Source organism: Gallinula chloropus, assembly GCF_964237585.1.
Source record: "Gallinula chloropus genome assembly, chromosome: 12".
NCBI lineage: Eukaryota > Metazoa > Chordata > Aves > Gruiformes > Rallidae > Gallinula > Gallinula chloropus.
In genome coordinates, this window is record NC_140097.1 from 13,856,372 (window position 1) to 13,928,460 (window position 72,089).

The window sequence follows — 72,089 nt, forward strand, 5'->3', positions numbered from 1 at the left end:
GTATGGCACGCCTCACTGCGCCTTGTGTGATGTCCCCACCTCAGCTCACAGCCCCAGCACCACCTGCAAGGGGGGAACCCCCAAGCCCAGAGCCAGCAAGGTGCAGCACAGGTCACCCACAAGTAGGACACAGATGGCATCCATTATGTGTTCCCATCCATGTCCTCTGTCAACAGCGACAACCAGAACAAGCCGAGCTCTGCCCAGAAATCCTCTGATGAAGGGATACACCAGTGCCAGGACTTTGCTGCAATCACATGGAAAGATGAGCAGCTGCCTGTTGGGCACAGGGAAGGGTGACCGGGGTCCCTTGTAGTCTGCACCAGCCACAGGTTTCAGTGTGGGGCTTTTGGGGAATCAGAAGGAGGAGGGAAAATTTGTACTATTAAAAGGAAGAGTTTCACATGTCGGGGACTCTGCAGAGGTCTGAGGTGTCCTCAGTAGCTTGGTCTTAGGACCAGCCTTGCCTTAGGCCCAAGCTTACCTGATTTTCGCCAGCAGCAAAAGCATCAAGATCCAGAGAAGATCTCTCCCAGGCAGCAGGGACAGCAAGGAGAAAATCCTGTGCCAGGACTGCTCAAGCCAGCACCAAAGTGGAGTTAATAAAGCTTCACAAAATAAAATGCTAAGCTCAAGTTATTAAAATATACATGTATTCAGTCCCCTCAAAAAGGGACCAGCAATCAGGCGCTCGCTTTGCTTTCCCTGCAGCCCCCTCAGCTGCTGCTGCTGCAATTATCACACGCGGGTGCTTGGGGCCCACGGCGGCTCAGCCGAGCAGAGCTGACAGCACATGGGCTGCGGCGAGAGATAAAGCAGCGAGGCCCAGGATGGGGGGAGCGTGTGCCTCAAAATGCTGAACTCTTCCCCCCCATGAAGCTGGCTCCAGCTCAGCCAGCATGGGGTAATTTATCCTTTAAAAGAAAAAAAAAAAGAGAATGTTTGGAGAGAGGGGAGGCAACAGCTTGGGGTTTTTTCAGGGAGTGCTTTTACCCATGTCTGGCAGCCCAGAGCTGAACGGATTTTGCTGTCAGGGACCTTCAGCCATGTCTTGATCCCATGCAGGGACCTCAACTCTGCAGCAGCTTTGGAAGACTGAACCAGCAGCAGGAGCAAAGAAACACACTTAAGGGCTGGCAGATTCTTCCATGAGGCATCTTTCTGCTAGCAGGCTGAAGGGGCCTGACCTTCCCCTTTCCCTCCTCCAACACATATAAAGGCAGATTATTATTAAAGTTAGGGTTTGGTGGCATTTTTCAAATATTTGATCCAGGTCCTCTATTTTTGACTCCTGGGCATTGTACTATCTGGAGAACCCTGCTGCTTCTTCAATTTCAGTGAGGACTGCTTGTTCTCAGCCCCACAAACCTCCCTGATGTGTTCCTGGCAGCACAACATAGCCACCCCGGAGCGAGGACCTAAGGAGTCATTTGCCAGCTCCTTACCCAGCCCAACACAGTCCTTACAGACACACACAGATTCTAGACTCATTGCAGAGCAATTGTCAATGAGAGGATGGCAACGGTAGACTGGGAATGGGCTTTAATTCTAACCTGATACATGTGGGCTGCAAAAGGCTGCTTGGGGTTAGGAAACACTGATTTTCCCAAAGTCCTATTAAAATTACATTGTCCAGCCCTGAATGGGTGAGACAGCAGTGAGCCAGTAGTACTGCCTGACTTTTGAACTACAAACAGGCAAAGCCATGGCAAGAAAAAACAACCCCCAAATCCACAGCATCGCTTTTTTTTACCACTTTATTTGTGTGTTTCTATAAACATTTTAACTACTGGACATTTCATAAACCGTAAAAATAAACCTTCCTACCCCCAAAACTCAATCATTCCAGGTTTGTTGGTCAGATAACAGTGACCCTGCCAGGGCAGGTAGGTGGTATCCCTAGATAACCTCCTGCTGGGCATGAGCCAGCGAGAAGCTCACTGCATCAGATCCTGAGTGTCTGAATGATGGACAGGAGACAAATTTAAAGACCTGGTTGTGGTTCTCCTCCAGGGATGCGACAGAAGAGAAAAGGGGGGGAACAAAGAATTTCCCTTGATGGGAAGTCAGACAGAGAGGTTGCACCATCTACTTGCAGGATCGGACGCAGTGACCTCAGCAGGTTTTTGGAGCAGTTCCACGGGCTGTATCAGTGCCAGGGACTGAAACCGACCAAAATGCTCATTCTTTGCAAATGGCCCAAATGCTCCACAGTGCCTCGTTTGCTGGGTGCAGGTGTGAGCAGCGGGTGCTGTCCAGAACCAGTTTGCTCACTTGCCAGGACACAAGTCTGTGGGTGCTGATTCCTCAGGATGGGTGAGCCCAGCTGTAAGGCACGATGGGGAGGAGATATGGGGTGTCAAGGGTGGCAGGGAAGGCCCAAATCCAGCCGGGTGACCCAGCGCTCATTGCCAAGTACCCTGTTGTCCCAGAAGTAAGCACCGTGTCACAAGAGTGATGTGGAGCAGTGCTGGTCTCTCAGTTTCCCAGGTTCATGTCTGTGCCATGGACGAGCCAAACCAGGCGGAAACAGACAGCCAGGAATCCAGTGCCCAGGAGATCCCCCAGGGCAGTGAGGTAGGGGATGGAGAAGTTATCTGGGTCCAGCGCCTTCCTCCACATCAGGCGCACAATTAGGTCAGCCACGTAGAGCAGGATTCCCACCTGAGGAGAGGCAAGACGGGCCCTGCTGTGAGGCAGCAAGAAGGTAACACACAAACCCCCTTCAGCTCACAGCCAAAACGCTGTGGCCATAGCCATGGTACCAGAGCTAGTGGGGAGTGCTGAGAGGTAACCCCTTACCCAGAGAACCCCTGTTTGCGCTGGGATGGGTGTCGCTTGCTCACACCCTTGGGCACCACATTGCCTGGCATTGCCCATGGTGCCACACGCCCTGCTGCCAGCTGCAAGCGTGGGGACCACGCTGTAACTCCGCACCAGCATCCCACAGCCTGAAAGAGGAGTCTGGCCAAACCAAAAGCATCTCTCAAAGATATGGTTCCCTCTTCCTGTGCTATGAATGGGAGCACTGCCATTCAACCAGCAGAAACAGGGCTTCCCCAAAGGATACATGTGTAGCCAGATTTTTTTCCCTTCGTGCTTCTTCTTGCCATTAGAAATTCAGGTTGTATCTACTTTGTTTTTCCTAAAAGCCTCAGTGGACAATTGGAGGTTGAGGCAGTTTTTACATCAAAGTTATCCCAAGCAGCACTGACATGTTAAAAAAAGGAAAACATGTCCTTTTTTTAAATCTCAATAGTTTTAAAATCTTTGTTGTGATTTCCTTTAATTCCTATTTCATTCCTGATTCTGATAAACAGATGGAGTAAAAAAATACTTCGGTTAAAGATTAAAGACTGTCTAGTTAATTGAATTAAGAAGGGAGAGAGGGTTTGCCCTCCACATCTGTGGTCCCTCCATGGGAGACGACAGCACAACAGGAACCAAAGACAGAGGCAGCATTTCTAAAGGTGAAACCAGCAAGCTGGGTGAAGGGAGAGGGAGGAGGAGAGATGGGGAAAGCAAAGTAAATGCCAGAATGACAGAAACTAAAGCTGGATGGAAACTCAAGAGTTCTATATAGCCCATTCCTCTGCCTTAATACAGGATCAAATATACTCATATCTTTCCTGACAGTCATTTGTTTAACCTTTGAGGGTAAAAAGCCCTCAATGATAGAGGTGCCATACTTGAAGCAATCAGTCCTGTGGCTTTTTATATTTCCCCTGTTCTTTTTTCTCCCAAGGTTCAAAATAAATCTGCCTTTTTCCATTTGAAACCCATGATTTCATGTTTCACCCCTAGTGACCACAGAGAAAATCTATTCTGTCCCTCCCCACAGAACCTTGGTAGTTTAAGGGCTGTTAACCAGATTTTTCTCAAGCCTCTCTTCTTTGGACTAACTCCAGGCCATTCAATCATTCCTCTGAGGTTGTGTTTTCAGGGCCTCTGATCTTTCTCTTTAGGCTTCCTCCAGCTGACCTAAACTTCCCCCCTCTCTCTTTCTTTCTGTCTTTCTTTACAAAGTGTAATGAAGGGGAAGAAAGAACCAGGCTGAGCATATTCTCCTCCATTGGCCTCCGTGGGAATCTTTCAGGGTCAGTGGCGTTGCTGGGATTCTGCTCTTTACGCTGTCATTTACTCTGCGTATTTTCCTGCTTGGCTCTGGTTGAGGAGTTACCTCAATGCATAAAGAGAAGAATAAATATTTTCCTTTACAGCTAAAGCTGAACTGCTGGGCTTAAGGTTGTGCAAAGGTCGAGAAAAACTGATTGTTTACACACGCAAGGAGTTCACCCACAGCCATGAGGCTGCTTGTAAGGCAAAGTGAGAAGCTGGCTACCTCAGCCTGCAAATTAACGAATCACTGATTTAAAAGGGCAAGTGAAGTCAGAGACTCTGTGAGCGTAAACAACAGCCACATGCATTTCTGAGTGAGATGGCAAAGTTTACCGGGCAAGAAAAGCAGCAACAGGGAACAGGAAGCACACGTTGGATGAACTGCCCATTGTCTACCCTGAACTTTTACTTCTGAAGATGAACTCAGGCATGGATTTTCCCCTTGCTTTTGGCCCTTAGGGCGCTGCCCAGAGGGATCTCTAGGTTTTTACCATGACATGTGAAACTGGTTTCCAAAATGAGTGGGGAATCGTGTTGGCTGGGGTTCACAGCCTCTCGGTTGTCCCTCACTGGGTTAACCCATAGCAGTCTAGAAATACTCAGGGCTTAGAGACCACCGGAGTGATGATGGTAAAACAAGGTACCAGTGCAGCAGGAGGCACCTCCCTGCTTAGTGTGTCTGCACATGTATGGAGCTCAGTGGGTGATGGTAACTTGTTCCTCGCCTGTCTAACTCCATGCTTGCCCTTAAGGGCAGTTGTGCTCATAGAATCATAGAATGGTCAGGGTTGGAAAGGACCCCAAGGATCATAGAGCTCCAACCCCCCTGCCACCGGCAGGGCCACCAACCTCCAGGCCTGGATCCACACAAGGTTGCCCAGGACCCCATCCAACCTGGCCTCATGTGGGAAACCAGACCATGGCAATTTGGATAAAGTATTACTGGATCCCCAGAATAATACTTGCTGGGAAACACACCTGAAACAATTGGAAATATGGGTCACTGCTGGAAGATTTACCCTGACTCCTGTGAGGCCTGGAGACTATCTTGTTTTCACAGTACCTGAGAGGTTCCTTAGGGATGAGAGGTCGGGGTTTACCTGCAGCAAAGCAGCAGTCAGATAGAACATCACAAAGGTGAAGGACAGAGACGTGTGGCCTCCCTGCAGCAGATGGATGGTGTAGAGGAACACAAGGTGTCCTGGGATAACCAGGAGGAATAGGACTCGTGCTGACTTGGAATTCACCTCTGCAAAGGACAGAGACAGAAACAGCAATGACAGCAGCTGCAGACTGTGGGGAGGACAGGACGCAGATGCATAATTTAATGCTGGTACATAGACTTGGGGCTGTCTCCTCCCACCAGCCACACTGCTAATGTCTCTTCTAGATCACGCAGCAATCTGGAGCATCTGCAGTATCAGCCCGGCAGCTTTGTCTGGCACTGAAACGACGTGCCAAAGACGTGCTCCATGCTGATCTACTCAGTTTCTTCTGAACATTCCTCTCAGCTGCTCTCTACCTCCCACTACTTCTGCTCTGCCTTGCTGCAACCCACCTTCCCAGCTTTTAGTCTGCTGTAGCAGTAACTCCCTACCTAGCAGGGAAAATCAAGAGGAACCTGCAATCTAATAAGACACCAGACCCAGATCCAGTTTTTCTGATGCTTAGGTTAATCCATTGCTGAAGATGGAGCAATTGCTGATTTTTCAGCGAGGTTATGCTCTGTTCACCCCTCTGTCCACAGGTGATGGCTCTAGGCTGACCATGATTAAGATAACTCTCTAGTAGATCAAAGCTGAGATTCTTTTTCTGTTACTTTCTTTAGTACTCCCCAAAGGACCGTTTCTTTACATGCCAATGAGCACGTATAGCACACGGGTTGTTTTCAAGCTACCCACTGCAAAAGTGCTTTCTCTCTGATCCAAATATCTTCCCTATAAGGGGAAATGCAACTTCTGCCTTTGAAACCCACCTAGTCCTTTGCCAACCAGGCTTGATAAAGGAGCTATCTGTGATGACAGGCCTTGAGACATGGACACCTAGGGTTCAAGGTCTACCTGATGAGAAGAATGTGGTACATGGGTTGGGCCAATTCTGCCTCATCTTGTATGGCAAAACTCCAGGCATGCTCCAGAAGTGCAGGAATGTGGAAATACGGCTGGCTTGGATGGCAACCAGATTCCCTCCAACACCTGGGAGGACAAAACACAATAAACCTGTAAACCACCTTCACTGCAGCAGGAAACATCAGTCTAAAACCTAGCCCAAGGTGAGCCAGTCTGCATTCACTGACAAGCTCACTGAGAGCAGCAGTGAAAGACAAAACCTGATCCCACACATCAAGGTGATGCCATGATACTGACTTATCAGGAACAGCTCTTAAAAATCAGGAAGGCTGCAATGATCGCCTCCTTCTGACTGCTTTACTGGAAACAATTTCCTTTGCTTTCCAGCACCAGCTGTAAATGCCACGTGGCCTCTGAAGATGATGTAATTGCACCTGTTTTAATGAAGTCTGAGAGCAACAGAAGCAACACCTGGGGAAAGCAGCACAGGCAATGGAAGATGCTGCTCACGACCACTTCCTGGATTTACTCACCCAGAGAGCCATCATTGTTTAAAAGACAACAAACATCACAGAGAGTGATTGTATGTCTGTCTGAAGGCATCTAACGCACTTGTTAAATGAGAAGGAATCATACGAGAATGAATCAGAGCCCAAATATGTTAGGTAATTAAAAGGCAATTAATTCCTTCCAGACTGATTAATTCCAGCAAACATGAAAAAGCAGCTACGTTCTCCAGCAGAAAATAGAGGGATGATGATCTATGGAGCAAGCCTCCACCACTCTGAGTTTCTGCAGGGTAGAAAAGCCACAGAAAAGGCAACGGTGAGCCAGATCCCATGGGCTTCTCATGCTTTCCCTCCCTTGAAAAAGGAAAATGCTCCATCATTAAATGGGAGATTTATCAGAGCAAATCAAAGTGAATCAAAGTGAAAATATTAAGACCAGCTTGTCATAGCTCAGTGTGGGAGCTTTCTGAATCGTGCACTGCTGCACTTTGCAGGACTCCACTGCACATGCAATGCAAGAGCTACATGTGCAAAGACACAGAGTGCTGCGTAACTCTGCTACCAGCTCTGCCAAGCAGGTTGTCCACCCCCACAGAGAGACGTCTGGGTCAGTCATTGTTCAACTAAATTGCTGCTGACGTACTTTCCCAATCAAGCTCTTTGGCTAACCGTGCTGGAAAGAGCTTGTCAGCAAGGTGGCTGTCTTCATGCAGCTCCAGTAAGGCGACAGCTCAGTGACACCCTCTGATTCTGCAAGAGGTCACCACGCTTTGAGAGGTGGCACAAGCCTGCCCTAGGAATATGGGCTTCTCCTGGAACAGGCCTGGCCTGCAAGGACATTATAATAGCAGAAAAATAACCCAGTGGATCCTCAGTGATGCCAGGATCCCCAGCGATTTGTGCTGGTATGTGTGTGTATAAAAGTACTGAGAGGCTTCAACCAAATGTACACAGACACACAAAAGATATTGAGAATTATATATTAAAACCCCTGTATATAATCAATATTTATAATCTATATGTGTATACACACTTACATAATTAATCTTTATCAGCAATCTGTATAAGGGGATGATTGCACAGCTCAAATTGCTGAGTGGAGAGAGACAGGGAAAATGGATTTATTGTGACATCCTTAATAGGTTTGATGTTATGAAAGTAAAGGTGTCAATCTAGCCCTCAGAGATAGCTCTCAGATGCCGTTAACTTTTCCTGTAGCTCTACTGGTATTTTTCAGCCCTGCCTGCTATTTTGGCCCAAAGATGCTTCAAGATATGAGTAAGTAGGGACGTAATGGGGACCAGTAGCCACGCATGATAGGAGCAGGGACTTCAACACAGATCTCTGTGTAGGGGCAACAGTGGATACCACAACCCTTGGGGAGGAGAGTGAGGTATAAATAAAAGCATGCACATAACCCTCCTTGCCCAACCTACCGTTAATCACAGGTGTGAAAACTGCCATGCCTTCAAAGTTTGGGTTGGTTACCGTTTTGTCCAAGATGAGCCCACCAATGCTGTTAAAAAAGGACAGGCAATGAGGGTGGATCAATCTCTCTTCCCAGGGCAATTCCTACACTGTGAAAATAGCACACTAAGATGAGTTATTGCTGCTTCCCTGCTGCCGGGGGGGAAATATTCCCCAATTATTCCTTTTACAGCTCAGTTTTCACCACTAGGTAGCCTTACAGTTCTTGTTAATGGCATAATGACATCAGGAAAATCTCCTCACCCACCCTTGAGTAAGACTGATAGTAGTCATTCTCCCCACAAATTTTGCTACACTTCTATACTGCTCTTAGCAGGCCTTTTTAATTCTGTCCAAACTCTCAGCTGGCTCTGAAAGATGTGGCAAAAGTGGAATGAACTACCTGGCTCTACAGTCACCAGTCTTCTGTCTTTACAGCTGGTTAAAAATGAGGTTGAAGTCTGACTTTGTGATGGTCATCATCTCCCTTTTCTGGCTTGCAACCACACTGTGCATGGATGTTCAAGTGAGACTTAAAACAATCACCTTTTACCAGTTATGTGGGGGCTCCTTATCTGCTTATTTCACCAGCCTGTTGGAAGGCCACCTATGGCTGAGAAGCACAGGAGAAATACCTCTCTACTGTCACTTCCAGTTTCACTGCTGATGGCTTTCTAAATGCGCATGGGGTCTGTCTACAACATCCATACACATGTGGGCTCAAGAGCTGTTCCTCAGTTTACCTGCTGATGCTCATTGCAACAATGACCGGCTGCCATCCAGATTTCAGGACTTCAGCAAGGGAAGGACTTTGCTTGGCGATCGCAACCCAGAGGGGGATCATGACAATGAAGATGGCACAGATCAGGGGAGAAAGGTATTTCATATCTGGAAAGGAAAAGAAATGTTGAATTTAATGCCCCTGGATTTACAAGTTGACAAAGACCTATTGCACAATGCCTGGAAGAAAGGCAGCAGGGCTCTTGGTCCGACTGAGTTAACATTAGCAGAAAAATCACATGAAACAAGATATTTCCCACACAATCACCTCACTCTGCCACAGAAATCCATAATTAACCCCTGAAATTCACTGCTAGAGGATGTTATTTGAAAATCAGCAGGCTTCAAAGCAAATTATATTTGAAGATGAGCAAGTCTCCAATTCCATCTCCAACTAAGCAAGGTAAGAAGTTACGAAATTTCTGGCTTCAGGGTACAAATGAAACAGGGGGGCAAGGGGGAAACTCCTGTGTGCAAACTGTATCACACTTACAACAGACACCTCACGCCTTCACCTAAAACAAGAGGTAATAGGTACTCTTGGTGACAAGCTAGCAGAATTGCTGAGCAGCTGGTCTGCTCTATAGGAACAAATGCTCTCTTGCATGTATCAGCCAGTTAAGATCCAGGGTTTCTTTTCGTGCAAGCTTACATGTGTTTCCATTAGGTGCTTTCTCCATTTGGGAGGGGGATAACCTTGAAGTGACCTTTAAAAGCAAAGGAATTAAAAAATAAGTTGATGCGCAGAACTAAAAGAAAATAAACATGACTCAGAAGCATGAGAAACACCTTCAAGCAATGGGGATGATGCCAACCCTTTTGATATAAAAATGCTTCTTCAACAAAGCTCTCCATCTGGTCTCTGTGTTGGGGCCAAAGCCAGCGGGTTGTAAGGCAGATTTTGCAGGTAATCTGGGAGATGAAGCAGGCACAAAGTGTGCATTTTTCAAGATGACGTTGCCAGGGCCTCAGGCTACCTGGATGAGAGAGCACTGATGTCGTGCTATCTTCCATGAATCAAGGGCTCTTACACAAAGAGGTGCCTCTTTATGTGTGGCTTTAGTCGACACCAAAACGCAGCCACTTCTGGGGTGTAAATAACTGCTGTTCTCTCAGTCCACTTTACCACCTGGAGCTGTTTAGGACAGATGGGCTGTATGACAGACCTTGCTGCTGTACTGGTTCTCCTACCTTTAACTCCGTGTTGTTTCAGGCAATTAATTCTTTCTTAAATAATGCAGACACAGAGCACTGGAGCCTATCAAACCTTATCAAAGCCTGTAGAAAGACTCCTGGTAGGATAAATGGACTTCAGTCTCCACATTCCAGTTCAAACACGTTCCCTCACATACAGCCCATAAGTAACCTGCAGCCCCTTGGCACAGTTTGTATCCCCATTATGCAGGGCTGGGAAAGACAAGGGTCATTTTTTTTTTTTAAAGTTGAAAATCTTCATTGGCAAAAGGGTATTCTGCAGAGGAGATGGTACTGCATCATATGGCCCACGGTACTCCACATTTTACAGACTTGCTGGGAGTTTTGAAGCATACATTTTGGTAGGACCCAGACGTTGCCATAGCACGACCTGTCACTATACACTGAGGAGGGAAATGGACCATCATCAACAGTGTCTTCCTCCTACCTACGTCATGCTTCCATTACTAGATGTCCGTGTGCTGAATACTTTCCACCTCAAGAGGCTATTTAACTACTCTGCAAACATCACAAATGCTCTCTGGTCACAACCATAGTCGTTATCGTGTTGCTCTGCCATGTGCTCCCTGGGAGATACTATCTGAGGCGTAGTGATTGAAAGACAAACTAACTTCACAGGGGCAGGTGTGATGGCGTCATGGAAAAAAACCATTTAAAAATGCACCTCTGAAGCTCAAGGAGGACAGGACAGAAGCAAACTACAGGCCTCTCCCTGCAACGTGCGCTCCTTCACTCCCTCACTTGCTGGCATATGGAACCAGTTATGCAAACTGAGAACAGCTGCCTCACTGCTTCTGCTCACAGTCTGAAGCAACAGTTTGGGTTTCAAATGGTATTGAGTTTGCTGGATCCTTTAATTTTCATGTTTTGATTCCAGGTTAGACTCCCAGTAAATAGCCTAGAACTTTAAAAGCAACAGTCAGGCATACATCATCAAGTTGCAACATGTATTGAGCTTTTCAGTGTCAACAGGTGCCCAAGTCTTTGCCAACCAGGAGCACAGCTAACCCCAGAGCCACAACACCCACGCAGTCCTGTGAGAAGAAACCTGTGCAGCACTGCCTCCCTCCCTCCAATTTGACAGTATCTAGTTCATCCATGACTCTCCCCATGAGAAGATACAAGAGTATTTTACAAATGCCAAAGCCCTGAAACAGCTTTGTGAGGAAGGAACCACTGTTCCCCCTGCACAGAAAGCAGTTTTGCTTGGCTAGTGACAGATGCAGTGACAGAGTCAGTGTCACACATGTCAACCTTCTGTTCCAAATCTATGCAACACACGTTGGTCATTTCTTTGACAAATCCCAGTTCTGTTTCTTAGACTCTGCCTTCTAGTTTGGTACTAAAAGGGAGCTCAGAAAAAGCCTCCTTGGTCATTTTTCTACCCCAGTGGCGTGCCAGCCTCCACGCTGAAACATCCCAGAAACAGGTAAACACCCTGCAGTAATTTCACAAGGATTCATCCCTCCCCTGCTAAGCTGCAACCCCCCACAAAACACTCTACCTATGTATTTGAAGAGTGTACTGCTGATTCCTGCCAGCAGGGAAAGGGTTATCAAGTCTCCAAGGCTTGCTGCTATGGGTGTGGCAACATTGTCTGGATTGATCCCAACTTTCCTTGCTCCGATGATCACGCCAATCATCACCAGACCTAAAGAAGATACAAAGCAGGCATCAGAGAATGAATGTCGTTGCATTTCACCCCAGAGCCACTGTTCTGGTTCCAGGAGGGTCTGGGAAAAGCAAAAAGGAGACTGCCTGTAGTGGTACCACACAGCTGGAGGTTGGACATCCCCAGGAATTTGTCCTCTTGCTTTCACCAACCTGAAGGGCATGACTCTGCCCTTATGAACTGTACCAAAGGCCCAGAGGCACACAAGCAAATTCCAGGGATCAAAGGAGATACCAGCAGGCAGCCCAAATGTAGAAGCTCCCCTCCTGAGTAGCCTAATCTTTGCTGCCTTGAAGCAGGACCAGGCATGAAGCACACTCATAGATAAGCACACAGCAGGCATGCAGCAGCCTTCTGGTGCCATCCCCTGCTCTGGATTCAACAGCACAAAGATATTTTCCATATTAGACCAAAATTTCTCTGAGTTTGAACTCCCAAGGAGCAGCCAGCTTCCTTACAGTAGCCTGAATTACCCCTTTGGCCTGGCCATCAGGCTGACCGCTCATGCTGCAGAGTCTCTGGAGCTGCTTTAGTTTGCAGTGGGTGGATGTTGATGCTGTGAGCAGCACCAGAGTCAAGGAGATGTGAAAGTGAACCACATCACCTCCCCAGTCGTCTGAGCTGCACCTGGAAAAATTCAGCCGCTTTTCAGAATTGCCGGAGAAGAGGGAAGTTTTCCTTGCCCAGGTAAGTTATAATAAGTTACAGTAAGCTGAAAACCCAGATCCTGATTAACATGTGGGAATCCCTCAGCCATCAGATCTCACACAGGCCTGTCTGTGGAAGAGCCACCTGAAATAAACCCTGCCTGACCAGCGTCCACAGCTCTGACACTAGCAAGTGCAGCCATAAGGCAAGGCACCTGACACCTCTCCAAAGCCCTTTGGTGGCTGACAAGATGCAGCAAAGGAAACCTGAGAAATGGTGGTTCCCTCCAGCTCACAACCTCTCTGTGCCTGTTCACACAGTCCTATCAAAACTGAGCATTCACAGGGCTCTCCCCTAAGGAATGCCACATGCACACCTTCCCTGAGACATCTCAAGTACAGAATCACATCCTCACACAACACAGCATTCTCCACGAAAGCCTGCCCAGACTCCCACACTCCTCTCCCAACAGCACAGTGCTTGCTGCTTCCTTCCCTGGTCATAAAACCAGCAGCTTCCCATCACTCACACCCACGCACAGGCAGCCTGTGACCATGTCCAGGGAAGAAACTAATGCTCGCTGAAAGCCTGTGTTGGTATGGCAGCAATCTCTGCATCACACCAAGCAGGGAGATTGAAGAGTTTAATGAAAGCTGGGCTGCTGTTTTTCTCACTTACAACTGCCTCATCCGGCGCTTTTCATCCAAGGCATCTACAGTCACCCTTTGACTCCAGCTTCACGATATGCACTTGCTCCAACTTGTCTCGTTTATTTAAAAAACTCGCAGTCTCCGGCTCTGCCAGCTCCCTCTATTCAGGGTGTCATGCTGCCCTCCGATGGCAGACCTGATCATCTTCAGGAGACGCAGCAGCTCCTACATAGCCCCACCATCACGCTTCCCCTGCAAGCGGAAGAGCCAGGGTAGTGGACCGCCGGGCTCACTCAGAGCTCACAGCGGGCACGCCAAGGGCTGGCCACGGTCCTCCGCAAGGTACTGGGTGGTACGAGTCCTTCTCGAGTGCAGCCTGGAGCTGGCTGCTCTCCACACCCTGCTTCGTGTGTGGCATTAGTTCCCTCTCCCCTAGGAGAGGGCCAGTGTGGACGGCTAATGCGGCACCCAAAGCACGCAGAGAAAGTGTGCACACACGTGTGTGCACACCCACGCTCAGCAAGCGGCGTTTTTCACGTGCCAGGTGAAGTGAGACGTTGTGATTGGTGCTGTGGATGCTGAGAAGCCAGCAAACAGCAGAGCCTGGGAGAAGAGAAGCAAAGGCAGGATGCAGAGGGGTGAAAGCAGCAGACATAGGATTAATGCTCCCTGCCAGAACAAAGGGATGTTGGCTGGGCCTCCCTGGCAGAAGGGACAGTTTTTTGACATCTGAGTGCTGCATGTTGGACCAGAGGAACCAGAGCGACTCACCAAGAGAAAGTGCAGCTATGAAGGCTGTGGTCACACTGCTGGCACACAGCACGGCAGCCTGGCTCAGCTCCACAGAGCCCTTGGAGATGGCTCCCAGAATCACAGCAGCAACAGCAGCCAGAAGTCCCACCACAGTGGCCTGGACCTGAGGACCAAAAGACAGCTGGTGAGCAATCATCCGCATCTGCTCCCAGGCAGTCCTGGCTCCATGTGACCACAGCATTTCCACACAGCCAGGGGGTCAAAGGCTTGCAGAGATGCTGATTGCTTATGTATTTAAGCAGCATCCCTGCAAGTCTCTGCTAGATTACAAAAAAAAGCCTGTCAAAGTTTGGAGAAAAACTCTGGAGGCCTGCAAAGGACAGATAACATTTCAGCAAAGGACACCGAGTTCATCACCAAAGGAATAGCCCTGGTCAACGCAAAAATGGGCTCCCCATCAACACAGCACTCCTAACAAGCTGAAAGCTGTGGAAGAAGATAAGGGAAAACACACAGACACATGTTGCAAGCCCTGTGGCCTTGCCATGTGCAACCTCTAGGCTGGTTGCTGGATTTTAGTAAGCAGAAAGAGCTACAAGAGGCACATTTCTCCCACCTCTCCCCTCCCGCCCAAGGCTGATTCCCAAATGCTGCCAGTAAATGACAGGCTTTATCTAGGGGCTGTTGTGAAACTGGGATTGTGCCACAGCTTCCCCTGCAAAAGGAGGGTTTTTTTCATTATTTCAGCTTGTGCACAAAGGCAGGGAATGTCTAGATATGTTTTGCAGTAAACTACAAGCTCTGAGGCCACACAGAGCTTTATAGGAGGTCAAGTCCTGGGCTCTGCTTGGCTCTGTTGAGAATATCTGCCCCAAATCAACAGCTTTGGACCCAGCACTGCTGGGAACAGATGTTGTTTGGCTGCAGCACAGCAAGAGAAAAGGGCTCTTTTCCTCTCCCAGCTGAAGTGACTCACCTGGATAAGGGCTAAATTGCAGGTTGCCATTTTCCATTGCTTCTGGGCATCATCCATCTGTCCGGTGTTAGCCTAGGAGCCAAGAGAGACACCCTGAAAACCTGTTCCTGTGGCACAGGTGGCTGCTGAAGACAGTTTCACCTGGTCCCTGTGGGAAAGGGGCTACTAAAGCCAGAGAGAGGTGAGCGCAGGTCGGCATCTCCTGGCCTTCCCTGCACTTCCTTCTTGACAAATCTCCATTATGCTCCAGCCCAGTGTCACAGAGGCATCAGAGGCTCACATGGAGGTGCAGAGGCATTGCAGGGCACCCAGCTAAAGGTGGAGTGGGAACATCCACATCCCACACAGACCGAAAGCTGAACAACTTAAATTATTTTTCCTCTTTTGTTCCTCCTAAACTGCTCCTCTGTTAAGCTCCAGTTTCTCCTGAGATGTGCAATACAAACAGCCCAAAGCAAACAAAACTGCTTAGGGAGATAGGAGAGATCCTATCCAAAGCAGCAGAAGCTACTGCAGGGCCCAAGAAGCCTCGGTCTGCTCCCACCATGGTCTGACTGCTGGGAAGCCCTGGGTGTCTCAAGGATCAATACCCACAGAAAAGCAGCCCAATAATGAAGTTGGCAGCTGTGGAGCCCTGCCTTTTTCTCCTTCATGTGTCACAGGGCCCCAAATATCAGCAACTGTCCACCCAGGGATTAATTCACCTTCAAAGAGCAGATGAAAATTCCCTGTTCCAGTTACAAAATGAGGGCAAACACATTATTTTAACACTCACACAACAGTAGTTTCTACTTAGCAGGAAAGGGCATGTCCCTCACACACAGTGTGGTTATATAAAAGCAGAATGTCCTGATGTCTCCCACTAATTCCCCCCTCCCCACACACACATCACCACCACCACCTTGTTAACACTCACAGCAGTGGACAGCCTGGATGCCAGTGTCATCTCAAGATTACCCTTCAGGCCAACCAAGGCAGGAACCAGGATAAAAACTTCTGTAATTGTCCGAAACACATCCCAGTGCTGGAAAACAAAGGGAACAACCTCAGTTTACGATGCTGACCTGTGCAAAGCTGCTGCCTCAAAGGGAAGTGGGTCCCCACCTCACCACCCATTCTACTGGTGCCTGCTTTGCACACAGGGGCAGATGCTGCCCTGGGCTGATTGTGTTTTGGGAGCAAAGGAAGGAATATTCTTTCTGATCTCATGCACAGCAAAGCACTATCCTAACAGGGAGGGAACCTTCTTCCTGAGGGCAGCAGCAGATTTCAGAAAGCCACAAATTAAAGTGTGCCTTTAGCATTAGCCAAGAACAACACAGAAAATAATTAGGGTTCACAAGCCAAATGAAATACAGCATGTTCTCCATCCTTTGTACTGACACTAGATACAGGAACATCTATTGCTGTCCAGGCTCATAAGAATAAACACAAAGATCTGGAAATTATCTAACAACAAAAAGTTGTGTCTTTTTATACTAAGCCTCTAAGACTGGTGGTGGGAGGGAAGGAGATTTTTTGTATCTCTTCTCCACAGGCAGTTCCTAAATCTTCCTGTTACCAAACATGCTCCCAGCACAGCTGGAAAAAGGATTTTGAATTAAGATATACCATAAGCCTGAACCACTGGGCCAATACCTTGATTATCATTGCTCCTCTGAAGCTGAACTGTACAAAGCTGTTGAATCAGCTGCTACACTAGAAATTATCTGAAACCTTAAGAAACTCTGTTGATTAACACATCTTCTCTAATTTATCTACCATACACTGCCTTAGAATATAATTCCTTCACCTCCTGTGCATTCAAGGATGTTGGCAAGGTCCCAGCATAGCCAGAGAGGCTCACATCAGGATGAAATCACAGCACGGAGCAGCTCACCGTGAAAGTAAAACCAGCTAGCTGAACATTTAAGAGCAGAATGAAAGAAAAAGCAGCTGCAATGAGTCAGACCAAAGATCCAGTTCATCTATATCTTCACCAGTAGTCAAATTCAGATGTATAAAAGGGGAATCTACAAATAAGGCAAGTAGATGGGTTAATTGTCCTGTGTTTTCCAGCCTATGACTATCTCACACAGCTGAGCTGGGGCAGAAAGGAGGGGGCTGTTTCTGCACACTTACCAGGGATGAAAGGTTTTATCTTTCAGGTACTCATTCAATCTCCCCCCTCCAACACAAGTGCCATCCTGTATTTCAGTGGTTTAGCTATATGTCATGTGAGGGATCAACTTGTTCATCGATTCTAACCTGTCACCAGCTGGTATCATTTGATGGTCCAGAATCCCGGCACTAGAGGACAAAATGAACCACAGGTCCCTGCACACCTTCTCCACATCCATTGGGATTCTCTAAACCTGAAAATCCAGGAGGTTGGACAGACTCCGTAAATTGAGCCATCAGCCTGTTGGGAAATACACACAGGGTGTAATGGCTCGGTGTTTTGCTCTGGCTGTACCATGGGAAGCTGTGGGAAGCCGGTGGTGTGGCTGTCTGCTGGGAAGACCTTGCAGCTTCCTTCTGAGTCAGGATGAATGAAAGTGGGGCTGAGCCAGCCCTGAGCACATGGTGCGAGACACCCCCTTGGAGGTGCAGATAACAGGCAAAACATTATTACCAATACAAAAAGGCAAATTTCCTGGCAGCGGTGACCTGGAGACAGGCATGTTTCAAAATCTTAAGAGTAAGTTACTGGTGAGTAAATAGCAGACTTGTTTGAATTTAATACAGAACTTAAATACCTGAGAAAAGCTAGGGGCGGACATCTCTTTTAAAGATTCAAATCCCCCTCTCCTCTCTCTCTTTAATTAAGAAAAAAAGATCCAAACACATCTTTGTTACCTTCAAAAGGAAGAGGAGAAAAAACAGACTTCATAGTCATGATGTAAAAAAAACCCAATCATTTAAAATACACAGGCGTGCAGGCATTCATGGTGAAGATCTTGCATATTTTGCACATAAAAAAACATATAAATACAAAGCAACAGAAAAACTCAGCTGTTTGTACTTTCTGTGCACGTCACCTTCGGGAAATAAGACTTTTTAAATGTCAATGTAAGCTCCAGTCCTTGTGTTCACGATGAATTCTGAAGGTCTCGAGCCATCATAACAGAAGTTTCAGCATATGAGGAATTATTTTTGGGACTCTGCCTTACATATAATTACACTGAAAGGCTTTGAACAATTAATAAAGAATCACACAACTGAACTAATAAAAAAAAGCTGACTTAATTGCTTCCATTTGAGTCTCATTAGTGACTCACCAAGAGCCTAAGGACAGATTCATGATTTATCCCACAGTAGCCAGGACTCCATTGTGTTACAGACTGCAGAAATACCAAATAAACAGATGATCCCTGTGCCATTGCCTTGCAGGACTGCCAGCTGGAGAGGCAGGTGAACGTGGCAGGTTAGAGCTGTGCAGGCAAGGAGCTGTCTGAATGAAGACAGCTGGATTAAGTCGAGGAAGTATCTCAGTCCTTTCAGAGGAAAATTGGCCCAGAAGGAAATATTCCCTGCAGCACAGTAAACCCACACAGGGACACTGAGCCAGAAAGAGACTCTTTCCCATTTCATGTCCCCATAATGGGAGCCCTAAAGATCAGCTCTGAAGAAACTTGGTTACCCCATGATCCACTGCAGCTGGTCCCTATTCCAGTTGGATCTGCTTTTGAGATCCACCAAGGAAGAGAGGCTAGGATGTACTGAGACAGTATTCCCAGCTGCAGTTGAGCCCTTCTGTCCCTCCTGTCCTCACAATCCCAACTACGTCCTGCTACTTCTCCAGGGCATCCATCCTCCCATGGCAGCAGCTGGGAAAACTCAGAGGTTTTTCCATTGCCCTGAACAAGTCAATAGAAAGATCAAAAGATCCTGGACTAGAAAACACAGCCAGTTCAAAATCCTTTTCAGTGCTAATCATCTCATGGCCTTTTATCAACAAAGGACAGGGATATCTTGTGTCTGTAACTTTTATTTGGACTGTGTCTCACTGCAGTGGTGTGGAAGGGAATGAAAGGGAAGCTTTCCTGCTGAATTCTCTGGTTTGAAATCTGATCATCCAGCTTCAATCTGATTCTTCACCTTACTATAAAAGAGTGGGCCAAATATTGGCAGGGCCCTCAAGGTCTCTAGTAACTCCAGGCAGTACAGAATCCAGATAGACCAGCTGGCCAAGGATCACTGGAGCAGAGAGAAACGTCCAGGAAGAAAAGACCCACGCCATGCTACTGGCCCTGCACAGAGACTGCCTCATCTGCACAACCAAGAAAAGAAAACAAAAAATGACTATTCCTTTGGGCATCCTTTAGTTACAGTACAAGACTCACGTTTGAGCCTTGGAGGCAACTGGGCTAGACAAATCTCTCTTGTTACTTACTGTTTAAAAAAAATAAAATTAACACCAACAGTTCTTGGTTTCATTCCCAGAGCAGATCAGAAACTGCTAAAATCCTGAAAAGTTTGAAAGGACACAAACAAGGATTTCCACTTTGTTCTCCTCTTTACAACAAACAAGAGTGTCAGCTGGACTGCTGCATAATTTCAAGGTATTTTGTATGCAACAGAACACAGCAGCACCATTAAACTCACATGTATGCTCTAGGTACCACCCTGGAGCTTGCCTGTGTATCTCACAGGCACAGAGACACAGAGCTTCCTAAGAGTGTTTTCCAGTGACTGTAAATAGAGCACAGCGTTCCTCAGTCAGACCATCACCTGAAAAATGGGCAAATCACAGACTCCTGGACTCGAAAAACCTGTAGTTTCAGTAGTCTGAGCCCTCACGATTACCAGTATGAGTCTTACGATACCTGTCCTCAAGCAAACAAACGTAGTCTCAGGTTTTAGTTGGGCAGGACAGTGAATTTCTAGCTCTCACACCTGTGGGATGGAAAGCTGAAAATAAGCAGCTTGAAGACTAAGAGGCACTGAAGAACAATCCAGACCTTTAAAGGTTGAGGTTTCTGGATTTTCCCAGCTACTAGTTTTGGTTTTTAGATAGGGGGTTGTTGATGTCACAGCAGCTGACCTCACTAACATTGCCCCTATGCCAGCTGTGACTCTCAGTGCACTAGCTCCCTCCTCTGGGAGCTGAACCCACTGACTGGTGGCTTGTTTTTCATCACAGTTAGAAACATCTTCATCAAGTAAATACACTTCCTATTACTGTCCTTCATGCATGACCCTATTTCTAAGGTTCTAGTGAACAAAGACAGAAAGTGGACTGCACTCTGGTATCTAAAGGACACACGGAGGTAGGTATACATGGCTTGTTTTCCATCGGTTACATTGTTGAGTAGAGCCCAATTCTCAGCAAGTGTGTTTGATTCCTTTTAGAAAGAAACGTATTCACCTGCCAAGGGTACGGCGTGGGTATGCACTATGCCTTTATCCCTCTCTGAGATATGTAGCCAAAGATAACCGCTAACTATTAACATCTTGTGTGGTTTGAGAACTTCTGTAATGCTGCAAGACAGGTCTGTGCCCTAGCACAGCACAAGGTGGAGACGGCAAACACAGCATAGCAACACTGTGTGCCACTCCAGTTAACCCTTCTTTGATATTTCTCATATTCCCTTTAGTTCAACTTCTCTGCCTTCTTTGTTTCTTCCAGTGCAAGAAAAACCAGCAAGGTATTGTCTTTCCAAACACTCAAGTATCCATATTTAGCTCCTGCTGTGGTACTAGTGCCAAAGAATTCCAATGTACTCTAGTGAGCTCAGAGTGCAGGATATATCCTTGGGAAACCCTGCCAGCCTTTTGATTTGTAAATCCACTGGTATGAAACGTCCAAACTAGATCAAATTGTGCATTTCTATTTGTGCCACTGGTACAAAGGAAAGGCAGATGGGATAGATTGTGTTTGTGGGCACAATGGTGTAAAATCCTGCTGTGCACCTTGGAAGTCAGCGGACCTTCCAAATTTACACCCACCTCAGAATCTGGCCAAGTACCCCTCAGTTTGAAGGCAATGCTAATCTTCCTAAGCTGGCATGCCTCTCATCACGGTATCTAAATGCCTCTAGACCAAAGATTACATTAGGTTGTTTGCAAAGAACTGAAAGCCTAAACTTTTCTCTGAGACAGGTAGTTAGTAACAACCCTGACCTAGATCTCCATATCAGCAATTGTTGAAGGAAAGAAATAACACCATGCGATAGGGGAATATGCTGCAGTCTGATCCCAGCTGCTTCATAGCAGTCATCACCAAAGTATTTACCTAGATACGGAGGGCAATGTCAGGCAGCCTATCTGAAAGCCACTATCCCACTTCACAAGGAGCCCGTGTACTGGTCTAAAGTAGATGGATAGTGTTTCTCCAGCACAGGACAAGCCTCCAGTCATCCTGCTGACTGGCTGCTAGGATCACACACATTAAAAACAAAACCACCCAAATACTGGAGGTCAGTGAAGAAGCCCACCCTCTCACTACAAAGTTGCCTAATGACAGGTACCTACTTGAACAACATCCATCAAGAGGCCAGCAGCTACCATGCCCAAGCCAGCCAAGAGGAACGGCACAAAAATCTGGGAGGCAATGGAAAATGAAGTCTCCGGGAGAAATCCACTGGCTGACCTGGTCAGCTTGCAGGTGAAACCTCTCAGCTTCTTGCCATGGAAGCACAGTTCCAATTGTAACTGGGTGACCACCATGGTCAAACACCATTAGCCCATGCTCAGCAGGGCAAATGGGGAAGATTAGGACATCGCACAGATCCTCTTGGTAGCTCTCTCCAACGTGAAAAGAAATGTTTTTCCTCAAACTACAGCAATGATGCCAAATTATTTTAGCTGCTGCTTCTCCTAGGAACACATCCAGAGGGTTGCAGCAAGGGTATCCTCCAAAATCGATTCAGCTGGATTGAGCCCAGGTGGCAGCAAACTTGACGGACGCTATTTCTCCGAGTTATATCCAGAAGGGAATTAAAAAAGAGAAAAGAGGTTTGCAGAGGTGTCTGTGGACGAATAGAAATGAGCCCACACCCCAATCAGCTCCCACCACCTCTGTAAAAACCAGTAAGACCTGCTCAGGCTACAGCACCGAAAGAGTGACAGGTCATGCAAGAATCCCTCAGCGTGCTCAAACACACTAGTGTCCTTTCTCCTCAGGTTACATTTCTTGTCAGACTGCGGCTCGCCTTTGATACGATGGTTTAACATGCAAGTCTGCTGTAAACCAGCCCCAGTTCCCTCACTCCCACCATAAGCAACGTTAAACTTTTCTCACTGTCCCGAGGCTGAGGAGGTGGGGGGTTAACAACCAGGATCTGTTCTGCTCTCCTTCAAGGTGAAGAAAGGTCAAGGAAAACATGAGTCCACGTTTCTCGTGGCTGATGATCTTACGCAGGTCTCATCCCCAGGCAAGTGACACAGTTAATCCAGCTGGTGAGAGAAGATCTGCCCTTCTAGACCCAAGTCCCTCTTGTCCCCTCCATGGTCTCTGTGGGATGTAACACTCCGTCTGTGCCAGCTATACCTCTGAATGACTGGCTTTCAGGGGAAAAAAAACTCCAGAGAACCAGCCAATAAGCTTCAAAAGCGAACACCCTTATCTGCTGTCATCACTTCAACTTTCTGCTAGTTTGCAAAGGCCAAGATAAGAGTCATAGCCAGCGCTTATTTAAGGTAGCTCCGTAATCTCACTCCACTGCAGGCAAGGGAAAGGGTGAGTGTTTCCATGGCATGCTGTGAGCCGGTCTCCCTTCCTAAAAAGAGACACTCTGCTTCTGCATGCTCACAGGAAGATACTGTCTTTGAGAGAGGGTGTCTCACCCCAGAGTCTCCATGGTCAAACACCTCACACAAGCTCAGGACCCAGAGCCGCATCGTGGCCACATACAGCCAAAGAATTTACGTTCTGCTTAGTGAAGACTGAACCGTGTTCTCCAGCTCAAAGTCATGCACCAGGGAAAGGGAGTCAGGGTATTCTGTTGGGGCTCCTTTCTGATAGTTAATTTGGGCAAACTAATTGAACCAGAGGATCAAAAAGCTTTAAAAGAACAATTCAAGATGGAAGGGCATAGGATTGGTTTAATACGCTGGCAACTGAACTTTTTCACTGTTCAACCACAGGTTCAAATCCAGCCGTGGCCCAGTGAAAGCAAACAAGTGAAAGCAACTGCTCTTTGGCAGACAAGAAAAATTCAGGTTTCTCAGTCCAGTTCAAATTTTACCTTTAAATTACATTGCCTTACTAATACTTTTTGTACTAACCACCCCCTTCCCTGACACTATCTGCAGAGACACGTAAAGATTAATGACTTGTAGCCTCTGTCCCTGTGACAGGGTTCCCAGCTTGGAGCTAAATGCACTGGCATAATTGGACAGAACATGGTAAGTAGGGACCCAAGGAAGGTCTCAGCCATTTCTTTTGGTCTGAATTCACACAAGCCAAGGCACAGAGCCTAATGGGCTGGGATGGCACACCAGATCTCTCTGCAAGCAGGGCAGGGTGGAAAACAAGTTAGCTACAGATTGATATTGTGGTACAGCCCCTGAAACCTTCTTCACTCATGGCTGGCTTAATGTGCATGTGTGTCCCTTGCACTTAACCATTGTCCAGTTAGCTGAAAGCTAACAAGGGAGCACATTTCAGCTAATCTAACGGGGGAAAAAAGCCCACAATAGCTGGAAGAGGGAGGTTAATAAAAATCCTGTAATAACTGCACATGAGCCAACCTCTTTATACCAGCCAGGAACTGAGAAGTGACAGCATGAAGGTCCAGTTCTGGTTAGAAACTCACAGAGGCTTCAAGGAAATAATGGACAATCTCAGGACAACTACCACAGATTTTCAAAGGTCTAATAATGTGCATACTTAGTCCCATCTGTCACTGTATCTGCCAACCGGACTGCTGACAGGCAGAAACATTAATGTAAGAAAATATTAATAAGCCTGAATGACTCAAATTCCATTAAAAACACAGCAGCAACACATCCTATACTAAAGCATCAGCCTGGCAGGGTTTATGAGTTTATCACGCTTCACCTCTCTCTGTTTCTAAGCAGGCACCATAAAAAGCCTTCAACTGATGAATCAGTATGCAGAGAAGGTAATTGGTTCAGGTGACCTGTGTGTGTACATTGGGTCATTTTATTATGCAGTTAAGGAGCCTCTGATAAAGATCTGCACCGTATTTGTCAGCAAAGAGATGCATCATATTTTCCTGGCAAAGAGATGCATCATATTTGTCTACAAAGAGATGCATCAGGTTTGAGAAGACAGACAGCATTGCTGAACAGTGGGGGGAAAAAAAATATGACTAGTTGGGAAAACACAACTCGTCATGGCAAAACCCCAGGGAGGTTGCTGCCCTTCTCTGCACATAAACACACTGTACCCCTACGCTGGCAAACTGGCCAACAGGTAGCATTGCCCCAGAGAAATCAAAGCAGAAACAGCCTCTTTGGTGAGCTCTGACCCTGATCTAAGGCCTCCATCCACTGCCACAGTACCAAAAAAGAACAGAAAGATGGTAAGTGCCAAAGAACAGAGTTTCAGATGTATCTTATCGTCCCTGCAAAGAAGGGACAGGAATACAGTGAGTGCTCCTACAACATGGCAGTGTTAGCAACCAAAAGCACTATTCTGACAGCTCAGCCCCATGGGAGGACAATGTTTTTCAGGGACTGTACATCCCAGTTGCCAGAGTACTGTCACTCCTCACTCTGCTAGCTCTCTGTCAGATCAGGCTGTAAATTTATTCTGTTTCTTACCTTGCTCCTCTTTTCTCCTCTTCAGAAAAGAGCAGAGAAGAAAGCTTATGTGGAAAAACAAGTAGCTGGAGAGCGCCTGGGGCCCAAAGCCTTGCAGCATCTCCTGTTGTCCCACAAAAAACAGCAGCAGCATGATGAGGTGTGCTCAAGCAGCCCACAATCACACAGGAAAAGTCATTGTGCTAATTGCCAAAGGCCTGCTTGTCCTATGAGGTGTTGCATGGGTTGCTTTCCCAGGCTCCAAGCACTAACATGAAAGCTCTTTGTGAGCTCTTTATTTGCATAAAGCAGAAACCAAACCTTTGCGGTTTCAGAGGCATATGAGGTTTGCTTCACATTCTGTTTACATTAGTGGACCAGCCTTTCCTAGAAAAAAACAACTACTCTAAAGGCAGAACACTAAAAGGAAAGTGCTCCTGCAACATCATACCCCCATCTACAACCTATTCCGTGCTTTAGCATCTCACAGTATAAGGTAACATGCATTTAATGTCAGAGATCCACAGGAGTGAGCAGGTCTGAACAGTCTGAAAAATAAAATGAAAGGAGCTGCTCAAGGCTCTCAGAATTACATCTTTGAAGATAAAAGTAGCTTGTCACTGGGTTCTGGATTTGCCTTGCTGTTTTCTGATCTGACTAGAGATTCTGCGGGGTATTGAGTACATGTTAAGGTCAGCTAAGGACACTGTGTCACTCTTAAGCTGTTATAGCTCTTCTAGCTTTGGGAGATTAGCCTAGGACTAGTAGCAAAAGAACACAGCTCCAGATTTGTGAAAGTTGTTGGTGCAAGCAGAGTAGTTTCAGTACCACTGTATCACACAGGTCAGGGCAGTCTGACCCAACAGCCAACTAGTCAAATAGTAAGAGTTAATAAAAAGGCACACAGCAGTGAGCATCACCTAGAGTGCAAAGGCATAGCAGTTCACAATCTGGAACTTAAATGCAGCTTTAAACTGCCTGAAATTAGGTGCTCACTGCTACTTTAAAGCTCTGTATTGCTGCATCATAGAAGGAAAGGTCTGGTTCTGACTGTCACAGTATTGGATATCAAACTGGAAGAAGACTCAGGGATTTAAGTCGTTTCCTACAAGGCCTTAGAAAAGGACGTAGAGCACAGGCTTTCTGGTTGCACGAAGTATTAAGAGGTCTGGCCTGGCTGGCTCCTTGTATAATGAAGCAGGGGATGCAGGATTTTCACACCTGGAGGTAGCTTTGGAAACAGCCATGCCTACTGCAGGAAAGCACTATGCCACCACAGCCCTTAGGGCTGCAACCCAGTCACCATTTTCCCAGGACCAAGGTGAGATCTTTGCACAGGACTGTACCTTCCTACATAGATGCCTCAGATCCTTTGCGAAGTCTTCAGTATGATATTGTCTTTTATCTCCAGAGGAGAAAAAGGGCTTGAGAAACACCACACACTGTCTCCTAAGAGCTATTCAAAAGTACACAAGGGCTGACTTTAAAGGACACGTTAACATTTGAACTGCTGCAAATCCTCTTTTACCCCTCAGACCAAACTGCCTGCCTAAGGGAAAGCAAGGTCCCCCACTTATCCCATCCCAGGTACATAGATCAGTTCCTTACCCTTACCTGAACATAATCCAAAACCATGCCTGCCAAGACCATGCCAAGCCCAGCTAGGAGGTATGGCAGGAGCACTTGCAGGCAAATTGCGATGGCTGACTCTTCCCGTGACTGTGCCATGGCCGCTTTCTCCTCAGCCAACAGCTTCTGTGCAGGCAAAGAGGCATCCTCTGCCTCATGGCTGCCAAGTCGGCTCTCTCTGTGTTTACCCTTGCCCTTTGCCTTGTGCCTGGATCGCTCTCCATTCTTAGTCCTGCCCTCTTTTTTCCTCTGCCGAACTTCCTCACCTTTCATCGTGGCTTTCTTGAATCACAGAACTTTTCTGAAAAACAAAGTCAGAAACAATGAGATAACAAAGGGAGATGGGTCAGGAACAGGAAACACTCTGGTGTTTTTTCTGTTCCGCTAACCTGAAGGCAAGCTACCGCTTACTCTGAAAACCCTAGATGCTCTGCTCACCCAAACAGCAGTACTTGGTTTACTTTCAACTTTATATAGCATGAAACAGTTGGAATTGATGAACTTTAAGGTATTTTCCAACCTAAATGATTATATGATTCTATAATATCAGTCATCCTTTCTGTAACTGCATCTCTCTTCCCAGGTCTATGTTCATGCTGGAGCATTGGCTGTGCATCTTGGCTCCCACCCCCCCAAGAACAGCTAGAAGGATGCAGAGGGTGCTGCGCACATTCTGAAGTCTAGGCTTACTGGGGGTCAAGAAAACTGAGCAGTCCAGCAAGATCCAGCCCCGAGGAGGATCTGACCCCTAGTCGTGAAACGGGAGTTCACATCCTAGCATCCTGCAGCCCATCGTAGTACAGCTAGCTGTCCACCACTCCTCAATAACAGGATAATTCATCTCCTTTCTAATCTGGATTCTTTTTTCTCCCTTTATGCCCTAATTGACACACAGGCAATGTGACTCATCTATCTACAGAGATGCTGCCATGACCCCCAGAGCATCCTGTAAGAAAAAACAAACATGCAAAATTGTTCACAAATCACCCTTTTCCTGCCATTTCATCTCATGTCTTGATATAACTGTCACTCATCTTGCCTGCCCCACTGCTGGCCCAGGCAGCGCCCGAAATCTTTCCCCATCACCTCCTGCCAGCACTCATCCGGGTTAACCACTGGCAGATGTTCTCTGATATTCTCATTTTTGGGTCGGGCTCCTAACACCCTAAAGCCCTGTACTACCGCTGGCAGGATCAATCCTACTCTTGTCCAGCATCTGGGCAGCAAAGGAAACAGCTATGAGTCAGGATGCGGGGGGGAGAGGGAGGAGGGATGGACAAAACAAAGTCCCCCTCTGCAGAAGGAAAGCCATCCCCCGTTCCCCCTCCCTCCCCTTTCCCCTCCCCAGTGCTTACCGGCTCCTTGCCCTGCCCGGGGCTCTGCCCTGCGCAGGGCTCTGCCCGCAGGGCCGGGGGCGCAGCCGGGACGGAGCAAAGGCGGGAGGTACCCGCCACATCTGGGGCGCGGCTCGGAGCCCGCCCTGCGCCGCGGCCGCGGGTTCGAGCCCGGCCCCCGGCGGCGGAGGCGGCGCGGCGCCGTGAGTGGCAGCCGACGGGCCGGCCCCGGCGCCGTGCTTGCAACGGGACGCACGCCGGGGCCGCTGTCTTCACGCTGGCAGCTGCTGCAAGCCCCGCTACGCTGTCATTATTATTATTTATTATCAACAGCATATACCCCTTTCTGTACCCCAACTGCCAGGGGGGACGGCTCGGGTCGGGGGAAAGAGGGTCAGGGCGTGCGCGGGGGGCTGGACGAGTCCCAGCAAGGACGGCTCCTGCCCGGTAAACAGCCGCCTGGAAAGGAGCGCCCGCGGTGCCCGGAGTAGCCGGGACGTGCCCAAGCCCCCGGGCCGATGTCGTGCCAGGAGCCCGCGGCTGATGTCCCAGGAAAGGGGGCGGGTTGCAGCGCGAACAGGGGGCGGCGATTAAGGGCTGGGGGGACACGTTTCCTTTGTGGGTGTTTTGGGCTTTTCTTTTTCCGTGCTATGGCATTTGCAAGAGCTCTTGCTGCAAGCTTCCTGTGCGAAAGCCTGCCCTCTGCCACAGTCGCAGCAAAAATCCTGCTGATTTGATTCTTCCCCCCCTCCCCTATTGAATCAGCACATCAGTAACGGGCTTACAGCATCCATCACATTTAAGCACATAAATCTCGTTAAGCACTGAAGAAACTGTACTCATGCAAGTCTCTTAAATCATGCAGCTCAAAATGTCCAGAACAATTGAGGATATTAAATCATACCTCAGTACCACAGCACTCCTAAATCCTGCTGAAGCCTCTCAGATGTCATGCTACGCTAAGGGGCTCTTACTGATAAAATGGTGTCTCTGGGCCTGCGAGCTCTGGCTCAAAGCAGGGCACACCAAAGGGAGTCGAAGGTTTCTGTAAGTGACAGTAATGGAACCCTGCAGCTGCTGGGTGTCAAGGGTGAATGTCACTGCTCTAATGGCAAGGCTTGAATTTCAGCTCACTTAGTGTAATTTTATGTCTTCGCTTCACAACCGATGCTTCTCTGAGAGTGGTCAGAAGACAGTTTTTCCTGTGAGAAACAAGAGGGGATACGGATTAATAAAACCCAGCAAACTTGCCAAGACATTTTTAGACCTGTTAAATGTATTCTGCTATCACTTTACCACTGAGCTTCAAAGAAAAATATCTACAGAGTAAGCGGAAAGTCTCCTGGGGAACTTGATTGACAAGGGCATTTTGGTAACGGTTCTAGCTCAGGAATGTCACTGTTCTTCAAGGAATCTCCGAGCTGGGTCCAACCATTATAGCTACAACAGGAGGTCCCAGCACCCTGCCAGGTCTCACTCTTCTTGCAGGAGACAGAGCCATTTGGCTTGTGTACCATGTCCTCGTGTACCAGTCTGAAATCCCTGGTGTATGACCGGTGGATACGTATTTGAGAAGGCTTTCAGCAGCAGCACAAAGCTGAGCTTTCTCAGAAGTACAGCAGCAGTGTTTAGATAGATCCTGGCTTTGACGTAAGGGAACAGCGGCTGGACCTTGATTGCAAACAGAGCTCCTGTGACTCTTTAGATAGGATAGTTCAGCTGCTCACTGCAGTCTGAGAAGTGCTTGTTGGCACGAAGCAACTTCATGCTAAAACGTTTTATCCCACCCCACTGAGCCAGAATTCACGTGTGCTGATTTTCTCTGCTCTCCCACAGATGTGCAGGTACTGCCAGCAGTTACAAGGGTATTTGTGGACTCATTGCACTCATTCCTGTTTCTCTCCACAGTGTTTTTAAAGACTGTTTCCTTCACTAGGAAAGTAAGACTAGGATTGTTACTCCCTTCCTCTCCTCCATGTTGCTTTGCTCCTGAACTTTCTTTCCAACAATTATTCTGCCAGCCAAGCAGAGGGGAATTTTACAGCTTTTTCCAGTATTCTCTCTGAAGATATGACTTTTCTCCCTCCCCTCCTCCCACGCCCCCCCCCCCCAAGTTTCCTGTTATAAAATGGCATTTCTTCAGCAACTAGGGACTCCTGGAGATACTTCTCAAATACACAGCTTGATTTATGACTTCAGTTAGTCCCAGTGACAGACTTAGTTTGACTGCTGGGTCATGCAAGCTCCCGTGTCGCCACTGGTGACTGCTCCATGGCTCATTGGGCTGCAGTCCCATGGTGGGACACACCTCCAAACACCCAATGGCTGCAGTGCAGGGATGCATAAAGAAGCAATGCAATCTCTAACCTTTCTCCTCCATGAGATGGTGTTAGCTAGTGTGGCTTAAAAGTATTATTTGGAGGACTGTGTGTAGACAGAAACAGGCAGTACAGCACTGGCATATGACAAATACTTATTGACTTATAAACCTGTGGTTTTAGAGACAGAAAATAGAGCAGGAATTTCCTGGAGTTGAGCAAGGGGGAGGAGGAGACATATCCTTTCCTCTGCTTTTTTCCTTTATGTATTACTTGAAGTTTTATTTTCTGTTTCTTGAGTTTTATTTTCTTTTAGCCTTCAGACACAATACTGTTCAGATCGTTCTCTTTGTTCTAGTACCCACGTCCTTTTTCTATATCAAAGTTCTTGAAAGTGCAGGTGTTTTGTGTGCACCTACTTGGAGAAATTACAGTGCTATCTCTTACCTGCTTTCTCTCATCACCTCCTCTTGCCTCAGGCACCCACCACTCAGTTACCGTGGTCCTTGGGACAGTTGTTATGCCAGGTTTCCATCACTGACTTTCATTCCGGTCTCATACCTGAAATAACCCAGCACAGAAGAGCAAAGCAGCACAAAGATCTGGTTGTTCATAGGGAGACACATCTTGACTCGAAGCACAACAGGCCTTTGTCAAACTACTCCGTAGAGGACTAAATCCAGCCTAAATCACCATGCTTCCCCTACGCTCTTAGGAGCTGAGGAGAGCTGGATGCGCACAGGTTCTCCCGACCACACGGCTCTCAAAGACGCGTTACTGAGCCCGTTCCTCATGTGTCGTTAGATGGCAGCAACTGACCGCGGAATGAGGGCACGCGGCTCTCCAGCCACAGTTATCCCGGGGCTCGTGTAGGGATTTCAAGCTTTTCGCTTCTAGGTCAATGGTTCAAATCTGGCCCAGGTCAGGAGGGGCCAGAGATCTTTATAATCCGACAGCTGCTCAGCGCCCTGTGCGACAGCAGCTTGCGGGTTTCCGTTTCTGATCTTGTGGACTAATGCCCGTCTCATCCCTGGCACTGACTGGCACCCCTGCTTCACACACCAACAAAGAGGCGGAAGATGCTCCAAAAGGACTGAATTCTCCCCCCTGTGCTCCAGATGATTCGACAAAAGGGAGCACTCATCTCTGTGCACGAGCCTGCCTTCAGTAATGAAGCCAGAAGAATGTGTTGGCCCCGTTCCTCCTGTAAGCAAATAACTGCCCAAAGTGATCTCATTCCGGCCAGGAGGTGACAGTTGGGGTCTTTCAGCAGATAAAATTAATTTGTTATTAATTTGGGATATGATATTCAGATAGACTAGTGATGGTGCAATGAAATCCCATCAAACATGTTGTAACACATATGTTATTTACAGCCTCTATAACTGCAGGGACAAACTCCATCCAGAACTGCCTTACAAGGTGACCTAATTTGGAAGAGAGAACCGATACAGAATTTTCTCACATTAGAAGATACCTCACTGTGACTCCTTCTCTTACAAATTTAAAACCCTGTGAGGGACTGGAGCAACTGATAGTCTCCAGAGAAACCCATGAGATAAGAAATGAGCCTAGCAAGCATGTGATTATGATATAGTTCAAGCCTGTGTATCACTCAGCTTGTTCTGTTAAGATTTGAGGAGCATGTCACTACGTAAATCCCTTTGGGCAGCTGGGCACCCCTCCAATGCACAGATTTCCCTTGCTGCTAATGAATCAGCCTCTTTTGCTCACTTACCTCCAAAGCTTGTTCACTTGGAAACCAAGGGAGCTTAGGGAACAGGGTTCTCTCCATGCATAACAATGACCTATTTTAGATACTTCTCCTCACGGGGTCACGGAGAAGGGGTAGTAAGCGGCATTTCCTGGAATCCGTCCTAAACAGTGCCAGGCATTTCCATTTTGAGCCCTGACATTTCACGGTGCCAATGCAGCCACACAACAGAAAACGCCAGCGTGAGCCAGGGATGGGATCCAGCTGCCTCATTCCAAGGACTCACACCCAGGCCCCTGCATACGTGGTTATTATTCTGACAAACAACCCCCTTCCCACGGAAACTGATAACACAGAACAGGAACGCTTCACAGCGCTCCCACAGCACGATGGCAAATGAGACCAAGGGTATGTTTTCCATCTCTGAGCATGTTTACATCATTGGGCTCTCTCAGATAGCATCAGCAATATAGTGAGGGGAACACAGACATGCACTGAGGAATCTGTCCTTCCTCCTTGAGCCTGCTACAGCCCTACCTGTACTCAATTAGTGGTGTAGCTCTCTCTGTATGACACCACAGGAAAGATGCATCTGGTACCGCAACAGGGAATGCTTGAAAGCCGGAAATGTTTTGTGTGCCATTTCATCTGAGACATGGGCTACTGCCTGAGCCTAGAAAGAAGCCAGATGCTTAGTGGTTTTCCCACAGTTAGTGTCCTGAGGCAAAATGAGAGGAACAAGCACATTGTAATGCATTCATTGTGTGTTATATTTAACCCAAACCCCAAACCTCACCAGCCTGAGTACAAGGCCCAGATCCCAGATTGGAACCCTGTGGTTTCAGCCCATCTGTGGTTGATACCTTCTAAAGGAAGGGACCACTGTCCCGTGTGACTCAAAGGACATACTATGTCTTTATATTAACTCCAGGTTAAACTGCAGCATTTCTGTTAGAAAATTATCTGACCTACAAAAACACTTAACCCGGCCTATGATGGAAAAGAGTCAGCCACAGGGATTAAGCACTCATCCACTTCTTTATGAGGCTGAATTTGACTAGTTTCAGCTTCCAGACCCTGAACTCAGTTACATCTTGACTATATAATCTCATTTCCAAACTGCCTTTTTCCATCTTGTGGTTCTCATCAAGTCCCTCACCTTTAGGCAAGTAGATCAGCTTCCATTCACTCATGTGGCTCTCCTCAAAACTCATCTCAATTAACTATAATTCCAAATAACATGCTACTGAACGGAGCCCAGTATTATAGTGCTGAATCCAGAGAGAGTTGAACCTGTCTGCACCAGGAGAAGACTTCTTCTGTCAATCCACTGACCATCTTGACCTCTAACAATTGGCACATTGGCCCACGGGGTTTTCATACCTAAAATGCTGGGTGGCTGCATGTACAACAGGAGTCTCGGTGTATTACAGTGTCACTGTCAGCCAATCAATACTGCCTGTAACCTGTCAACCTCACTGGATAATAGGTTAACGTGAAGGGACCTGTTTTCCTTAAATAAATGTTCACTGCTGCTAATTACCCAGTTATTTTCATTCATGAGTCACCTCTCAGCTCTTCCGTTACTTTGACTAACACCACTATCAGCTCTCTCAAATGGTGACACATAGCACTGCCGTTTTCCATTCTCCTGGGACGTCCCTGTTCTTTTCTGCCCCTGTGGGGTCCACTTCTCACCATCACCAAAAGCTAAGGCCAAGAAAGATGGAAAGGAAAAAAATAATTAGTTTTCCCAGCTATGGAGAAGTAACTACTCAGTCTGCTTCATCTCCCAAATTTACTAACAGCAACACGAAATGTGGTCTATTCAGCTAATGTCATTTTTAGTATTAAAAAGAGATTCATCTTCTTGACCCCTGAATATTCAATAGGATATGATGATGAATGATTATTCTTAGTCATCTCAGCGTGCTTATTTTAGCATAACTGCACCTATGCCAAGAAACAAGATGGCTGTGTTTACGCTGAGCACTGAAATTAGTTCCCTGTAGAGCACATCAGAACACAAGGTAAAAGCTGGCAGCACTCAATCTTTCTCTGGTGCCCAGTTTGTAGGGATCACTTCAAGATACCCTTGAAAGATTCTGCAGGTAACGTTACAGCTGAAGTGTCTTGATACAAGATGCAGTCTTATGACTGGTAACTGTCATTACTGTCATTTGGGTGGGTTTTTTAGGTGCTTTGAGTATGATGAAGATGGCAGTAGGAAATCTTTCCCCTGGGATGGAGCAGCTCCAAAAATAGGTAACAGGAGTATAACCTCTGCCATTCAGTTCTGCCTGGGAATGATGTCTTAAAGTAAGGCAGTGATCCTTTTACTGCATTTTTTTATATAGCTGTTAATATAAACCATCTTTCAAAACATTCGGTTTTGCAGAATGTTGGGCACCACTGAATATATTCAAAGCCATATCATTGTCCCCAGGGAAGAGGAGCAAAGCTCACATCCAGCCTCCTTTCCCCACAGATAAACGCCTCTTAAGTAAGAGGAATTAAATCTAGATGGTTATTCCTTAGGGCACAGCTGTGCTGAAATGATTTTATTAAGTGGCTCACAAATGATCATTTTGAAACGTCTTTCTGGTTTGTTAAGATATTTCCTCAGGCAACTGTTTCATTCTTGCCTTTTGTCAATCTGCATTTGCAATCTTTGCATTTGATTTCTTAGCTGTTTGCTGCTACAAATAGCAGCAAACAATCCTGTCTGAACTCTTTCCAGAATAGATGAATCTTTCTGGAGAAAGGATGAATCTTTATTGGGAAGTCCAAGCAATACTGCTTAGCAAAACAAGGTAAGCAGTCAAAGGGACTTGGGCAGGTTTAAATAGCAGAGCAAATCAGTGAAGGGGACAAGAAACCCCTTCACTCCCAAGTTACCAATTATAGTTGTATCCAGATGTAGGAGTCACCAGAAGCTAAGGATTGCTTGGTGGCATCTGGAATAAGTTGTTTGTCTCAGTCCAGCCCTGCTTGACAGGTGAACCAAAGATCACTCTATAATGGCTTCAAACTTGGCCCAAACCTACAAGTCTTAGCAGAAAATGTAGGCCCTAAAGAAGGCTATGAAGATTGAACACAGACATACTTGCTAGCAAAAAAATGGCTTTTAAAAATTTTATAGCCATAGACTTCCAGGAGCACCTTTTCAAAGTCATTGTCTAACAAGGCAGGCACAGTTTGCTACCCTGTCTCAAGAATTGCAAATACATATGCAAACTACATGTAATTATGATGTAAATGCATTTTAATTCCCAAACAACCCAACACAAAACTCCCATAAGACAGCATTTAGACCTTTTGGAATCCATGGAAGGCACCAAGCTCAACCCAAGTCCCTGGATTTTAAGAATCACTTAACAAAACGCTTTGTACCTCTGAAACACTGTTGATCACAGAAAAAGAAGTAAAGCCAGAAGCCTCCTTGCAAAGGAACATAGATATAAGGCTCCCTAACCAGAGGTGGTCTTCTGCTATGGCCAGTATGAGGGTCACCTGCTCCCAATATAATCCCCATGCTGGGAGGCATGCTTTTTTTCCTAGTGCCCTGCAAGAACGCTGCAATGAGGGAAACAGAGTGAGAAGGATTTTGCCATTTACCTATAGCCCTACTGCTGGTGCCACAAGCCAATGTCTGGTTTCCACCTTCATGCATGTGGCCTTTCTCCCCTCCCCATCTGAACAAGATCAGGGCCCACACCAGTACATCTCTGACAACACCTGCAAATATTACATTCTTTGCTCAGCCAACCCATGGTCACCCAGGGAAGCAACACGTCACCATTGCTGTAGAACAGAGGTACAGACTTGTTACAGATTACCTGGTAAGAGCAGAACCTGTGGGCTGTGTAGCAGAGAAGGTGTATTCATAGAATAACAGAGACTTATTTTCTCCCTTGGTAATGCCTCTATCCAAGGATCCTCAGGCAATTTGTGGACTTCCTCAAGAAGACTGTTAAGCAGCATTCTGAAAAAAAAATAAAAGCTACATGAACATCCTATTCAGACTCAGTCTCCTTTAAACTGTAGGACAGTGCCAATACTGGGTTTTATTTTCCCCCATGCACTCACATGCCCCTTCCTTGGGTTGCTCAGCCAGATGTAGGCCTGCACACCTGCAGACTCTTGCTTGCATACCATATATGTGTGTGAGCCCAAATCTGACAAACTCTCCTTACTCAAAACCACCACCAACAAATTTTTAAGCACTTTCAGTTCTATCTCAGTTGTGATTTTTCTCCTATTTCATCCCATTTCATTTCCCACCAAGCAAAGCACCAAGCTCAATCAATTTCTTTTCCCAGTGTATTTTTTTCCACAGGCTGGAGAAGTGGGCAAACACTGAAGTCCTGGGCAGAGCTCATCCTTAGCCTCTGCAGTCCTGCTCAGACCATCTCACTTACAGGAAGAGAGAAATGAGAGGAAAAACTTGTGTCCCTGCTCTGCAGCTGAGCTTGTCAGCCTTTTCACAAATGAAGTAGGCTTGCAGCTGCCTGCTACAGCTCTGCAACAGAGGCTGATCAGGTTCATTTGGGGCCATGCCAGGCTCTCCTGAAAAAAAAAAAAAGGAGAAAAAATAGGTATTTATTTATAACTGGCTTGTGAGATGGAAACTGCTTTCTATATTTAATAGAAAGTGCTCCCAGCAGATTAACCCTGGCAATATTGGGCTTGGGGACTTGTTGGGTTCTTTTTTGAGTATGAGCTACTACTCTTACTACACATCTAGGGGTTTAATCCTCCACAGATCAAGGGTTCGTGAGAACAATTATTTACTGTTTAGACAGAAGTTAATTTATTCTCAACCCCTCAGAAGATCCAGACTTAGAATTGTGCAGTCTGGAGGAAAGGAAAACAGGAACCTCTGAGGTTTTGCTGAGTCTTATTTTAATTTTAAAAAAGAAAATGAGTGTTTGAATATGCTCTTGATGCTGCATTCTGCAGTCACAGGTACCACATGAACCTCTGCCCTATGATGCTATAGAAAGAGCACTTCTGCCTTCTGAGGCCAAATTCAAGGGCATGTTCCCATCTAAACACTGATTCAGATCTTTTGGAAGGATGCACACTCCAAAGTAGGTTTGTCCAATTATTTCCCATGGTGTGGAAGTGTCCTGGTTTTGGCTAGTATATAGTTAATTTTCTTTCTAGCAGCTGGTGTAGTGCCATGTTTGGGAGTTAGGATGAGAGCAGTGCTGGTAATGCACCAATGTTTTTAAATCAGCTCTTTCATCATATCTTTCAGGGGATGCACACTCCAAAGTAGGTTTGTCTACGTATTTCCCATGGTGGGGAAGTCACTAGATATGGTAGCTGCAATGCCCACGTGCAGGTGCAGACACAGGCAGAGACTTTGCTCATTGCTGCTTCTGGAGCTGCCCTGCCAGCCTGTTGCAGCATCTCTGGAATCATTCTGCCACCACAGCACAGAGGCACAACACACTGTGAGAGGAGGGCTGTCAAACACGGGTGCAGACGGAGGGAATGATGCTTGTTATGCAGATCATCTCCCAGCTCCAAATCTGCATCAGCATCGCTTCTTCATAGGTATGTGGTGCCTGATCCCTCTGCGCTGCTGTACGCTGCTGTGCCAGACTGTGAAAAAGCGCTGCTGTAACATTCAGTCCCAGACACGGGTACATTCCAGAAGCAGGGGACACTATTTCCGTGTATTTCCCTCTATCAGGACCAGCTGAGGTTGTTTTGAACCTGACTTTCTATTTGTGAAAGACTTCGGGGCTACTTGGCTAAAAAAAATACACACAGGGCTCCCTTTACACTTGGGCTTGCTTTCCCCTCATGATACATTTAAGGAAACCAAGGCACAAGGATTTGCCAGTTAATTTATGCAAAGCTACAGACATACCAATCAGCAGAAGACTCCAAGGAGAAAAAACATTTTCTTTTGTTAAACTCTAACTCCTAGATTTTGTCACCTCCTATTATTCTCTTATCTCCTCTTGAGATACTCCATCCAAGTAACTTAGAACTCTGATCACATGCAAATATACACGTGTAATATTACAACACCAGAGACAAATATCATTCTTGGAAGTCTTTCTTCCTTTTCAGCCTGGACAAGAGGCAAAGACAGCATGTTCTTGCTCACATGCCACCACTCATTTTGCCTGTGGAATCGCTCAGTTCCTGAACACAAGAAGTGCACATGTCAGTTTTACAAGCGTGGGTCAAGAGCCTGCCCATGGGTATACAGCCCACGTGGTGCCTCTAAGCCTCATACCAGCGCGCTGAAAGTAGCCATCACATGCCTTGGCTTTTCAGGAATCTGTACCCTCAACATTACCCAAACCTCCTGTGCCTGTGGCCATAAACAGAACTATTGCTTCCCTCTGTTAGCAGCAAGAGGTTCATATTAGATTTCTTATTTAAACAATGAGAAGTCACAGCACATGATATATTTGCTAAATAGCTACTTAAACTGTTTACCCAAAGCCTTGATACAACCCTGAAGGATATTGGCACTGCCACACAGTTCGAGGCAGGATGGTTCAGCTGTTGAAAAAGAAAGTTTGGAGGAGGCAAGGCAAAGCTTACATTTACATGTGCTGCTAGTTTGAGCAGCATTTGAGCCTCCTGTATCTCAGTCTTTTCATTTATGTCACCAGGATAATTACAATTAACAATTGAGCATGTTCTGTGGCAAGGCTTTCTTAAACACTTGGGTGAAAAAAATCTGCAGACACAAGAGAGATTGCATTTATGGATTTTTATTCCATTAGTAGCTAGCTTCTGCCACAAATAGGACCCAGATCAGCCTTGGTATCTTGAAGGAAGATCTATTTAGGTATCTGTGTGCTGAGCAAAACAACCAGAGTCCTTGAAATGATAGAGAAAGTGGTTCCCCTGTTTGGAGATCCTGGCTAAAAAAGAGAACCAATGTGCAGAGCACTGCGTGTTTAATACCTCCCTGTACCACAGGAAAGGGACGCTCTGGTGAATGGACCCTGCCCTGCACTCCCTGGAAACTCTGAGCTGGCAGCGAAGCAGCTGGGAGTAATGAGAACCATAATAGGTATGTGGGCCCCGAGCTTTCCATATCTGTGACAGTCTGTTTGGGGCCTGCAGCAACAGTGTCAGTAGCACATTACATCTTGTGATCTGCTCTGGAATAATAAGGCTAAAGGGACAGTGACTTTAGGACTCGGCAGGGGGAGAGTGTTTTGCAGCTGCAGTCAGGGATGAAGGTAATAATTTCATGAGCTTTTGGAGAGTTTGCATCCTCCCAGAAAACTCTGCTTGTGAACGAGCATTAAAACAGCTTCCTTCCCTTCTGCAGCACCAGGACACTATCACTAACTGAACAGATACCAGGTCACAATGCAAAAAAAAAAAAAAATAAAAGGACCAGAGAGTCTTGAACAAGAGGGAAAAAACAATCTCTTTGAATCACTATATAATGAAATATTTTTCATTCATGAGCTGGGGAGGGGGGTGGGGAGGTGGACACACTTCAAAACTCCTTTGCAGTTTTTTCAAGCAAACTAGCTTAAAAAACCAACAAAAAAGCAAATGATTCAACCTTACTTCCACAAATAGAGCACCTCCTAAAGCATCTCTTTACCACTGCATACAGTCATTATTTGTCACTGCCAAAATGTAATTATGACTACAGATGTACTATAAGCCTCCCTTCTCCTGTCTTTCCCACTTAAGCATCCTTTGGGAATTTTTGGTTTATTTTGTTGTTCATTGATACACCAGTTTAATTGTCTCTGATGAAACGCTAACAAGGACCCAGAAAGACTCAGGAAATCACACTTCAGTTAGGATAAGCTTTGAAACTACAGAGATAATGAAGCATTAGTTCAGCATGCCTCCAATAATGGAGATCTTTAAAGGCATAAACATTCACACACAAGTGGCTGCAGCAGAGGATGGCTTTCAGAGCTCCCTTCCCACTCCATGCCTTGCTAACTAGCTATGATAAATATTGACCTGTTGCCTCCTGAAAGTAACAAACTACCAACACTTGGAGATACACCCTTAGCTGTGTTATAAATTGCAGTTAGCTGCATTTCTCATTCGCACTCAACTGGGCTGCTCTGATTTACTGAGCTACATAAATCTCTGCCTTGCACAGATAGGAGGGAAAATCTGAGCTGTGATCACTGATAACCCTGCATAACCTGAGTGATGTCTAAAGCCCCTGACTCATGTGTCAAAATTGTAACAGGCTAGATCAAATCCATTAAACATTAGACAGGTAAGAGAATCGGGGGGCAATTCAACCAACCCATCTTCAACACTTCTCTTCAGATGGGACCCACTAAAAGTCCTTATCTTTCTCTGCTGATGACAGAAGGGGTTTGCCTCAAACACTGAATTTTAAAGAGCAGTAGTGAGATAATATGACTCTGAAAAAATCTTCAGTACTGAACAAAGCCTTGCATTGCTGCCCACCTCTCTGTTTGTACATGAAGAAGCCTTATTATCACAACTACAGTGATCACAACAGCCAAGTGGGTCCTGGGTTCAGCAGAGCTGTGTCTGTGGGATGAGTTGGGTTTCTTCTCAGCTGGTTAACAACTATGTTGGCATAACTACTTCCCTCAGCACAGCAGCTATACAGGGAGGTTTGCATTTCACAGCAACACTGTGAGAGCTGCTTAAGAGAGATCTGTCCAGCATTTGCCCACATTAAAACCTTAATCTTGAAAGTTTGCATGGTAAGTGCCTTGGCTTACTGGGTCTAGTGCGTGTGCCAGTGGATGCTGTGCAGGGAGACACTGAAATCTGAGTGTTAAGTATTCATTTCCCCATGCTTAAACGTTAAAACCAAAGATCCTTTTAGAGCAAGGAAAAAGCCAAGCACACAATGAGATAAACTGATAGGCTTAGTAGGGTTTGCCAGAGTAAAATATAGATCATTTACTCTCCCTTGTCCTCTAGCTGTTTTACTTGCCAGCGTCTGCCCAGCACCCTGTCCTGCTGCAGGCAGAAGAAAGTTCTCTGTCTACCTCTGCCTACTGGCAGTCCATCCTCTCCAAATGATGACAGACACTTTCTTAAAATACTCATTTTTTCAATCTATTACTTCTCCTTCCCCTATGCCCACACAAACTAATTCTCAATCTCAAAATTCATCACAAGTTTGAAACATTAGAAATGGTGTAGAAAGTCGGAAAGGGGTGGATTAATGCGGTTCAGTGCTGCAGAGAGCAAGCTGGATGTCGGAAGCCAGAGCTGCGGTCACAAGGAGCATCGCCACACCACAGTGGGATGTGGTCCTTGGCAGCTAGGGCACAAAGTGTCTCTGGGAAGCAGCTGCTCTGCAGCTGGTGCAGGGCTGGCTCTCAGCTCCCTCTGTTCCCAAGCACGAAGCTGCTGAGACTGTTTTGGCAGGGTGTGTGGCTGACAGGCACGCTAAGTTTGGCCACAGTGCAGGTGCAAAAGAAATAGGGATGGTTGGAAGCAGCAGCCTTTTTTTTCATTCCACCTCCAACCTCTGCATATTGAAACACAGAATAGAATCATGACTTTAATACAAGACTATTCTTCAGGCAGAGAAACCTGACTTGTCCATAGGCAGGACAATGCTGATGGATAAGGCTGACTACAGCCATCAAGAGATGAGACTGGTTCTGGCTGAGCTCCTCAAAGTAACTCAGCCCCGTAAAGGACTCCCACCCTCATCTGATCTCATGCATTTCCCAAAAGAGTGAGAGTATGCTGTCCAAAGGCCATTTTTGGCTACAGATAACCCTCAGAGAATAAAAGCCATTATAAGTTTCTCGAAATGCAGAGCTAACGTGCTAGACCACTTGTAGTGAGAACACCCAATGAAGGGCATGTGTACAGCACAGAGGTAGAAGACGGGGCAGGAGACCATAAAAGTTTCCCCATTGCCTGAGAATGAGACACAGGCTAAGGCAGTCCAAAGACAACATTTTTAATTAGCTGCTTCTAACTAGGTCTTTAGGAAGGGGTACAAAGTGAGGAACACTTTCTCCTCCTACCCAAGCTTAAGTAAGGCAATAAGACCAAGTTGTAAATATAATCCTGTCTTGAACCTCACAACTCTGCACTCCTGGCTAACTCCAGTCACTGGCAAAAGTCCCACTGATTCCAGTGAGACCAGAGATTGACCCCAAGATGGTCACACCTGGGGTTTTATTCATTCCATGATAGAGATTTGCTAGACTTGGAACACAATCGCGGATCAGCTTCCAAACACCACCCATGTTTGTGGTGTCTGGAGCTGGACTTTCAATGCTGGCCTCTCTCCATGGAACTGAAAGCCAGAATTATGATGATGACAATAAATATTCAGCACTTCATCTTCAAAGGGTTGGGTGGACAGCTCAGTCAACAGCCAGCTAATCAATGCCACAATGGGAACCATACCATCAGTTACACGTGTAGTATCTTTGCAAGCCACATATGAAAACAGTCAGTGGGATTGACAGGTATATTTATGTTTATTTTGCTCTAAGGACTGTATTATTGCTAGATCCCCAAACCACAAGAGTGATGGTAATAAAAACTTTTTTTAAAGGGGTGTTGTTATGACCCAGAGGCAAGCTGGAGGGGAGGTGTGAATGGATACTCCCTAAAGAGGTCACTGCTTGCTTTGCATGTGGCTTTCTGACCAACTCCCATGTCGTTTCACCCTCATGCTAAGTGGTTTGTCTGGAAACATTCTCCCCAGCTGCACTGCCTTCTTGGCTGTTTGAGATTCTTGCTTGGTGACCAGAAAGTGTCACAGAGGGGTAATTGAACGTGAAACTTTTAAAGGTCAGGCACACTCCCAGCAAATGAGCTATCAGAAAAGCCACACTTCTGAGCAGTGTGCAAGAAGAATGGACACTTTGCAAAGAAGGCTGCAACAGAGGCACTGTGGGAAGTTTATGCTCTGGTTCTTTCAAGTCTGAAGCTCCTTGTGCAGAGGATCAAACTAGGTGTACAGAGAAATACAGAACAGGTGTCTTAGAGAACAAGGGATGTCTAGAGAAGATGCTTGCTGTCCTTGGCTCAGGCAGAAGGTTGCTCTACACACACCACTACTTTTACTAAGGAGCTGATCTTGCTACATGCTGGAGAGTTTTGCCTTTCACACATCAGCAATTTGAGGACATCCAGTATTTTGGAGAAACAAATTCCCTGGCAGGGTCAGGCTCTGAAGCAGTCCAGTCTTCCGTTTGCTTTTAAACATGTCACACATCTGTTTAAGTAAGGATCAAGCTCAGTCCAGGGCAAAACACCCTCAGGCCTTGTTCTGCTCAGAGCTATGCTTTGCATTTACTCTTCAGTGCACACCTGTGGATCACCTGCCAGAATGTGGGCTGGACTAGAGAAATCTCCAAGTGCCCCTTGCATTGTCTCCAGGTGAAGACCAACAGGAGGCTATTCAATTTGCATCTGAGTCTGGTTTACATGACTTGAAATAGCCTCCTGAATCTCTGTAAAATCTAGTTCAATCCATTTTCTTCCCTTCCTTTCAAAAGGCAGTTTGCATTGATTTCTTGAGCTATAGCAAATTCATAGCCATTTCCTCTCTGAAACTCTGCTGTTTTCTGCTTTGAACTTCTCCTCCCAAAAGGGTTGTGCAGTGTAAAACAATCATGTTGTAGTCGAGCCCTGAGCTATTTGGCTGCAGGCAGAGGGATGTCATGGCTTCATGGCAATTACTATAATCAGAGACACCTTCCATCACTCAATGGAAATTTAAATTAAGACCTTTCTTCTAGAAGATATCCTCATATTTCCCATACAAATAGAGGATCTGCTCCAGGAATTTTTGGATGTGATTCTCTTGCCTGTGTTACACAGGTCAGAGGATTTGGTCACTAGTCCTGTGATCTGGTGTCCATTATGTCATGAGCTCTTTTTAAAACAAAGCAAGAGGCCCATCTTCTTTTGCAGAATAAAAGGAACAGAAAAATCAAGGGAAGATGACCATGAAACAGTGGGAAGTCAATCACAAGCCTATTATCAAGTACACCTCATTATCTGAAAACAACTGGTGATTCTTATTTTTTCCAGTGCTGGGTGAAGCGGATTTATTCAGCTCAAGTGTTGGTAATGTATCTTCACAAACAGCTGTGACCTTGCAGCAATATTGGGTTGATCTGTCTAAATGATAGACTTGGAGGAAGCTTGCTGTATACACATTGATGCCTACAGCTATGCCTTATAGCAGGGCATGTCCAATGTATCATAATTAACTCTGTGGACAGCCGTGAGTTCTGTTGACAAATCACAAGGAACGGGAGCTCATGGGCTTCTTATACCTGAGTGTGTAAAGTACAACATGGATGTATGCATATGTACAGAATCTCTTACTTTAGCACCAGATTCTCCCTGGCAGTCTATCAGGAAGCCCTTTTAACATGGTAATTTATGAAGGTAAAAATCATTCCTTGGGGGTGATTAATCTGGTCATTGCCCCACAGTGCAAAGCATGTCTTCCCTGACATTTCCTCAGGGACATGAAAATCCGGGTTTGAAGCTGGGGTCACACACAGGTGTTCCTGTCTAACATCTTTCTTTCAGGATCTTGTCCCAACCAGCAAAGATTAAGAAATTAAGCTTCACAATTGTCCTGTAAGGTAGGTCATGATCCAGAACTTAGAGAAGCAAGGAAATTCACTTTGGATGCCACCTTAGTTGCTGGTGCTTTCACACACCAAATGGTTGAGGACCCTGCAGTAAAAACAGAGAGAAAGGATAGTTCTGGGCATGTTCCTAGGCTGCCCACATTCCTGGACATCCTTTCTTCTCCAACAGTTCAGTGACTCACAGAGGGGTTAGGTGTGCCAGTGTCCATGGACAGAGATAAGCACACTCTCTCTTTGCACATCCTTGTGCCACAGGGCAGGGAGTATTAGTTGTGGCACTGCATCCTGCTAATGCACCTACCTGGCACCTGGACCAGGACCAGCTTGTGCCTGGCCAGCTGGGGGATCAGGAAGCAGAGCTGAGCTCTGCCTGTTTCTGTCTGCACAGATACGCCCTGGAAAGATAAGAAAGGAGGCCAAGGATTGCAACAGAGACCTTGTGATGTGCACATCATACCACGTGAAACACTTCAGCTCTCTGCCACGTGCAGTGCCTGTCTTTCCCTCCCTGGACTGGGGAGCAGAAACATGTACCAGTGAAAGACCCTAGAGCCTCTTGGCTACATATAAGCATGCTGACCATCCCCACACCAGGAGAACCTACTGGCTGTGGAGTTCATTAAATCCTGCAAGCCTTTTGGAGGTCTCCTAAGACTTTTCAAATTTTAAAACACATGAGAAACTGAAACAAAATCCTAAATGCTGATTGTTCAGATTGGGTCACAACTCCAGCCCAGCTCAAGGAAAAACATGCTTTGCTTGCTCCACAGAGATATTGTAGAGATGCTCCTCTGGAGGCTCAGGCATTAAGCAGCAAGAAATAAGGTACTTACAAGTGGTAACTCAATTCCATGGCTAATGGTATTTTAACTAACCACAATTACATATTAAGTATAATAATGTATGAAGCAGAAAAACAAAAAAGGCTTCTTATCAAAAATTAACCAAATTACTCAGTCCTCTTGGTTTGCTAAATAATCAATCAGCAACCTCATGAAAAAGGCTTGTAATACAATGGATTTCTGCATTTTACTGCTTCTGCAGCTATGCCAAGAAAGGCAGCGTGTGTTCCTCAGAAGTTTAAGGCTGCATTTGTAGCTCTGTTTATCTTTTGTAGTTGAATTAACTGCCTAGGTGAATAGTTGGGATACCTTGTTGTATTGGAGGATAAGAAGCCTGAAGTCTGACATTAAAAAGCTGACTGATGAAAAGGAAATTTCTTGTTATACTCCCATCAGTGTAAGCTGAGGTTTAAACTCTGTGTGTGTTTTAACTTGATTAGTACTGAAATGAACCACACTTGATAATGTATTTCTTGGGATAGAATGTCTGGGTAATGAGCACTATATAAAACTCACTGAAAATGAATTAAAGTTTGCAGAATGTTGTTAGCGATGATTAACAACCAAACTTTTTAATCTCCTAACCTATTGACAATCTCCACTTGAAAGTTGTACTGTCAGGATGTCACCTCTCTGTGAGGTGACATCTCTAATAGGTCTGGGACCGTGCAGTGAACATACCACTTTTTCTGGAAGACTGAGAGGCTTGACACTTAGCAGCAAATAGACCTGTGGGTTCCACTAAGTGTCAGAGTGCAACCTGAGAATCCCTTTTCTGCAGACACAGCAATAAGCCCTTGACAACTCTCCCACCAGTGCTTTCCTAATAATGAAGCACAGCATTAATCAGAATATAGTTTATTTTCCATGACCAGCATTGTGGCCCAGAGTGTCATCTCACCCACACTCTGCAGCAATAGCTAGAAAATAGCCCAATTAGTTAAAACACAGGGTGGATCATAGGCTGGTAAGAAAGGAATTGGGTGGGTTGGTCCCAAGTTCCCAAACTCCGAACAAGTTTGAGTGGTGGCACCTGGCAAGTAGAGCTCAGGATGTGGAAAGATGAGAACAAAGTCTTTGACTGTCTCTAGTAAGTAGCTGCAACTTGACAACTCTCATTAGTGCCACTGAACGAAACAGAAAGCCCCTGTGAACTCACACAAGTTTCTTGTTGTTGACATGATTTTCATGTACCACAAGCTCCCCTGCTCACTTCAGGGTCTGGTTTACATCATTCCTCCCAGACTTGCTTGAGCGCGTATCAGATGTACTCCCTCTCTCCATCCTCACTTCACACCCACGCTTCCATCTCCTTACATGACACCTCTCTGCCACCCTTTTTTGTAGCACCATCTGTCCAGGATGGACTTCTGTTTTTCCTCAAACCAAATTCTTCCTGAGAAGCAAGTGCATGATTTTAGTGAGTCTAAAATCAAAACCCAAGCTAATGATAAAAGGAAATGCATCTTCCATTCTGACTGCCCCTGGTTCAGAGTTCCCACCTGGCAGACATTTTCAATGCACTGCCAGAGGATTGTTTCATCTGCTGGATATGTATTTCACTCCACAAGCCAGTTCTTCCCAAGGTGTCATTCATGTGGGGCCCTTCCATGCCAAATGACAACCCACTACCTTGGTGCAAGATAGTGGTTGTTGTTCAGAGGGAACGAGCTTGTAAGCAGCAGGTTGTAAGGAAAAAAGCAGGGAGAGCTTTACGATTGGGCTGACCTCATTTGAATCCCTGCCATGAAACTCCTAATGCTTCCAGTAATAAGGGGAGAAAAATAAAAAAAGAAAAAAAGAAAGAAAAAAGAGAAAAATTCCACATGCCAGACCTACAGCCAGTGCAAGTCAGCAGAGCTTCACTGCCATCTGGCTAGCTTCACCCACAGACCCTCACCCTTTCATGGGGAAAGGACACTTATCCCCTACTCAGAACAAAAAAAAATAAAATCCCAGCTTTGTACAACCAGTGTTGGGCTCCAGTGGTACAGAGCAAATTTGTACTGGCTTTAAACTTGTGTTAGCAAGTATGTATAATATCAAGAAAAATCTCAAGAAAAGGATTTTTAGTAAAAATCAAGCTGAGTTACAGCCAGCCTCTCAATTCCCTCAGCACCCTTTACTTAGGCAGCTCTCCAATTAGTGTCAATGAAAGTTTTGCCTGAGTAGCAACCCAGTAAAAATAGACTCGGAATATCAGGATTCGACCTAGAGCCTTTAATATACAGAAATAGACAGAGCCCCACACAAACACTCACAGAGAGGGTGAAAACCTCAGGAGTGATAATGAGCTTTGATTTTTCATCAGCCACAAAAATGTCAGCTAGGCTCCCAGAACATTCCACAATAGAGCAATATTTATATTTGATCTCAGCAGTGGCTTGGTGCTGCACGTTACATAAGCCAGTCGTTCCTCATACAGTAATGGAAACAGGCAGTACTTGCCACGGTTTATTTTTTGCATCAGGCATTCTTTGGCAGATACTCATGGGAAACAATATGGCAGGGGAATGGCATTAGACTTCCCCTGTGCAAACACCAGGAAGGCCGTGAACAAGCAGTACGGGACTTTGGCTCTTTTTTTGGAACTGTTGCAAGAGCCAACAGCTCCTCTTGCCTCCTTTGCATAGCTAGGAGGTCTCACACGTTATGAGAGCAGAGTCACCAACAGAACAAATCTGGCCCCGGCGCCCAGAAAATAGTGGTCTCTGCAGTTACCTCCTCTCCCTTTCCAAAGCAGGAAGCCACTTTGCTCTGCTCCTCCTATCTGCATGGGTGAGATTCAAACAATCCTCAGGGTGAAATTGCCCCTGACACCAGTGCTATTATTCCCCCGAGATCTCTACTTGAAAAGCACCACCCTGCAGAGAGTCAGCCCAAAGCAAGGCTGAGTCTTTTACCAAGCCCCAGATTTTGAAATAAATTATTCAGCAGAGTAAAATGAGAGTTCAATATTATTACAGTGGACCAGTAAATATTGACAACAGCATTAACTATACAAAATAGCCACTCAGTAACATATTGCTGTGCAACGTGAGTCTATCCACAAGCATGTAATATAAACATAAGACTCTCAAAGAAAACTTGTACCCAGAGTGGAAATGCCACTACAAACTTGGCTTCAGCCCATTTTTTTGACCCTTTATAGACACAGAATTATCCAGCAGCTTTGCTTGGGCTCTGCTTCTTTTGAATCTGAACTTGATGTTTGGACAGGTTACTTCCTACTGTTAGACATCCCATGAGGAAATATCAAGAAGTTAATGGAGTTGGTAGCATTGTTCCTTGAGTCTTTTGAAAAACAGGCTGAAAGAAGAGAAGCTGTGTATACCATCCCTCCCACACTAAAGCAGGATAACCCAAGCATGGATTAAAAAACTCATGTCAGATCTGAGCAAGCCACAGTGTGCCCAGGTGCTGAATATCCTGAATCACACTGTCAGCACCGAGGAGCACGGAGCAGACCTTGTCCTAAGCTTGCAATTACACAGAACAATACCTCTCACTGAATCAGGCATCCAGGGGACACCATGCTTCACAATTTGTCCTACCCAACACTGCCCAGGCAGGCTGCTAACATCTGATTCCTCAACAACAGGGTCAGCGGAAAAACTGTGATGGAAGAGCTCAGAATATACCCTTCAGTGAGCTAGCAAGACCTGGAAGCAGCCATTGCAGGTTTTATTAGCAGGGATCAGAGGGTAGCAATGGGTGCATCTGCCTCTTCTCTATAGCCCATAGTAAGCTGTTTTTCTTGGTGCATAATTACTTACACACTCTGAAGGAACATAATGACTAGAGTTTTAGCATGTCTTTGCTTCCAGCAAACATGTGCGATTATTTTTTGCACCCTTGCTGGAAAGAACAGAGCAGACTGTACTACAGGACTCTGTCACCTTAGGACATCTGATCAACATTCGTGTGTGTCACACAGGCTTACGCCAGCCCGTTAGCAGAGCAGGAATAGTAAAGACAGCGAGAAGCGAGCTGTGTTTCCACAACCTTCCAGCTGTCAAGAGCAGCAGAGACCGACAGAAATAAGCTGCAGGGAGGAGATGGGCCAAACCAGAAATAATCCATCATGTGCCACGGTTCCCAGATTCCTCAGGATCTTTTCTGAGGAATCTTATGTCAGGCATTGAGCACGTCAGTACTACTTGCACTTTGGTGATTTTCCATCTGTACCTGCTGTTTCTGATATTACATGCAGAGTTGCCACTGACACGTATCGCTTTATGAACAGCTGGGGGAACAGTGGCCAAACTTCCTTCGCATACTGAAAGTTTTGCACAGCCAAAACCCACAAGACACACCACATTACTCTGCAAGCCTGGGAATACATCACCCAGGCAAGGATAGCAGCTCCACTGGGGTCTTGGTGCTCTGGTGTGTTGGCACCAGGCTGTGTGTGCAGTGATAGCAGACTTAACCCCTCCTGGTTTACTTACGGATAGATGTGAAGTCACAGAGAAGCTTTTGGTGCCCCACAGACCCCCACTGCAAATTATGTGACAGTCAGTGTGTGAGGAGTTGTACTTACAAGGCAGCTGTGGCTCCAGAACCACACAACCACCTTGAAAAATATCGAGGCATTACTGAGGGGAGTCAGGATAGCAGCCAGGGAGAGCCAGATTTGTAGCTCCTTGGTCCAAGTGAAACACCTGGGCATTTTTGAGGAGAGAATAGCTCAGAGTTTTCCGTTTGTGGTTTGACCAGCAAAATATCCCTCAGAGAAAGCACTAGCACAAGAAGAGAATGATTCTACACAAACCTCTTCCCTACTTTGCTTGCTACAACTTTCTAAAGTCACACAAGATGAGGAAGGATCCACTGTGGCTACCTTCCTCCCTCCAGCACATCAGCGTTACATTTAGCCTTAGCTGCTTGTACAATTCCCAGCTTTGCACAAACATCCAAGTACCTCTCAAAGAGCTTAAGACTATCTTAAGGACAGGGACATCTATCACGTTAACCCTGTCAGTGGCACAGAGACCAGTCTTGCATGAATGGACCCAACTCCTCCTCTCTACCTCTGACACCAGCTCCCCTGCATGGGACCAAATTCTCCTAGGAGATCCCTTAGTTAAAAATTTTGGAAGCAACGAAAGTTCAAAACCCACAGAGGTTCCTCCATTGGTGAACAGCGGAGACAACCCTTCTTTTCTGCCCCAAACCTGGCCATCAGTCTTTTCCTGCTCATTTGCTCTAGGGCAGATGCCAAATTCCTGAAGGTCTTCCATGGCACTACACTCTGCTGCCAGCCCGTTCTGGCCAGACATAGAAAGGGAGAAGGAACTTGGAGCATGCCCCTGCCCTGGAGACACTAATCAACAAAGCAGTTCCACAGAAATTGAAGTCTGGATTACCCTCAGCACACACACACACACATCACTCTTCCACTCACTCTCCATTGCCATGTCTGTCTATTCACAGCCACGTCAGACAGACTAGTTATGAGAAAAGGATCCATGCAAAGGAGGCAGTTAAAAATTAACTGAAGTGGTACAGGAGAGATTATTTTGGAAAGCAGAATGCCCTCAGGAAATAGCAGTATGCACAACTAGCTAGTTAAATCTCATTTCTGCTTGCCATGTGGTTGGAGCTACAGCACCACAAGCAGTAGAAAGTGCGGAAAGATGCAGCTCATGTTCAGAAGTACAACACTCAAGGTCAGCTGATTAGACACTGAACAATACACTGAACAAGAAACTAAAAGCTACCAAAGAAATGCCAACTGACTAAAGAAAACACAGTGACATTTCTCAGCCACATGTCCCAGCTGAACTTTCTGTTCCCTTCTGTCATTTAATCCCAGCTTTTCCCAAGTGATCGGAGTGCTTCAAAGGACTCTGCACACCAGCGTGCCCAGAAGCTGCACAGCCCTCTTGTTCCAAATTCAGCACTTCCTGAACAACTGCCTTTCACACCATTAAAAGGGTTTTAGGGGAATATTTTAGCCACTAAGCAATCCTCTGTAGCATTCATTACAACTAGTTCACTGGTTCTCTAATTCTCGCCTTTATCCAGGGAAGTTTGGTTTTCATTTTAAAAACCTTCTCTGATTTCAGATGGGTTTCCTTTCCTTGCCCACTCCCTCACTGATGTTTCATGTTCTTCTACTAACTCATGCTGCCCTCCTCTGTTGCTTGTTTCATTTTCCAAGTAATCCTCCTTCTCCACCCCACCACCCCCTGAGCCTTCTATGCTTCTTTTCTCTCTTCTCATTGAGTTGTTGCAATCAAGTTCCTCTAGCCAACTAGATTCAGTAGAGATATTCCTGCATGGGCCTCTCCTCAAATCTCAACCCTCTCCCTGCCCAAGTGCACTCCCTGTTCACACAAAGAGAATTAGGTCATCTGATGCAACTGTACACAACAACTACTACAGCAACAGATGTTACAGTCACACAGAACTGCGGGTTGTTCAATGATCCAGTTTACCATGACCTGGTTTTGAGTAGCTATCTATATCACTGGTGTTCTGAAAAGCAGAGGATTGATAAAAAAAAGAAAGAGCCCACGTGTGCAAAGCTCCATGCATAGCTTTATGGCTGAACTGCTCGTACAGCCAAATAAGAGAGAGAAAAAAGCATTTGTGCAAAATAATATGTCAAGCTGCAACTGCCAGCATTGATTTCAAGCCATAAGGCTAACATATGCCACCTGAAGATTAGGCAGAGGTTCAGCACACATTGCAATATGATGGCAAAAAACACATTTACTCTAGATTAGGGCAGCCAAGCTGTGGTAATGTGGATCATCACTGGTTTGTAGATCTCTGTTCCACCATTGCCAACAACTTGCTGCAGTCATTGCTGTTGAATGACAAATGTTTGTCAAGGCCTGAACTAAACCAGTACAAATTGGTGTGGACTAACTACTGCTCAGTCAGCAGAAGCAGGTTTCTGCAAGGTAAAAGAGCACTCCTTGTTCGAGTTAGAGCTCTTCCATCAGTGCCTTGTCTGCTAGTAAAAATATAGGTGACAGCAGGACCAGGACTACTGCAGAACCACTGTTAGAGAGGCTACTTTGTTTCTTTTTCTGATTCCCACACTTACATGAATAGGAGCTGCAGTTTTGTACAGGTCCAGCAAGAGAAGAAAGCTCCATCTCTCCCCTGCACGTTCCCTAGCACTGCTAAGTGATGCAATAGCTGGATAGTTCAGCTCTCTATATCTTCAACTGTTTATTTTCTCGTGTACCACAAGCCAGCAGAGATGGTCACACCAACATAACCTTTTTGTAAAAGTAAACAATAACAAGCTATTCTATCTAGAGGCGTTTTTGGAAACAATCCCGTCACTACTTAATTAGGAAACTCAACACCCTCTGAAGTCACCACAGCACAATCTATTGCCACTAATTCACCGCTCTGGAAAAGGAGCTAAGGTTCGTATTTCTAATCACAGTCCACCACCAATGTTTGGTTTTTCAGTGACTCACTTGGATCCAGTTGGGAACCCCAGAGGAGAATCCAGGCATGAAGATCCCATAGCATCAGCAGCCTTTTTTAAAAAAGTAACTTCATCTAACTTGATCCCACCCAAACCTTTCTCCCTTTAAATAAAACTTTTAAGCAGTCTAATTCCAGTTCCAACCCCTTTCTCTGTTTTCTTACGGGGCCCTCTTGAAAGTCTTGGACTTGCCAACACTAAGGATTAGACTGTACATGGCTGTCCCAGCACAGAACAGAGAGAACATCATGTAATTTCCATTTTTCTCCCGGTTGTGCTCTTTCAAAGCCCCACACTACTTATGGTTTCCACGCCACATATTCTTCTGTCCGTTGCCATGGTGCAGCCACTGGTTTGTCATTAATATTGTGGGTAACTTCAGATCCTTGACCTCAGGGCTTTCAGAGCTTTTCATGGTGTATTTTCCTCTTGATTGAATTGCTCTGCATTCCCAAGCACAGCTAAAACAAAAATAAAACACTGCTGCTTTTGAATGAGGAAAATTCATTTCACAAAGACGGGCTACAAAGGCTGGAAAACCATTGAAGAACAGCAGATTAAAAGGAAAACAGCCATTCTCTGCAGACATAGTGACTGTGGCGTGGATTTAAATTTACCTACAGCATCTGAGTCAAGCCACAGTCCCCAGGGTCCATGCATGAACTCAGTGTCTGTCCCAGATCTGACTCTAATAATATGCCGCCCCACAGGTAGAGGACCTCAAATAGTTCTGTAAATTCTCACCTATGCAATTTGACAACAGTTTTGAGTACAGAGCTACTTGCTCCCAAATTGAAGAAAGGGAGGCTGAGGTACAGAAAAAGCAAGTTAACAATGGCTGTAGCTCATAGATTCCCACGCATTTGCCCTACTTTGATTTGTGTTACTGTCTTAGGGGGCTACAGGGGTATTTGCAGGGATATCTAGGGATACCTTACTCCCAGCATCAGGCCTGTGCAAACGCTTTTATGTCTCTGATTTTTGCCCAGTGGGATGATTACCTAGGCAGCAATTGGTAAATCAAATATAATCTATCAACCTCTATAGTCAAACCTTGAGTTTATTTCATCTTCAGTGTTTCTCACTTCAGAAAGCAACCCTGTTTTGAAGTACCTTAGAAATCAGTAAGTTCACATGTACTACATGGAGTCTGTGGTATCCCTGCTTAACAGAAGATTTTTTTTTTTCCAGTCTGAAGAAAATAGCCATTACCATGGAAAACATGATGACTATCATACCCCCAGCCAATTGCCAACTCTAAACTAGTCTTCAAATTAACAGATTTTAAAACTGCATGCACTTTAAGAGTTCATATGAGCTCTTTCTGTCAAATGAATTCCCAGAAACACAGATTTGCATTAAAAAGGCCTAAGCCATCACATTTTTGAAGATCCAACCCTCCTACCCAGCCTGATAGTAGTTTATGTGATGTGGGGCCCTTCAGGATATAAACCCCCCCCCAGGGAATAGAAGCACTAGCATTTTCCTTTTATCTTTTGGGCATTATTTGTTTAAAAGGAAAAATGCATCTGTTCGTTTTTCAGAGAAGATGTTTCAGAAGCTGCAAACAAAACACCCAAATCTACATATGATGCAGCAGGCAGGCAGTTTTGTGCACTTAAAAATGCCTAATAGCAGGTCAGAGGGTGACAATAACCACTTAATTATATCAGAATCAATACAAAAGCCTGCCTGGAAAAATAAAGAGCAGAAAGTGGACAGTAAGACACAACCCTGAGGGCTTTTCTGCAAAGGCTGGGAGAGTAAAGAACAAGCAAAGGAGAGAAGCAAAAGCAGCATAAAGGTACATCCACCCTCCTCAGATTTGGAGCCTGGTTACGATTACGTTGCCACTGAAGCAATTTTAGCAATTTGCTCTCACTTCAAGTCTGTCTCCCCTAGTCTGCTCAGAAAGCCCTGAAGACAGAGTGTAGCCCTATCACATAGTGTTTAGGGACAAAACCCTCTCCCTGCCACGGACACGTCCCTCTTGCCAGAGGCTGGGAGTAAAGCCAATCCCACAACTTCTTCCCAGCAGAATAAGGACTTCCTTTACGATTTGCTCAGTCAAGAGGACACTCCAGCTGGCTTCGCTCCCTCAAGAGGCTTTTGCTCCTGTGTATCTGCCTTGCCAGCCCAGCTATATCAGAGCCACTCTTTTACTATTGCAGTGAGAGCAAGTTTGCTGTCCGATCCCCCAGGCAGCCTATTTAAAAGCCGTTCATTGGAAAGGCTGGTCACATTCCACTTTAGACAAAAACAGTGCCTGACAAACAGCCTTGTTCCTCAGATCCCCAATTGGAATAAGGAGGGGGAAAAAAAACCCCACAAAACCAAACCAACACGGCTGTGAAATCCCATAGTTCCTCGGGGAAAAGTGTCTCTGAGTGTGTTGATGTGCCTTATAACTTGCAGAAGGTCTGTACCTGACATTTATTCTTATAAAAGTAATTTAAAATAGCCTTTATTTAAAAAAAACCCACAATTAAATCATATGTTGCAAAATGATAGAAGCCCAATATAAATAAAGGGAAATGCTATATATTCCTGAGGGTTAAATCCTATGAGATGTTGAACATTGCCACATCCTTATGAATTATATAATTTATTTGTCCTCATATTATCAGCTTCATATTATCATTTGTATTCAGATGTTCTCTTTGGATCCAGGTATGAGCCTACTGCTTCCTAATATCAGAGGTGGTGGTGGTAGGTTTACATGCACTTATGAACAAAACAATGCTGCAAGTGGGATCTCTGTCTATGTATTGTAAAAAGCCACATCTGTTCCCACGCAGTAAATCATGCAGGATTAACCTAATCAGACTCAAAGCATCTGTACTATGCTTAGGAAGAATAAAATACAGGATGTCTACAGAAAGTGAGCTGCCTGGCCTTTTCCAGTCCTACATCCACCCACTCACCCACCCACCCATCCACCCATCCCAGAGCATAGCCATAAAGCACGTGAGGGGTTTCCATCTGCAGTGCTAGGGCTGTGCCAGTATCCAGAACAGGAACCTGACCAACAGAAAACAGTCCTGAACACAAAGTTTCATTTACTGTGCTGATGCACCTCAGCAGCTTCATCTTTCTGCTTTACCAACATACTGACAGGATTTTAAGAGATTTATGCAACTCACAGCATTGCATGGAAAAGTCACTGTGTCTGTTAACATCCTCAAGGAGCTGTTCTCTCATCCAAGGTTATTTGTGATTCTTAAAGATAAACAAATGAGAACTGAACATACATTTGGTTTCCACGCACACTTTTGCTACCATCTCTGCTCCACAGGGGTCAGGATTCAGTCTGTACACAGAACTACACCTCCTTATCGCAGAGGCGAGAGATGAATGGGTCTCAGAACAGAATTTTTTCACTTGGAAGCATTTCATTAGGCAAGCTTTCTCCCACATGGAGAACACTAGGCTGGAACGGAAATAGCTTAACCCATTTTATAAATTGGCATGAATCAAGGTAAACAGCAGGCGTTGGACAGATTCCAGTCGCAGTGTTGCATGCTTCACTTGCTGGATGATGATATAATTTCATCACTGTTGATTAACTAATTTCGTTAGCATCTACAGTAGTCATCTATCAGTGCCTTGAGGTCTCCAATTATTTTTTCTACCAAAGTTACAGCCTTCTTATACATCATCCAATTATCTAACAGTGACAATAAAAAATGAGACACCTGGTCATTGAAGTGCAACGGTGAAGTCCAGAAATAGGAGTTTTGTCCCAGCTCTGTTACTCACTTGCTGTCTGTGGCAAATTCACTTATGCCAGTTTCCTCATATCCGCTAGTCTGAGGAGTCCTGTTTCAGACAATCAGTATCTTCATCTGACACCAAGAGAAAATACAGATACTCAACAAATCAATCCCTCAGTGCCTCTAAGTGAGCCCTCAAATGCAGTAGAGTCTCCTAGAGCTCGATGCCATAATGATTCCTCAGCTGTTTCATCAGATATAACAAGCTTCACACACTAGCTGATTCCTGCCTAATGTTCCCGCTGAAATGTGCCTGAAACACTTGCAGAGCAGACTCCCTCTCCTGAGGCAGCATCCCATGCCTTGAACGCACTCTCATGGACACCCAGCTACATTTCTTACATGGAGTCAAGAGGAGAGATCATAGCTCTGCACTGCTTGGGATTATGCCACTTAACAGCCCTGATGGGCCCTCAAAAAAACTCACCCAGATGCAGTTTTATCATGAAAAATCCCACACCATGTTGCCTCATGCAATGTGGGGGAAGAAAGAGCTCATTAAAACCAGGAGAGGCAGTATGTGTGTCTACCTCACCCAGAACCTGGCAGACCTAATGAATACAAACATGTTCGGGTTCATTTATGGAAAGGGGCTCACAAGCCTCCATTCTTAGCACAGCAAGATGCAATGTTGTTACAGGTTGTTTTTAATCCTGTAGCCTGGTGGAAAGGATACACGGTTTCACCAAAAACTGTATGTGCTCTGGACTGCAAACATAAAAGCAGAACTTTGTGCTGAAGCTCAAACAAGGTGAATCCTTTGTACAGTGGCACCTACCCATGGTATAATGTTCAAGCATGAAAAATGAAGCCAGCTGAGTTTTACACAAAGCTTTTGTGTGTGTCTGTCCGATGTGCTCTGTGAAGCTTTTGTCACAGCTCAAAGTGCCGTCTCCAGAGAGGGACAATTTTTTTCCCTTCCCTCAACTGTGTTTTATGGTTTTATTCTAATTTTACAACACAATCTGTGACAGCTGGTCACACAGTGTGTCTGGGTTGAATAAAGCCCGAGGAGCCTTTGCCAAGCCTCTATGCAATGTGCTGAGCCTAATGAAATGCGTCATCTCCACTGTGAGTCGTGTATTCAGGGAACTGAATGAATCTGAGTTTTCAAGGAAAACTTAAGGGATACATAACTGCACACAACAAACCCAGGGAGGGGGGCAGGATGTGGCAAGAGGAGAGGAATCCCGGAGAAACACTCACCAGCTCGACTAACAACAAAATAGATCCTCATAGCTGGAATTTAATCAGCCAGTTTAAATAACAATTTAAAACTATCAGCCACTGCTGAGGCTTCAGAGAAGAACAAGTATGGTTCAGTGGCTGAGTTAAAATGCTGGTCCTGGGGGTCTAGCTTATAGTGCAGCTCTGCCACATACATCCAGTACAACCCCAAGCAAGCCACAACATTTTTGTGCCTCTCTCTCCCATTTAGATAATGGTAATAAAAGCACTTCCTTACAGGCTTAGGGTTTTTTTTTTTTTTCCTCCTATCTATTGAAGTTATCAGCCCAGAAGCACACCAACTACTGAACACACAACAGTGCCTACTTGGTACTTGAAGTAGTTACCACAGCTGGGAGAGGACAGACATCTGCGAGCGCCCCGAACGTGGTGAACGTAACCTTGCAAGGTACACAAAGCAAAGTGCACACTGTAAACTAGATTGACCTTACTTTTTCCTCCCCACAATGCTGCAGAACATTGGACCCTGAGGACCCTGATGAACATGAAAAATTATTTTAACAAAAAGAGAAGTCTGAAAAAGGTTCAAGATTTCCCTTCATCATGTTAGTCTGTGAAAGTCACTGTCCCATTGTATTTCTCCTCCTTGTAGATTCTTGCTAGAAGTCAGTCTATCAGTAAATAGATTAGTGACTTGATTCTGTATTGGAAACCAAAGGAAAGAGAAGTGTGCAGCATTCTTGCAAATCACACAGCAAATGTTCTGGGAATTTTTCTGCTATATGAGACTCACAGGGGAAAGGGATAAATCGTTACCCTAACTGCTGTAAAGGAGTTGCTCTGTTTATCTTTTCCTAAATGTTTTGAGCTATCTGTCAACTGAACTGTCAGCCCCAAATCCAGACCTAGCTGTGTCATTCATAAGCACATTGCTACAAAGTGGGGAAATCTGTGACAAAGCACCTGGTGTCCGTGGCTGGGCCCCACTGCAGTCTGCTGTCAAAGTCAGCCTGACATTTCTGGATCAGACAAGAAGCCATCTGACCTTGTCACATGAGTTTAACCAGGAAAACAGCAAACACAACACTTGCACAAACACTGTAGAACAGAAGTACAGATGCCAAAACATGGATGTCCTTTGGGGTAGAGTTAAAAGTCAAAGACAGAACTCCCAGCTCTGTGAGCACTGCTTTTGTTTTCTACCTCTCACCAGTTTTTTACCTCAAAAACACTTTACTAAGGAATTAGGCCTCAAAATATCCTTTTAGTTAAGAAGAGGTTATTATTCTGTTTTACATGAAGGAAAATGGAAGGTTAAATGACTCCTGCAAACCTTACACCTGTGTTTGGAACAGAAATAAACCCCCAGCTATCGTTGCTCCACTCCTTGGCTTTAGCCCAAGGCGATTATTTTTCCACCTCCGAACACGCGTCCTGCAGAAACATGCTCAAGAGAATCTTCACCTGCAACCAAGAGCCCCCAGCTGGAAATGTAGCTCTGAACTGTTCCAACCTGCCACATGTGCTAACAAAGAAGAAAAAAAAGCCACAGCCACTCAAGAAGCACACTTTCAAATATGGCCCAGTGCCCACCACCCTTTCCCCGGGACCTTCTTTTTGCACCTGAACCAACTGCACCATCTTCCTTGTCCCTGAACTCTCCTTCCACATTTGCTGCCTGCAAATCTTCCTGTCACCACCTCCTTGCTTAAATGCCAACGCCTGGGCTGCATACCCATTCCTTCAGGCCACAATCACTGCTGGCCATGGACAACAGCAAACATGGACCCTCCTCAGTTGCCCATAACAGAGCCCACCAGGTGCAGCATGTAATTTCCTACCTTCTCATGCCATGTAGGAGGGCGAGATGAGAGCCAGACCCACCTTGATCAGAGCAGATACATAAGCTTGTAGATTTAACTGTATCAGGAATGCGAGATCCCACGTCATGGGATGGCATCTAACACGGTGCTAGTGGGATCCAGACCAGGACCCACAGCCCCCTGATTTCAGCAGAACAGCTTTGATCCAAGACATGCCTTGCCTGCAATATCTTATCTACACCCCATTGTTTCTAGGATCCAGTTCAAAATAATCCTTCTGGATTTTCTACTCCCCTCTCATTGCTCCCTCTGTTCCCAGTTCCTCTGTCATGACGCAAATGCGCTGCTAGTACAAGACCCTTCCATTGTCTGGAAAGCCACAGGGTCTTCCTCTCATCATCTGCTAATGAGTTTGTGAATATTCAAACATATTTTGGGTATTTTTAACCAAAGTTTTATGTAATTACCAGCATCTATTCTCTGCCATTCTGTACATCACCCTGGAAAGGGTTTGGGGCGAGATTTATTATAGGCCATTGCAGTGGGCTCTTTGTTGAGCCTAATGAAAGCAGGGTTTACCCAAGAGAGGGGATTAATTTAAGTGTCCTGTATCTCAGCTATAGCAATACTTTTAATCCATATGTTTGTAGACAAGCCAACCTGTCCAATTCTAACAACTTGTACAAGAAATACATTTTTCAAACTGATTCTCAGCAGGACACTTTTCTTCAGCATCTCTGGCTAGAAGGGGCTAAGTGAGGTGATGGAGTTCTGAATCTTACATCTTGGTCTGGAAGTGCCCTTAATGATGGTTGTATTCTGAGTTTGTAGAAATGTTTTTAATTATTGAGGGAAAAAACCCGAAGTCAAAGCTGAGCTAGCTGCCAGAGCTTCCAGAGGACTGACTACATTCACAAATCTTGTAATCTTTTTACGTTCATTATGAGAATACTACAAAAAAAAAAAGGGGGGGGGGCAATCAGATCTTGGCCAACAAATTAAATGCTTATTCAAAGATTAATTCACATCATCTGTACTCCATTAGGTGTTCTCTTTTGCCAGGGAATATAATGCAATATTTTCAGGGGGAATAGTTGCTGCTGTTGCCAAGAGTTTGCAATTTACTGGCTCTTGCAGCATTGACATGGGAGTCACTGGGCTACGGGCACAGCTAGAGCAGATAATGTAGCAATATACAGTATGAAACATATGGAGCAAATCTGCTTCATTTTGGTGTTAAAAGGTACTGATTATGGCTCTGAGATGCAGCCAAGTGACAAGGGGGAAGCAAACCTATAAACCAATAGAAGTTTATCCTTCGTTGTATCAAGACGTGAACAATATGTTGGTGCTGGATTTGGGTTTATTTCCCCCGACTATAAATACATCACAATTTCATTTGAAAATCAGAAGATATGGCTGAGAAAAGTGTGACTTAATTTCAGCGCATCTAACCTGAAACATCATAACAGGGCAACCTTTCCAAGAATAAACACATAGTACTGCTAAAGGCAGATCCCCAGAACAAGAACAAAAAAACCCCAGCTTCTCGAATCAGTTTGCAGTAAGAATACACAGTGCCCGAACACAGCTCTACTATTTTTACATTTAGCAAACATGAAAATTTTACCTTTTGACTCCCAACAGTAAAGGCCAGTGCTGCTGTGCCTACCTTTGAGGACCTTATGTGCAAACGTTAGGTTGGTGTACGTACAAGAATGAGATTCATGAAAGCCACCATGCATTCATGCTGTGGAACTGCCTACATTAGCTCATAGGAAATCATAGCTAGGTAATTTTTGCCCCTTAGGGAGCTGTTAGGGATGTAAATAGCTAAAAGGACAATTTGCACAATGCAAGAGTGTTAGCATCTTTCATTGGATTTAGCTCCCAATCTTTTTTCTGTGTAAACTCATTTAGTGACACCATATAAATAAATACCACAAAATAGTAATTCATTATCCAAGAACCAATTCTTGTTTTCATTTCTTTTTGTTTTGCATCCAGGATTCCTCACTCAGGTAAGTCATGTGTATAAAAACGGACAGCATCTAAACAACAAAGATAGTACTGCAAAGGGAAACACAGAGCTTGTCTGAGCAGCGACAGATATTTCCAGCTGCTAAACTGATCTTGAGGATTCAACTGATGAGATGTAGGCTGACTGATATACTGTACTCCAGATTTAGGTAGGCAGGTCTTGCTAGTGGAACATATGGTCCCCTTCCAGATGTTCTACTGCATCTATGTTGTTGAAAGACATGGATTTATAGACATCACAGAATTTGTCTGCAGCTATATTCTTTTCATACTGCAGTATTTACAATAAACAAATCACCATGAAATCTAGGTGCCACACTGTCACATAATATACCCCCCTGCCTTCAGTTGCTTTGTCTGAGGCCCAAATGGCATCCTTCTATTGACTTCCCTGGGTACTGGACACAGCCCTGCTTGCATTTGGCTCCCTGTGGAAGTCAGATGCTGCAAAGTGGCCATTTTAAATGGTTGAAGGACAGAACTAAGCAATAGAAACTTGGTTTTTTTCCTGTAGCAGCTGTATGAAATCTGGGCTACTTAACCAGGCTTTTAGATATAGGAGTAAATATGCAGTTTGTTCCCCAAACAATTTTGTAGACACCATTACTTTCTGCTTGTTAGATGGAGAATTAATCTCTACTCCCCACCACAATGTGCATTGCTTGTTACTGCCACTAGCCTCTCAGACATGGAGGGAAATGCAACTGCTGTTTAATGAGCTGCCATTATTCTTATTCTCATTATGATGCCCAATTAAAAAGAAAAAAAGAAATTATTTTCTTGAGCTTTTTCCTTCAGGAAATGTCAGCCAAACATAACCCAGCAAAAGTGAACACCATGTTTGCCTTGGCTTCTGAGATGCACCATGTTCCCAGAAGGAGGGCAGAACAAAATGCTGGGGCTGAGGCACACTGCCTGGCTTGAAAACTGGGCAATGTCTAAAGTTAGTTTGCAGATATTGGAAGCCAAACCTGTATTCTGGGGTTTTCCAAGTCTGGTGCTTTTCCTTCACTTTCCCAAGCCTCTGCTAGCCACATCAATGTATGTATTTGAGAAAAGTTTGAGCACATCCAAGGTGTTATGCAAATATCCTCTCATGTTCTGCTGTAATACATGTTTTGAAATAAGCTCTTGTAAAGGTGTTACAGACATCAACATTTTGAGATTCATTAACAAGCAAAAGCCAACCGTTTTCCTGCCTTACTATACATTAATATAAGTAATTAGCAGTTTCTAGTTGTCAAGCAGCATTAAAAAATCGGGTGGCATGCCAGGTTTGTGAAAAACAATTTGGACACCACACTCTCCAGTTTTGGCCTGCGTACTGTAAACAAGAAGACACCCTAATTTCTTCAGATGCGGCCCTGATGGAATAGATTCATACTGTAAATCACTCAAATTTAAATTGTGTGGTTTTATTTTCTGCATTAAAAATTCCAGAACATGATTCATCCTCTTGTAACTATGCTTGGACATGAATACAGCTCCTCCACATTCAGTGGAGTCACACAAACTGGGGTGCTAGAACAGGCTTTTAGGCAACATTGTTTTCACTAAGTTCATCCTCTAAGCGACCGCTACTTTCACTAGGATAAGTCTGAACTACAAAACTATTCCATTCCATGATGTTTATTCATTAAACTCTCACAATCCAAGCATGGATTCCTTGAGGTTGTACTAAACCCACACACAAACCCAAGCAAACCACAAACAGGGCATGACTGCTAGCACGCCTCCCTACCCCTAGGTCTGCTTTGAATGAAACCTGACAATGAGGGTGGGTTTAAGAACTGTGTCCCTAGCCAGCTTTCTCAAAGGACAAGAAAACTTAAAATTTTATCTTGTTATCTTCAGATAAATAAATTTGGCTTGGTTTTCAGTCATATCAACACATTCCTAAAAATGCTGAAGCTGTTAACAGGGTACACTTGCCAAGCCCAAAATTTTCAGGATATACAAGCATAACTTGCTATAGAAGCATAACCCATTTCTCCCTGTCTTAACCATGATAGCAAAGTAGAAATAGATGTGATAGCAACACAGATGTGACTGCACATCCTGACTTTTCCAAGGGGCTCAACAGTTTCTTGTCCCCATCAGTCACTGCTCTATGGCCTATCATCAGAGTCCCTCCACTGAGATGCCATCTGAAGGCCATTGCATTAATTTGCATTGTATTTACAGGGTCTTACTTGGTACATTACTGTGCTAAACCACAGAACTTTCAGCATAATTTCTCCTTCTGAAGAAGGGAAATCTCCAGTGCTGTGATATCAGACTGCTTTTACCATATGCCACTTTTAAATGCAGATTATGTTTTCACTGGCACAATACTGATCTGAAACAGGCTGGACCTTTGAAAGGAAAATCTAGTGTGGGGGACAGAAGAAGAGAGGGGAAAACAACCTCGTTTTTCTAACAGGTCACCTTATAAGTAACCAGTTTTCTGTAGCTGCCCAGGATCCTGGCAGACTGGGAGCTGTTCTAGGGGAGAGAAGCGGATGCTAAGACCTGCATGCAAAATGCAGTCTGTCATGTGGCAATGCTATTTATCATTCACATTCCACTCCTGTACCATTGTAACACTCACAGGCACTAAAGGTGGACTTTATCAGCACGTTTCTGTGCTTTGGCAACAACTGAAGCACTGAACAAGGGAAAACTAACAATAATCCCAGACTCCATAGTTTTCTCTTAAATAGCTTTGACAGGACTTGTCGAACAGGCAAGAGAAGCCTGAAACTTCCAAGATGAAAGCAGAAATACAAGCAAAACTGTCAAACTTCATTTGAGTTAACACCTCTAACATTGTGACCAGAAATATTTTACCAGAGAAATGTAGGCAGAAGACCAAATATGTAGCTGAAAGACATTGGTCCTGGACTGTGATCCCAGTTTTGCCACTGACATGTTCCATCATTGCGTTTGGGGTATTTAATCCCTGGTTACACCACCTTCCCCACTGACAAATGAACTAAAGGATGTCAAACTTCCTGGGTGAGGCTAAGGTAAGTGCTCTGCTGTACATTTCCAAGGCAAGCACTATGCTTGTGTAAAATATTCAATCTGCTCCCCATATGCTCATTCCTGCCTCGATTTTGCTAGTGCTGGCAGCTCTGCTGTTTATTTCATATGAGAAGCTCCATGTTCCTTTTGCCATAGATGAACAAACTATTCTACAGCTCATATGAAGCTGCTTCAAATAAACATCTCTAGACCTACCTCATTCTTTAGTAAGGATTTAAATGAAGACCAAGTCTGCTACAAAATCATCCTAAAACAATACAACGAGAAGGCAGCTGAAACCTTGCATTACACTAAACCCAGCTATGTCTGCACTACAATAGAAACATGAAAGGGAGAGATCTGATCTAATGCTGCTCCACATTTCAATGGGCTGGTGTGTTACCATGGCCCTGTACATGACAACATGGAGAAAACAGCCTGGGTCCAAGAAAGCTTGATAGCAGGTTTGAAACAAAACAGAGGAAAGTTTTCCATGCAACACAAACTGCAGAGCTTGTGACCACATGACGTGAGTTCAAAATAGGATTAAACACATTTAGAGAGTCACAGTCTATTAAATGCCTGACTCAGGATACAGCTAACCTGCCAGTGTTGTATCAAGGGACAGACGACTCAACACATTGCCTGCTCCCTCATCTCTTCCTTTCAGCCTTTGCTACCAGTCATTGTCAGAGAGAATGTCAGGCTAGATAAACCTTTGCTCTCACCTGCTAGCATATTGTTTAAGTTTCAGGTAAAATACTAAGACCTGCTTTTCAGCAAGGGCTTATAATCTCTGTCACAACATCATGCTGCAATGCTTCTAGCAGTGTGGCAGCCTTCATAGAGTTGTGCATCCCTCCACCCTCTTGTTACGTTCCTGTGTTTCTTGTCCTCACTTGCTTGCTGGTATAATTTATTTAGTATGAACATTATAGGGAGTGGGACACTTTTTTGGTCCTATGTTTATTGAATGATTGATTTGACTGTGTATAAATATCAGGCAGAGGAGATACTAAGGTAAGCTGTCAAAGTCCCTGCGGAGGGAACACATGCAGCCTGACCTCCAGCCCCCCTCGATCCATCACACAAGGTTAGCTGATATGATAAACACCGTAAATAGAAACGACTTGTTCTGAGCAATAGCTGTTAAACCAATAAACAGCTAAAACTTTGGAGAAAAAACACTATTTTTCCTCATTTATCAAACAAGACTCTGTATCCTTTTTTTTTTCCTCCACCTTTTTAAACAAGTTCAGTTTGTGAAGATTGAAGAAAAACAAGACGTCCTTTCAAAATCCCTTCTCTGGATCAAACCTCATTAGGTTTTGATGTCAATGGTGCATAGAAGGCTGACTGCTGCCAGCAGAAGTATTTGGCAGCCGGGCTGTTACATAATACAATCCTGTCTTTCACAGAAGAGAGATCTCTGTGCTACTAAATGTGCTAAAATTTAACCCGCTGCTTTGCTCCATCCAGCCAAAACAACTCCGTACACTTTCCATAGTGCTAAATGATGGTTATTAAAGAAGTCAAGCTTCTGCCTGAAAAATAAAATACCCAGGAATACTGAAAACACATACAGGTATTTGTTTAAGGAAGTACACATTTCCCTTTCCCCACCTCTGACCGAAAGCTGCTCTGAGAAGAGAGATGTTTGTCCCTAAGTGCAAGTGGAGTATTTAAAAAACTTGTACATCTATTAGAAAAAAAGAGACGAATGAAAGAAGTGTGTTACTCAAACTGTGTCACCGCTTCATAGAAATGTTTGGATTCGGGACTCTGGAAACATAAAATGTTTTCCAAGACTGTTTACAGTAAGCTTGAGTTTTCAGCTCCCATGAGTAGGAAGAAAATATCTAACTTCAACTTTTTAATTCCAGAATGGCTTTTTAGCAGTGCCTGTGTATCCTGTGATGTTAAAAACACAGTATCAGCTTTGAGTGGTGTAAATCAGGGGCACTTTAGTCCCATTCGTAGTTTCTGCCAACAAACTGACATGGCAATTTACAGTGCCAGATGCTGACAGGTGATATTCCCACTGAACCAAAGTTTTAAAAAACAAATTATCTTCTGAGCCTCAGTATAAAACAGCCCATATAATTTCACCCAGCCATCACTGGACTAGCCCCAGTACCTTGTGTTCAGCTAATGAACACCCTCCAGCAAATCTGGGAAAGAGAAATCCTAGTTATGGGACCGACTGAAACTGGAAGAAAGGCCTTCAGGATTTGCCCTGTGGGGAATCAAATGGAAAGAGCCCAGGAGGCCCAGCTCTACCCAGTTATTTTATAGTCACTGGTAAAGATTACTCAGTGGGCCGTTCTCAGAGAGCTAGAGAAATACTTTGGGGATGCAAATACAGACTCAAGCATAGAGTTAAGGGGAACTGTGGGGTAGAGCAGAGGGAAGCCATGTGAACTCAACTTCACAGTGAAGATGCTGAGCTTGGTGTGACCTCTTATAGAAAAGTCAGAGAACAGTGATTTATATAGTCTTAATTATCCACTGAAGGAGCCTCTCCATCTACTGAGAGCAGAAGGCTAGAAAGACCAGGAAGAGCAGAGCTCACCTCTCAGAACACACCAGCCCAAACACGCAGGACAACAAAAGCATCATCTCCCAGTGGATAGTGGCCAAGTGGGCCTGTGTCACCTAGAGTGTTCCTACTGACAGACGGTATTACTGTAGTTTCCAGCAAAATTCTCCTCAGCACAGCCTGAAGATCATCTCTTGGTGCTCCTCCAAACCCTGATTGAGCCCATGATGTTTTCAATTGAGCTGCATGTTTCATGGGTGGCCATTTTCTTGTAGTGAGGAGTGCAAAAGCAGAGAAAGTAGGTGGAAAGAGTTATTTAGCTTTAGGAAAACTTGGTTTACTTAGGAATTTATCTTTTGTTTCCCTGAATCAGGAATTAATTAGCCTACATTGTTTAGATGTTGTGTATTATGCTTTGCTAGGCAGATAGTGGCCTAGAGCAAGTACTATATAAACAAACACTTGTTAATGGAGACTTGGAGCGTGACAGAAAATTTGGGGATACAAACCAGCTAAAGACAGACCAGTCCCAAGTTGGTGAACAAGCATTACACACACATCCAAAACTCTCAATACTGCCCTTTCACATACCATGAACCCTGCTATTGAGGTCCCACATGACAAATCCCACTTGGAGCATGTTCCCATGGCCTCATGCTGCCAATGCAGCCTCCTCTGATGGGAGGGTTTGGGGATAGGACATCCCTCTGCTCCAGGAACTGAACAGACCCCTGTGAGCCCCAACCCTGGCCCATTCCCCTGCCTACCCAATCCTCAGAGGGATGATACAGCAAAAACCTGGCTCCCACCAACTGTTGTTACAGCCAGAGAACTCAGAGGTTTCTCTTGGCTTGCTGGCTGACTTGTGTAACCAGGGTGAGGTGGTGTGGGGAGCACGAAGGATGAGAGACCGGATCTGCAGTGCTATGGGAAACTGAGGGGAGCTGAGCTGCATTTTACTGGGTGCGAAAGACATAATTAACAGTTGGAGTCACTATGGCTGTGCACAGACAAGGGCTGGGTTATGAAAAAACAGTGACTATACTGAGAGAGCCAGGGATTGCCTCTGTGGGCAACGACACAAGGAAATCTTGAAACAACCCTTATGCAGGTTCCTTTCCTCTTCCTACTTGACTCAAAAGCAGCACAGTTCTTTCTCACCTTCAACATTTTGTGTTGGTTTGAAGTCCAGCTCCTCGCAGAGGTCCCTGTTGGAGCATTAGGAGTGTTTTCAATAATCATCTGTAGTGATTTCCTTATAATCACAACCAGGAATCAAACTGCTTTTCTTTTTTTTAACATGTAGGCATTTGAGTAGACAGAGATAGGCAGCATTTAGACAAAGGACACCAGCCTCTCATGACATGTCCATCTTCTAAAAACCACACTGGCTCACAGAATTTGTCACGTTTCTGCTGAAATAAAAATCTTTGTCTTATTACAACATCAGTTCATGCTCACTCTTCGTAATGACAGGTACTGAATTATAATTTTATCATAGTCCCTTGCTGCAAATAATCCATCCATAATTGCATGTTATTCATGCTTGGATATCATTAAACTCGCATTATCAGGGAAGTCTTTACAACTGCACATCTGAAAGTGGAACTTTTTCAAAACCATATATTATCATCTTCGGCAAGCACAGTCTTACATGTATCACTGATGATTAAAGCATGCGGAAGAGTATTTGAAAGCCTTTGGTGCCTAAATCACTTTAAATCAGTCGATTTTAAATCTGATCTCTCTCAAACTCCCCTTGCCCCCTGTCACATTACACACTGTTGTGACCTACAGACATGTTAGGTCTGAACTTTAAGCCAGGCCAAGTAAAATTCTGATCTATTTGCAAACATCTATGACCACACAAAAGTGTGTTCTGCATGTGAAGCCATGTTTGCTGGAAGAGCTTATTAACATGCAAAACCTTTGTACCACAATTTAGTCCTCACTTCAGCATAAAACAGAAAATATGGCTTCGGACTGCATTTAAAACCCCATTAACACCCTTGCTACTCACACTGCAATTTGGCTTCCTTGCCCTTACCCGAAGTCACCCAAGAAGTTACACTTAAGACATTAATTTAAACCCTCTGACCACCTTATGATTAGGGGTGCACTGAACAATTTAGCCTACAGACATGTTAACTGACCAAGAAGATACCAGTTAAACAATCATGCTGTTACTGCTTCTCATTACATATTTGCTTTCCAGATCAACAGCTAGGTAGCAATGACTAGACCAAATCATTTTTATGATTATTATATCATCCAAATACTCAGAATCACTTTAACCAGTGCTTGCAAGAATCACTTTAACTAGTGATTCTACCCTTGAATTTGGACTCTTTCTCTAACTATGTCCCCTTATAATTATTACACAGGCTACTCTTGTTTGCAGATAGCATCTTCATCTGTGTTCATATCAAATCAGGATAAACTCATATCCCAGAAAGTCTACCCAGAATGACAGTCTTTGGCTCCAGCAGTTCCCTCAGAAATAAGAAATGAAGCTTTCAGCTGGTCCACAGGTACCATTATTTATGGGCTTCTAGTTCCTGGCACCTCAGGGCAAGGAAACCTCGCAAAATCATTCTCCTCCTATTTTTTCCTGAAATGAAACAATCTAATTCAACCCTAGTTTGGGGGACAGGGGTGTGTTTGGGGTGTGGGAGCAGGAAAATCACACCAAAATGAAGCTTAGAATTCAGCACTTCAGGCTGGAGGTAGACTTGAACTGCACGATGCTTCTGCATAAATATTAGGTGAAACGACTGGTAGGATACTCAGTTTGATATCAGGGATCAAAGCAAGATCTCTAGCACTGAAGTAATTCGCCACTATAACTCACACTGGAAGTCCGGTTTCTTTGAGCTGGGTCTGTAACAGTCTCCAGGGACCGGAGAGATGACTCTACTGCATGCTCAGCAGATGATACGTCCTCCCCCACACCTGGTACTGAAGCAATGCCAAGGCTGACCAGCACTGCCCACACAGAATCTCCCACTCTACCCTCAGAGAGAAAATGAGGTCTCATTAATTCAGGAGTGCTAAAACCAAATTCAAAATAAAATTAAAATTTTACCAGGTTGGGACATTTTGTGCTACAATACCACTCAACTGACTTTTAAAAAAATTTTTTTAAAAAAAGCTTCCTTGGCAAAGCAGCCTGTTTCCCAACATGGAACAGGCACCCTGGGTTCCTTCAGAGAGGATGTAAACAAGCCAAGTTTTTCAGATTTGCAAATTAGCTACTGCACATGCAACTTTTGCAGAATGATTTCCCAACACGTACTTTTGTACTAAGAGTCTTAATGTCCCTATGGTGCAGAGTGATTTATATCAGAGGCGTGTGACACATTCATGTTACCCCTCCAAAGATGCTGTGGTATACACCATATATCAATTCTCAGGCTTGTTTTCTTTTCATTTTCTCTATTAAAAAATTAAAGAAAATTAATCAGGGAATTAAGAAATACAATTTGCCAGCCTCACAGATTTTTCACAGTGGTTTAAATAAATCAAATCAAGATCATAAAGGGCCAAGACCAAGAATAACAATTGCATTCAAGAACCTTTTTCTGCATCTGGAGTGACTAACAGAATAGCCTTGTCTTTTTGAATAGAAGCTATACAGGAGCAGGGCTCAAGAAATGAGCACAAACAGAGAATTGTCTTCCTGAAACTCTATTAAGGACCAACTTTTTTATGTAACAGCTGGGTATTTACAGCCTTGGAAAGATGCTAGTGAACCTCAAAGTCTCTGACCCTTATGTGGGACAGGCATGGCTGGGAAAGAAGATGACAAGGAGATGGCACCATTATGCATCTTGTTCGAAGTCCAAAGATGATGGCAATCCCTATGCAAACTTCTGCTTGGGAATGTTAACACCAGGGCCCTGCCTACATGGCATGTTCAAAATCAACTCATTCGCATGTACGTCCAAGCATTGCATGTTCTCACCAAGGGGAGGCCAGATTTAAACACTGTTGAGTTTTGGGAAGGTCTGGATGAAAAACCACATGGCCCAGGTCCACTTCTCACTGCAGCCAAGTGCCCAGTCCTGATCTCATTGAAAACAACGGCAAAACTCTGGGAGAACAATGCTGCTCTGAACTGGCCAACTGTCTGTCATTTGTTCTCACTACATAAGCTCTGATTTTGACAATTTACCTGACCAGACTCTCCAAGTTGTGTGGTTTTTCCCCACCTTGATCTCGCTTGAATGATGTCAGATAGGAGGGTAGGGAGAATAATACAGAAATACAGTAAATGCCAAAGGTAGAACCAGCAAATCCAAGAAATAAATATAATTAGCAGACACAGTGCCAAGGCTGGATACAGCAGCCGAGGAAAAAGGGAAAAGTAAAACTTTCTTGGCAAGGGCCCATGGATTCATCCAGCTGAAAGAGGCACATTCCAGCCCACACCATTGTAAGCAATAATCCATGTGTCCCTCGAGAAAATACAGATGTTTGTAATTTTTTTGATTTTTTTTTAACTGCTCATATGAAATAAACTTGTTGTCTCGAAAAATTCCTCTAGGACTTGGTATTGCAAATGCTACTTCTGTACAAACTGTAAACTGCTGACTCAAACCAAACACACACAAAATTACATACAGGACAGTTTTGAAATGCATTCTAATAATAAAATTGTACTTGAATATTGACTGAGGCGAGTGACTTAAAAATGCATTGAGGGTAGAAAAGATACAAATAATAACAAACAATAATAACAAAGAAATTGCAATCAGATCTTTTCTTGTCTGTGTCAGTGTCCTCCTGTGCATCAGCTATTTCAGAACTTTCTTTGCAGAAAGGAAACCCATGAAAACTGAAAAACATTCTAATCCTTTTATTTCAGTTGAGCTGATACTGCAGTAACTTTATCGTCTTTTAATCAGATGTTGCTGATTTACAGGAGTGTAAGTGGTTGAAGAGTATAGTCATCACATTCTTAGAGAGGCTTACTGAATTTGGCATCAAGTCCTTTGCTGGCAACTCCTATCATCTGGGCCAGAGAAATATTTTAACTGAAAAGGCCTAATTCTTCTCTGCTTTTCAGTGTGCTTTATTTACATCCACATATGGTAACTGTCAACTGCAGCAGCCCTTCTGATTTTCACATCTTCTCGTGGATGTGAACAGCTGTGTGCTCTTGAGCACAGAGGTGAAAAAATGTAATGTGCAAACACATTTTAGTACACAAGTTTTCAGTTTTCATAATTATTCTTTCCCTACATTAAGCAGAAGTCTGCTTTGATTTTTTTTAATCTG

The 72,089-nt window shown here is 44.9% G+C and overlaps 1 protein-coding gene across 2 annotated transcripts; it reads right to left on the reverse strand.

Moving 5' to 3' along the window:
- Positions 1-1,748: 1,748 nt before the first annotated feature.
- On the reverse strand, positions 1,749-28,522 carry SLC41A3 (solute carrier family 41 member 3). 2 transcript variants are annotated; one of them, XM_084269398.1, is made up of 11 exons: positions 28,419-28,522; positions 26,166-26,481; positions 15,775-15,882; positions 14,859-14,930; positions 13,901-14,045; positions 11,664-11,810; positions 8,908-9,052; positions 8,134-8,213; positions 6,180-6,314; positions 5,220-5,368; positions 1,749-2,664 (listed from the first exon to the last, which is right to left on the reverse strand). In XM_084269398.1, exons 2-11 carry the CDS (start codon positions 26,451-26,453, stop codon positions 2,479-2,481), a joined length of 1,455 nt encoding a protein of 484 aa, XP_084125524.1. In that variant the 5' UTR covers positions 26,454-26,481; positions 28,419-28,522; the 3' UTR covers positions 1,749-2,478. The 2 variants fall into 2 exon arrangements, with proteins under 2 accessions (XP_084125524.1, XP_084125525.1); XM_084269399.1 differs by lacking the exon at positions 11,664-11,810.
- Between the last annotated feature and the right edge of the window lie 43,567 nt (positions 28,523-72,089).

Excerpts from the sequence above, each read along its gene's own strand:
- SLC41A3 (XM_084269398.1), bottom strand. The coding sequence starts at position 26,453 with ATGAAAGGTGAGGAAGTTCGGCAGAGGAAAAAAGAGGGCAGGACTAAG. Across the intron at positions 15,883-26,165 it reads TGGTTTTGGATTATGTTCAG|CACTGGGATGTGTTTCGGAC; the intron begins GTAAGGGTAAGG and ends TTTGTTTTCCAG. Across the intron at positions 11,811-13,900 it reads CATAGCTGCACTTTCTCTTG|GTCTGGTGATGATTGGCGTG; the intron begins GTGAGTCGCTCT and ends TATCTTCTTTAG.